The sequence below is a fragment of the Xyrauchen texanus genome, chromosome 13, assembly GCF_025860055.1.
Source record: "Xyrauchen texanus isolate HMW12.3.18 chromosome 13, RBS_HiC_50CHRs, whole genome shotgun sequence".
Lineage (NCBI taxonomy): Eukaryota > Metazoa > Chordata > Actinopteri > Cypriniformes > Catostomidae > Xyrauchen > Xyrauchen texanus.
This window is the reverse complement of record NC_068288.1, coordinates 42,772,407-42,844,495: the sequence shown is the minus strand read 5'-3', so window position 1 is coordinate 42,844,495 and position 72,089 is coordinate 42,772,407. Positions and strand designations below refer to the sequence as shown.

Here is a 72,089-nt window from a genome sequence, read left to right as displayed (position 1 = left end):
CATCCATTTTTCCCTGACGTCTGGATCTTTCGGCAGCTTATTCAGAGGTTTTGTTTGACCACAGCCAGGAACAGCACATCTGTGTGGCATCGTAATTTTCCTGTGCACAAGTAGTCTCTGTCAGAGCTCGCTGTCCATCGACTGAACACTTGTGAGGCGCACGGCGATACTGAAATGAGCGTGAGTTGTCTTTGCGCTTAAAGCGTAGTTATCTTGTGCTGGAGGCGGTCATATGCAAATGCTGTTACGTCACTTCTAACCGACACGTCACTTCTAACCATGAATCCAGAACGAGCTGTATTTTGAGCTTGATTAAATAAATGATTCATTTAGAATGGGGAGGACGTCTTAAAATATTAAACTTGCAGGACGTTTTAATGATACAAAGACCTCTTATATACCAAAAGATCAAGGCAAATTTGGTTTCTCATGTCATGACCCCTTTAATATGCAGAAGACATGTAAGCTAATAGAAGGTTGATTCCTTGATTAAGTTGGTGACACTTGTGGCACAGAATTGACACACTTTACCTTTTGAAGATGAAATCATATTAGTTAGTCTTCTTTCATCACAATATCATAATGAATGCATAATAAAGAACTGTTGTCTATTGCAAAAGAGTTGGATTTGACTCAACCATCGAAAAGCCAACACTGAAAAGGAAGTATTGGAGTGTCTCTTAGAAAATTGTTGAGAAAGCCATTACTCTCAATGCAGCAGCTTTGCAAGGAAACGTGCGTAACCATCGCCATGAGCTGTAACATGTTTCGATGTTTTGATGGTCCTAAATGAAGCCTTTTTATTTTAATCCCATTCTGTTGTCAAGCACAATTAAAAATTCGGCAGACAATGCAAGGTAAACGAACAAGGTTTCTTGCAAAAGATCCCATAATTAATTCAAGACTACACATGATTGTGCCTAGACACTGCAATGGCAAGATGTTATATTTTGGTCTGTTCTCACCCAAAACTGATTGGATCTTTTCAAAAGACATTTATTAAACCACTTGAATCTTGTGGATTATTAAACAGTTACATCTCTTATGGAGCTTTTCCACTGCACGGTACAACTCCTCTCGACTCGACTCTGCTTTTTTCTCACTTTTTTGGGGTTTTCCACTGTGGATAGTACCTGATTCCAAGTCGAGGTTCCAAGCGAGCCGAGACGATACTAAATGTGACGTCAAAATCCTGCAGATCACTGATTGGACAGGGAGAATCGTCACTACCAGCATCACTGGATGTCTGACACGCGACATCAACCCGCTAGTTTTAAAATTAGCAACAGCGACAGCAGTATCGTTTGTTCACGCGACTTTCGAATTGTGAAAAAAGAAACGGAAAATAAAGTTATTATTATTAGTTTTTGCTGCTTTATGTGCTTTTTGGAGCTTTTTTGGAGTTATTAGCCAGAGGGGAACTGGCCCCCACAGTGAGTCTGGTTTCTCCCAAGGTTATTTTTCTCCCATTAGCCAACATCTTATGGAGTTTTGTGTTCCTTGTCACAGTCGCCTTCGGCTTGCTCACTGGGGTTATAAATACAGTTATTATTTAATTACTTCAATACTTTAATTAACAATCGTATTTTATCAAATGAGAGAATTTTAGGTGAAATTTAATTTAATTTAATTTAATTTAATTTAATTTTTAATTTAATTTAATTTAATTTAATTTAATTTAATTTAATTTAATTAATTTAATTTGATTTAATTTAATTTAATTTAATTAAAATATTCCTTAAAGAGTCTATTATCACATTTAAATGCATTTACTAATTTTGCTAAACTTTTAAACAGAAATAAATTAGAATTTAGATTTTTAAATTAAAAAAAATATGTTCAGATCCAATTCGCAAACAAATTAATGTACTAAACTGGTTCTTTTGAAGCACGAATCAGAGAGCAACCGGTATAGTCTGATTCTTGAACAAATGATTCTATTGAGCCGCTTCTTCTGAGTCTAAAGCTCACAACATACAGTGCGACCAGTGTAGTCTGAGTCCTGATTCCCAAACAGATGACTCTTATGAGCTGGTTCTTTTAAATGTACAGTGCTCATATACAGAACAACCAGTGTAGTCTGATTCTTGAACAAATGACTTCTTTGAGCCTGTTCTCTGTAGTGAATCAAAAACATACCTACCAGTGTAGTGTGGTTTCCATAAAAATTATTCTTATGAGCCAGTTTTTTTATTGAATCAAAAACACTTAACTATAGGCCAACATCAGTCAGAGGGTTACTGAATTAATCTTAATCACGTGCAAGTATGACTTTCATCTCAAAATTAAATAAGAACTGTTACATTTCAGACTGATCTCACTGTGAAATCAGAAGCAGTAGGTTGACTTTTCTGTAGCTAAATTCGGTCAGTGTTTACCGAAATGTGAAACACTGCCCCCAGTGGCCAAAGCAGTAAGTGTTGTTGGGCATTTGGGCACGTGCAAGCTTCATTTTCAGGGTTTAAGATCCACAGAGGGGCGCTAAAAGTGTGTTGTGAAGTGAGAATTTTCAGCTGTACAGGCTGTAAATCAGTGAAGATCTTCCTTACCATTCCTCGAGGAATGCATGCTTTATAAACTGTACCCATAACCCAAAACCCAAACCTAAACTTAACCATCTGTGAGGTAAAAATTTAATGTTAGAAGGAAAAGCAACATCCAAATCACCCTCGTCACTGATTATACAAACATGATTATTTCCTTTTTTTAATGCTTCCAGTCGTGCCACAAGGAAAGGTAAACCCACTGATGTAAAAATGTTTGATAGAAAATGCAACTTGTTGGTGAGTCGGCAGAATGTGGCCGATCCTTGGGTACCAGAACTTTTGGAAACAACATGCCAACTACCCAAATCTTGCTGTACATTTACAGACTTCAACTGACTGGTTGTTTATCAAATATTATCAAAAATGTTTTGTGAATTTGTATCTAATCTATAGTTAGGATCAATTATTAGATTGCATATTTGCCTACATTAAAATGTCTGTGTAAACATGCCTTCAATGCAATAAGAACTGCATTAATAATTTACAATGAATTATTCCCCAAAATGAATAAAAGAATCATTAATGAATGTTGTATTCCTTACGATTCCCATCCCTATTCATGAACATGTTGCCATTTGTCACGTGTTGCACTCCACTCTGACACACAAGTCAACCCACAATGTAACTTTCCACCCAAACCTTCAGGCAGCCTCCATCTGAACTTGACGATTTTCGCCAAAGCGAAAACGAAACGCTATAAAACACCATTTAGCCTTGTCAGATGTCATAAACCCACTAGTCATTTTAACTTATCAGCTCTAGTTTTAATGACTCAGCTGAGGCTGAGCATGCTTTCCTTGAGCCAATAAATTCAAGCAGAGGATTTTAGAGGTATTTTGATTGCCTTTTTTGACCACTTTCCTTCCTTTTTTACTTTTCAGAGTACCTTGCTGCAAGAACCAACCATGTCGGGCTCGGGAGGGTCATGCACCTCTGAACACATCTGACCGCAAAAGTTAAATCAGCAGTGAACTTAAATAAACCTAATAGTGAAGAAAGAGAGAAAAACTTAAAGAAAGAAAATACAAGAGACGTGTTCCTTCATATGGCATCATCATCTACTAAAGACCCCATGAAACCAAATCAGATTTCAATCGACCGCATTTGTGGCATAATGTTGATTACCACAGAAAATAATTGTACTCGTTTTTTTTTTTTAAGCAAAAATCTGGGATACAGTGAAACACTTAGAAAGGACGTTAATGGGGGCCATTTTTTTACGTTAAAATACTCACTTTTTCAAAAGTTTAGCCACACCACCCCTGGAGTGGCGAGATCGGATCCAGGGCATGCTGAGTGACTCCAGCCAGGTCTCCTAAGCAACCAAATTGGCCCGGTTGCTAGGGAGGGTAGAGTCACATGGGGTAACCTCCTTGTGGTCACTATTATGTGGTTCTCGCTCTCGGTGGGGCGTGTGGTGTGTCATGCGTGTATGCCGCAGAGGATAGCGTGAAGGCTCCACACACACTATGCTTCTGCGGTAACGCACTCAACAAGCCACGTGATAAGATTCGTGGGTTGCGGTCTCAGACACGGACTGAGATTCATCCTCAGCCGCCTGGATTGAGTCACTACGCCATCATGAGGACTTAGAGCGCATTGGGAATTGGGCATTTCAAATTGGGGAGAAAAAGGGGAGAAAAAAAAGTTTAGCCACAAGACATAAACAATATGCGTGTAAACAGGATTTTAGTGTGATAAAATCACTTACTAACCTTTTCTTTTTAAAGCTATATACAATGTCAAGTGGTTCCATTCGCAAAAAGTTGGAAAACAAAATAGCAGGATGGAAAGGAGGAGGCGGGATCCAGCTTGATAATATAAATAATAGTTTTAATGACAAACTTAAAAGACAAACACACACGACGGACATGTCCGCTAACAATCTCTCTCTCCCGCATGATCCTCTGCAGTCGACCTTTATCCCTCCAGAGGCTTGATTAGCCTAATACGGGACAGGGTGTGTATGATCACGACCCGGCCCCGCCCTCCGCCCTACCACATTCGTTCTCTCAGGCTGGGGAGCCCCCAGCATGACGTACACCCCCCCCCCCTTTCCCTGGGGGAGGGCGTGCCCTAAGCCCGGTCTGCTGGCAGGTCATCCCTGTCTACCTGGATGAGGGAGGGGACAAGGGGAGGGAAACAGAAATAATTAAACTGGGGGGGTACTTCCTGTAACAGTGTAGTACCCCCCAAAAAAACACTGTAAAATTCAAAAGACAGGGAAAAAGCCAATGCAGAGCGGCAGTGAGAGAGAGGAGAGAGAGATGAAAAAAAAAAACTCTTACTCGCCAGTTCTCCGATACGCCGCAGTTTGTTCCTCGGCCACTCCTCCACCCTCTATCGGACGACAGCCGCGCCTCTCCGGGCAGATCAGAAGCAGACCTCCAGCCCCTGGCGGACGGAACGCCCCGCCGCATTCTCGGGGAACAGAAGGGGTCTCCCCCGCCCCTGGCAGCGGTTCTCCCGCTCCAGGCGGTCGGTTAGGAGCCCCTTCTCCCCAGTCAATGGAAAGGAGGAGGCGAGAACCAGCTTGATAATATAAATAATAGTTTTAATGACAAACTTAAAAGACAAACACACACATGACGGACATGTCCGTTAACGATCTCTCTCTCCCGCACGATCCTCTGCAGTCGACCTTTATCCCTCTCGAAGGCTTGATTAGCCTAATACGGAACCGGGTGTGTAGAATCACGACCCGACCCCGCCCTCCACCCTGCCACAACGATGTAGTGATTTAAAATATTTGACAATATGTGAATGGCTTGTAACCCAACTTAAAAAATGAGCCCTTCCCAGACTTCCTTAGTTGCCTATTAAAGCCTGTAGACTGATTTTCATGCAAAGGGAGCGGGTCGCTTTTGCCAAAAAAAATCCAAAGGATGTGACGACTATGTGCGCTCCCTAGAGCCTTGCCTCAGTCCTTCTCTTCCGCTATTTAACAGCGACAACAAACACTAGGTAATGTTATCTCAGAGATGGAATCTAGCCAATGTCAGGCTCCCAGCACAACACTGACTCCTACACAAACACAGAGTAAGCCAAAAATAAATAAATAATGTATCAACTGAATCCCATCAGGCTAAGCGGGAACATGATCATGGTCGAGCTAAAACTAGAGTGAACATCAGCAGGGCATGTGTGTTACATTATGCTATGTTAGCTGCTAAGTAGTTTTAGTTTAGTCTCAAAGTTTATAGTAAAACAATCATAACTGTGTAATTTTAATTATGTGACCTCATCTGTCAGCATGTTGCCGGTGAATCATGTTCAGTCTCTTTGTACGTTACATCATTGTTTTGGCCGATGCTCGCTCACTCACATCCCTATGGAGTGTGTGCATGTGTGTGAGTACGAGTAACAGGTAGCTGGCTGCAGTTCACTTAACGGCCACAGGTGTCATTAATAACAAGGGTTTCTGAATCTTACATACTGCACCTTTAAGAGACGTTGGTTGGTTCTGTGCTTAGTAGTGGGCAAACATGCCCCCTCATATATGACTAGTAAGCATTTTTCTTTAGAAAGCAAAGAAAACCAAATGTCAAGACCAGAATTTATTGCCGCTGCCATTTAAAAGGCTTCCTCTGTGCTCACCAGTCATCTCTCAGAGTTTTCTCTTGATTTATGGTTCTGGATGTCAGGATAGTAAGGCATCTCTCTCTAGTCTAGTGAGTAGCCAATTGTGTTGCTGTAATGTTTCTTTACGAGCTCTTTGCCCCCCTCCCCAAACTCGGTCTGACATCACTTACTAGTTGATCTTTACTGTACCAATGCATTGTTTACTCAAGTGTGCCGTTTTATCAGCAGAAGCTCTATTAGATGAGAGTGAATTCTCCATGGGCTTTATAGGGAATGGGGAGAAGTTTTAGAAGCTGGTCGAACAAAAATATGGGGATTTGTTATATAACTACGGGAGAAATTTAAACACGAGAAAGAACAGATTGAGCAGTTTAAGTGTGAGTTGCCCGAAGGTTTACGTGAGCAATTAAATAACTCTCCATATTGTTAGTAGCCTATTTAGAGTGGGTGTGCTCTTGTTTTGGAGTTTAAATGACCATTCAGGGTATGAAACAGGGATCTGGTACTTAAAGGGGGATATCAAATAGCTCCTAAACTGGCCTGCTTGATGTCCTCCCCTGGAACTGCATTGTCCCACGTTAGCGTAACATTAGCGTTGCATTTGGGAGCTGTTTACTGTCACTGTAAAGAGTCAAATGGGACGCGCAATGAAAAACAGGCAGCAGTCATAAAACAGCAACTAAACAAGGAGCCAGTGAGTAGCGTAGGCCTCCTACAGCGCTACAGGGAGCAAAGTGCAACTCAGATGCCCACAGCCAAACCAGAGCATGTCTACAAACTGTAAACAGATGCGGGCAAATGCATACTGTGTTTAAAGTGGTTGAGAGCAGGTATTGATTTGGGATTGTTTAAATGGCAACAATATTGAGATAATGCGGCACGGTATTGTTTTCTTCCTTGGATAAATTGCTTATGCTTGTATTATTTGTAAGTTGCTTTGAAGAAAAGCTTTTGCTTAATGAATAAATGTAAATGTTTCTAGAAATAGGATAATGTGGTTTTATGTAATAAACAACTAACAATTACTAACAATGATAAATGCAAATTTAAGAGTATGTAAAATAAATAAAAATAAACAAAACCACAGCTTGCCCTTGTTTTTGCAGTGAAATACCCCTGAAAAATGTACAATGTAACAACAATTTCCACTAAAATACCATATACCTTCCATAATTGATACAGGATCCATAATAAAACTATAATAAATTAAAGAAATATTCCAGGTTCAATACACATTAAGCTCAGTTGACATCATATGTGGCATAATGTTGATTACCACAAAAATATATTTAGACTCGTTCCTCCTTTTCTTTAAAAAAAATAACAAAAGCAGAAATCTGGGTTGCAGTGAGGCACTTACAATGGAAGTGAATGGGGCCCATTTTTGAAAGGGTTTAAAGGCAGAAATCTGAAGCATATCATTTTATAAAGCACTTACATACATTTTTATGTTAAAACTGTAAAGTTGTTTAAATTGTCATTTTTACAGTCATTTTAGGGTTCGTTGACATTACATCGTCATGGCATCGAAGTTGGATATAACTTTCCACAAAAAGTTTAGTAAGTGATTTTATCACTTCCTAAATCATGTTTACATGCATATTGTTTATGTCGTGTGTCTATACTTTTGAAAAAGTGAGTATTTTAAAGTTCCAAAATTGGCCCCATTCACTTCCATTTTAAGTGTCTCACTATGACCCAGATTTTTGCTTTTTTTTTTTATGAAAATGAGGGTGCAAGTCAACATTAATTTTTATGCTCATCAACATTATGCCACAAATGCTGTCGACTGAGCTTAACTTGCATTGAACCCGGAATTTTCCTTTAAAAGAAAGTCTCCAGCAAAAGTGTAAGAACGTCAGAATGTTTCTTTTACTTTATTTAATTTCTTTATTTTTACGACAGTGTGGGTTTATTTCAGTAACTATAACTGACTGGTATTTTGGCTGAAACTATGGTAACAACGGTACATGGTAAGCCACAGTTTTGCAAAAACACCATAGGACAGTTATTGTTACTAGCCTACTGTAAAACCTAAATAATCCTAAATAAATGTACATGTGTCACATCCTTCAAACAGTTTGAGACACTTTCAGAATCATTGAATCATTTTGTTTAATTTACTTTTTGATGACAATGGTGACTAATCCCAAATTACCACAGTTTTATTATCGTAACAATAACTGAGGTAACTTTGGTATCTTGGTGGAAACACTGCTTCCTGTAGTACATTTTTTTAAAACTATGACATTGTAGTGAAATATACCTTATTATGGAAACACGGCTTCTGTTAAAATATAATAGTTATTTTAAGAGTTATTGTTACTGTAAAACCATAATAAATTATAATGGGATATGTTCTTCAAACAGTATAAAATGCTATCAGAATCTGCCTGTAACTTACAGAGATGACAGTGATGACTAATAACAAGTTACCACAGTTTTAATGTAGCAAAAAATGTGGTCACCACTGTAAAGTGTTATAAAATTGCACTGCAGTAAAAATCCCTTACAAAAACTTACAGTGGGAACCACATTTACTGCTAAAATACCTATATTGTTACTATATTTTTTACTACTGTTCAACCATAATAAATATATATGGGATCTCCTTCAAGCAGTGTAAGCTGTCAGTATCAGTTTCTCAGAGGAAGCTTTTCAAAAATGTTTTATCTTGATAAAAGTGGTGATTTACAGCACACTGCTACTTATGCTCTCATGCAATTTGATAGATTAAACAGACAATGAGTCCTTAGTCCTCCCTGTCAAAGACCTTGTTAATACATTTAATAAAAACATCATTGTAATAATTGAAATAAGTGCATTTTGACTAGAAAAGGGGTATATACAGTACAATTGTCGTACTCTCTCTCTCTCTCTTTTTTTATTTTTTATAAGAGAAGCCCTTACAAAAGCTATTGTAGAGAAAAATGTCTTACAAAAATCCACTTATAGTAAATGAATATGGCATTCTGGATCTTCAGTAGTGGATAATGCCAAGTTACCACATGTTTTATTGTAGTAACAATTAAAATAGTTGGCTAACCATTGGCATAAACTATGGTTGCCACGTTAAATTTGGCTTCATAAATCGTATGCGCTTTAGATAATATAATCAAATGGTTTATAGATATTTCCAGAGCTGATAAATCGCTGAGCGTTGCATTAGCCACACGCCTCTCAACATCATTGACTTACACCTCGTGCATTACAAGCGCTTTCACAAATAGGCCTGTTATGATTCGCAATTAGTGCTGCGTGAGTGTTGCACAGCTTCAGGCAACGCTTCAGATCTGCAGGTCTCTTAAAATCCTTCAAACCAAGTGCAGCATTCACTGGGTTATAATTGTGATACCAAATACATGAAAGATATGAGGTCAGTGCTGTGTGTTGTGTACAGGCCCCGCAGCGGCTGCCAAACAAAACATGAGCGGCCATGCCACCGTTTAGTCCACACAAACACATTCCCGCCAGTGCTGTCGAGTCACATTGGTGAGGTTTTCATCATCTCGGCTTTCAGCACCAAACTCTGTTAATTGATTCTCTGTAGAGTAATTGTGTGATATACAATTTCGCGGCGAGATGTCGAAGTAATTGGTCATGTTGGAGCGGCTGTTGGCAGACGCATCGTACTTTCAGGGAAAATGTGTGTGTTTAGAGAGTAAGAGTGTGAGAAAAGTGTTTTACGTGTTGAAATACCCTAATCATCATTTTGAAAATGAGCTCGGAGAGGATTGTGCAACTGGAAAATGTAAAAATCACTCTTGGCTCTTCGAAATTCATTATTAGCCTTATTTGTTCAAACATCTATTACATTAAACTGCCTGATCTAGGGCTGGACGGGTAATCTGGCATACCGGACATTTTCCCGGTGGGCCAACGCACTTTGGGCGGATTTGCCATCGGAAGAGGCGAGCGGGCCGGTGGGTCGGTCGTGAAATGGACCGAATGTGCCGTGATAAGTTAAAATGAGCCACAAAACCACAAAACGGCGCCGCGATAGGCAGAAAAGGACAGTTTTTCTGGTTATTATTGATTGGGATTGGAGTAGCACAATAAACTGTTTCTTTTTATTTGCAAACTGTCTTATATTCCTGCAGTTTTGATTGGGTGGACCAGCTGTCAATCTGGGTAGATTAGCGCCACTCTGGTCCTTATGTGGCCTCATGCCTGTTTTGAACAGCAATTCTATGATGTGGCAACTAAAACAGCTATTTGGCTCCTAAATGTTTCAGTTTAGGAGCCATTGGCTCTGCTTCTGAGATGTAAAGTAATCTGTAATGTAATCTGGTAATGATGATGACAAATTACAAAAGATTAATCGGTAATGTAACCTTTTAGATGATCTAATCTAATTGCATCTCCGTCAAACAACATGCTGAGCAATTACAGCAAAAAAGGCATAGGTCACGAATTTCACACAGTATTTGTGAATGAACTGCCTTCTTTGTCTAATTGAAATCTATTTCCAGAAGTATTCCCAAATCCTAATCTGAATCAAGTCACTTGGCCAAATATAGTCTTGATCCAGTTCCCAGATAAGAGGCAAGAAGCAGGGCTCCAGACTAAAAAATGACTAAAACTGAAACATTTAGGAGCCAAATAGCTGTTTTAGTTGCCACATCATAGAATTGCTCGATTGAGATTGCTGTTCAAAACAGGTGTGCATTTGTACCACTTCTAATAATAATTACGTGCCCTTATACACTCACTTGGGAAACTGGGTGGACCTGAATGACCTTTTGCAGTGATCTGAAACCCAAAGCACTCAAAGATTCAACAAGGCATGTTGTAAAGTCAAGTCAACCTTTATTTATAGAGCACATTTAAAAACAACAGAAGTTGACCTAAAGTGCTTTACAGATCAGACATACAAAATATATAAAAACAGACTGATTTAAAATTAAATATAAAACATAATAAAATAAATAAAAACATTTCAATACAGTCTGTTGTGAGTAGCTCTAGTCTATTGTCAATACTGCCCCTGCCAAACACCCTCGCCATAACTTTGGCCAACCTTACACAACACGCTGAGTTCCGAGATTTGACTTGCGAGAGAGCGTTGGGATTGTTTGCCAGTGTTTTGCTGTTTACAATGCGCTGGGACGATTGTTTTCAATAGCTATAAAATAATGCTAATTTTATATTAAGTCAACCAATCAAAGAAGCGTTAGGGCCTGTGCTAAAATTTCTTCAACTCACACCAACAGCTGGAGAGATTCTTGCCGTTTCTCTTCCTTTCCAAGTGTCCTTTATAGTGCAATGCATTTGAGATAACAAGTCTTTCTCATCTTAATTTTAAATAAAATTGTAACAAACTGCTGAAGAGATTGTTCACCCAATTTTGTCATCATTTACTCTCCCTCATATTGTTCCAAACCCATGTGACTTTCTTTGTTCTGTGGAGCACAAAAGGAGATGTTACGCAGTATGTTAGGAACTAACAGCCTCCATGTTCGTTTTTATTATATGGAAAATAGATCAGCATCAACTATTTTCTCTGTGGTCAATTTGTTCTGTTTTTTTTTAGTTTTTTGGTGGAAACCAGGGTTTGGATAAAATTAACCATGGTTTACTATAGTAATATTGTAATAACCATAACTGTAGTAAGCAGGGTTTTTTTTTTTCCTTTATTCTCAGAAACCATGGTTTGGATACAATTAATCATGATTTTACAGTAACACTGTAGGATTTATACAGTAACCATGGCTTTACTATAATAACACTGTAGGATCTATACAGTAACCATGGTTTTACTACAGTAACACTGTAGGATCTATACAGTAACCATGGTTTTACTACAGTAACACTGTAGGATCTATACAGTAACCATGGTTTTACTACAGTAACACTGTAGGATCTATACAGTAACCATGGTTTTACTACAGTAACACTGTAGGATCTATACAGTAACCATGGTTTTACTATAGTAACACTGTAGGATCTATACAGTAACCATGGTTTTACTACAGTAACACTGTAGGATCTATACAGTAACCATGGTTTTACTACAGTAACACTGTAGGATCTATACAGTAACCATGGTTTTACTACAGTAACACTGTAGGATCTATACAGTAACCATGGTTTTACTATAGTAACACTGTAGGATCTATACAGTAACCATGGTTTTACTATAGTAACACTGTAGGATCTATACAGTAACCATGGTTTTACTACAGTAACACTGTATGATCTATACAGTAACCATGGTTTTACTATAGTAACACTGTAGGATCTATACAGTAACCATGGTTTTACTACAGTAACACTGTAGGATCTATACAGTAACCATGGTTTTACTACAGTAACACTGTAGGATCTATACAGTAACCATGGTTTTACTACAGTAACACTGTATGATCTATACAGTAACCATGGTTTTACTAATAGTAACACTGTAGGATCTATACAGTAACCATGGTTTTACTACAGTAACACTGTATGATCTATACAGTAACCATGGTTTTACTATAGTAACACTGTAGGATCTATACAATAATCATGGTGTTACTACAGTAACACTGTAGGATCTATACAGGAACCATGGTTTTACTATAGTAACACTGTAGGATCTATACAGTAACCATGGTTTTACTACAGTAACACTGTAGGATCTATACAGTAACCATGGTTTTATTACAGTAACACTGTAGGATCTATACAGTAACCATGGCTTTACTACAGTAACACTGTAGGATCTATACAGTAACAATGGTTTTACTACAGTAACAGGATATATACAGTAACCATGGTTTTACTACAGTAACACTGTAGGATCTATACAGTAACCATGGTTTTACTACAGTAACACTGTAGGATCTATACAGTAACCATGGTTTTACTACAGTAACAGGATCTATACAGTAACACTGTAGGATCTATACAGTAATCATGGTTTTACTACAGTAACACTGTAGGATCTATACAGTAACACTGTAGTATCTATACAGTAACCATGGTTTTACTACAGTAACACTGTATGATCTATATAGTAACCATGGATTTATATAGTAATATTGTAGTAAGCATTACTTTAGTATGCATGGTTAAACTATGGTTACTGTAGTAAAACCCTGGTTAATTTTAATAAGGGTTACCCATGGTTTTACTGCAGTAACCATAGCTGAACTATGGTATTTGCAGTAAAACCACAGTAACTACAATATTATTCATTTTACTAGCATAATTTCCATTTTCCAGCATCATAACTATGGTTTTACTACAAGTACTATAGTTGATCTATAGTTACTACAGTAAAACCACTGTAAATTATGAGGTTACTATGGTTTTACTACAACATTATTAACTTCATAATTATAGGTTAATAATCACTATAAAACATTATTGTGAGGGAACCCAAAATAACAGAATGTTTGCATCATTTAGTCACCCTCATGCCATCCCAGATTTGTATGACTTTCTTTCTTTTGCAGAACACAAACGAAGATTTTTAGAAGAATATCTCAGCTTTGTAGGTCCAAAACAATGTAATTGAATGGTGGCCAGAACTTTGAAGATCCAAAAAGCACATAAAGGCAGCATACAATCCATACAACTCTAAAAGCAATAGTGTGGGTTAGAAATAGATCAATATTTAAGACCTTATTTACTATAAATTCTCCTCCCTGCCCAGTAGGTGGCGTTATGTGCAAAGAATGTGAATTGCCGAAAAACAAAAGAAGAATGAGAAACAGAAAGATTGATAGTAAAAAAAGATCTTATGTATTGATCTGTTTTTCACCCACGCCTATCATATAGCTTCTGAAGACATGAATTTAACCATTGGAGTCAACATCAATTTATGCTGTCTTTATATGCTTTTTGGAACTTCAAAGTTTTGGTCACCATTCACTTGCATTGCGTGGACCTTAGCTAAGATATTCTTCTAAAAATCTCCATTTGTGTTCTGTAGAAGAAAGAAAGTCATACACATTTAGCATGGTATGAGGGTGAGTAAATGATGAGAGAGTTTTCATTTGTGGGTGAACCCTTTATATGTAGTCTTGATCAAAAAGAGAGACCTAATGTCTTTTAACCAATGCTAACTGTAAGCAGTGTATAGAAATATGAATATCATTAAATGACCCAATAAGTCTTTTCTAGCCCTCTTATTCATTGATGTTGAGAACAATATCATTAAACAGTATTGACATATGTGATCCATTTCATAATTTGTGAATATCACATTTGCGCCTGCACATTTAAATTGGTGTTATAACAGCTTTGGAACAAGTTTACTCAGCTGTAGTTTGTTATGCTAATTTGTTAGCACAGCTGTCAAGAACAAGATGTTCGGCTGCAACACTTGTTTGATTGTTAACATCAGCGGTGACAAAAAAAAAAAAAAAGAGTCAGTTTGAAAGCATTTTAGCATGAAATCTGCAACCCCTCTGAACTCAGGAAATCTTTGCTTGTGGGTACACCTCCACACTACCATGCTCGGCTGTACCTCTCAACTCTAGAGCCACTTTATGGTGGGGGTTTATTTTTCTAAGGCTAAATTTTACACACAGGGCAGCTAATTAGGCCTGGGTTTGTTGTTTCACCTACGTCTGTGTCACATGAGTGAAATATAATGATATGTGCTGACCCTTCAACATCACATGTGCTGAGTTCTTTCTTTTTATGATATGGACAATTATTTGTGGAGAGGTTTACTATTTCTCTTACGGCCCAAATATCTATTTTTTTTTTTACCAAATAAATAAACATTGAAAAATGTTTTTTTCATTGTATTTCAGAATATAGAAGAAAAAACATCCAACAATATGTCATGAAAATATGTTGCTAATGTTTAAAATATGTAAATTCTTAATATCTTTTAGTTTATGTTCCCTGATCTGTAATCTGTAAATATTGTCCAAAATATATTTATAAAATAAATTTAAGAGTAATAAATTGTGGTAACACTTTTTTTATTAATCAACATTAGTTTGTGCGTTATGTGTCTTAAACTAACAATGAAAAAATAGATTTTTTACAGCATTTATTAATCTTGGTTACTGTTAATTTATCAATTAAATGATCAATGTTAGTACATATTCCATTGTCTAATATGAACATATACAACTTGTAACAAATATATATATATATATATATATATATATATATATATATATATATATATATATATATATATATAAAATTAACATCAACCAACATTAATAAATGCTGCAGATAATGTGTAAACGATTCTGTTAAGAAATGTTTATGAATACAGCCTTATTGCTGATTTTTATTGTTGACTGTTTTTTGGTAAATTATCACTATATTTACATATTTATTTATTTAAGTACATTTAATACATTTTATCAGCATTTGGGTTCCTTTAAAATTGAACAAATTACCTTGTTGTCCCTGGAGTATATTTTGTAATATACAACAGTTAGTTCCGGTCCTCGAATCTGATTGGACGAGAGATGTTCCATGAGCTCTGATGGTGTGACATCATCAGCACTCGGAGGGTTCACTGTGTGTGTATCACTCCGCTTGTGTTTGTGACATTCTAAAGTGTAAGAGCAGTGCAGATGTGTTAAGAGCTTCTGTTTGTCTTTTTTTTTTTGACATTACATATGTTAGCCAGCAGGTAGAGGCAAAATATAATTTCTGTGTGTAATATGAACAAGTCAGGTGACCAGAAGTGAATCCGCGTCAGCTAGTGTTTACATAAAACAGCTCTTCGTGATCGCTTGTATTACTACTACACTACTAAAGCAAGGAAATAGCTTTAAACAGCTTTAAACTAACAACTTTAGCATTACGACAACAGACTGATTAATTACACAATAGGTGCGGTTTCTATAGTGGTCGACACTTACGCACCGGCTACCGCGAAATAGGGAGAAATACCCCCGCTTGGCCACTGAGAAAGCTGATCTTCAGAAACCTGATAGCATCTCTGCTTCGGTGTGGCAACAGGTGATCTTTCTCTCTCTCTCTCTCTCTCTCTCTCTCTCTCTCTCTCTCTCTCTCTCTCCCTCACTCACATACACATACATCCTTGCTTATCCAATAACTTGGTAGAAACAGCACAAGCTGTGATACTATTTCCGAAGTGATATTTTTGAATTACTAACGAAGGTTTGGACGCATCATTTGGTTTGAACCAGCAATGGCAGATTCTGATCGTCGCATAAGAATTTAGTTCCATGCACAAATGCGTTTTTATGACCGTACTCAGTTTGAAATATATTTTGCCCAATAAAATGATATATATTTGATATATAATATTTATACTGTAGTTTCAAGATAATTGCAACTGAATTAAAAGCCAAATTTTATGTCAAACAACTTCAATCGAGTTAAAGAATGTAAGTGCTCATTTACTCAACAGTCAACATTTATAAAAACATGGTGTTCTTTTAAAGAGGGCCAAGCTGAAGCAACAGCCTCTTCATGCTTTTATGACTCGTAACTGACTGTGGACACCATATATTTACATATTTTGCAGTTCCTGTGTGGTCTGCAAGCATTATAGCACAAATGATGCGTTTCTGGGCAATTCAGTACTAAAATACTGGAGTTAGAATAAACTCATACAGAGAGGATCCTTTTTTAACATATTTTTCAATTCATTGAACATGTTGAATGCATTATTGTGTTCTATGGTTGTACAAAGAACGTTTGTGCATTAATAGAAGTGCCACATGATATCACTTCAAAGTGTTTTTTTAAGTGTTAAAAAACGTTCTACTATCCCAGCTTAACATGCAGAGACAACCGTAAGTAAGCTATTCGTAACTTGATTCCACAAGGGGTGAGCAAACCTGTTTGAGAACAGTCATTATTATTGCAATTCCGTTTGATGACGTTAGTAAAACTAAAACTATTTTTAATGGCAGGGTGTATAAATGGACTAATTCTGCTTGAATGAGCTCACTTCAGTCTTAAGTATTGGCATTTTTTGTGCGTGATTAGTCAATATTTTCCTTGCCTCGTTTCCAAACCTTGTCGCCAGTCTTTCCTTCATGCCAAATTGACATTCCGACAAAATCGTACACTCATACAACACACACTTGACACACTCCGACTCTCTTGCTCACACACGCATGGAATGCCTGAGCATGATGGTTGCTGCACATGGACCGACACCCCTTATTTATAGCTCTCTTTCCCAAGGTTTTTCTCACAGGAACGGGAGCAGAGCAGGAATCGAATGTTTCCTCTCCTGTCTTCATCAATCACTCCTTATTAATCCAAACACGCTGAAGAAAGCAGCTCTCGCTTCACTCAAGGTAAAAGGCCCATTTTGTTTTTTGAAAGAAAAAATGTTCTCATTGAGTCAAGCCGGGATTGAAATGACCCCTCTCAAGCAATAGCTGGGTTAGGAGAGGTGAAGTTATAAGAGTATTACTGTGAGGGAAATATGAAACCAGGTGAGCAATTTGTGGATTAAATTACCAAAATGAAACTAATGACATGGGGAAAAAATGACTAGTCGGTGGTGCTTGCAAAGGCTAGCATCATTATTAGGCCTAATATAGCTCAAAATTAGGGTTAGTGTTTTTTTTTTAAACTCCCAACTGTGAAGTATTAAACTTTGCATGTAGCTTGTCTGTCACTCCTTGTCCAATGCACTTGATTGAAACCTCAAAAGGATTTTTCTGATAAAATGGGCAAAGTGTCAAAATATCGTACGTTTTTTTAATAGCATCTTACCATGTGACCCACATTTGGTTTTCAATCATTGAAAATGAAGCCCTATATCTCTGGGATTTAACCATAAAAAAGTAAAGTTTTTTCTATCAGAAAGACTCGCAGACTTGAGTGAAATTTAAGATGACATTTATTTGATGAATATCAAACAGAAAAGTAATGTCTCTCTTTTGCGTAGGCCCCGTCTGGCTGTCCGAAGAAGTTGTACTCGGAACCGTCATATCCTGCCGGAGATAGGAGGCAGGGGCGAGGAGCCTACCCCTGTACAGGACGGGACTCAACTGGTGGTGGTGGGATGGTGGAGGTTGCCTTGTTAGCACACTGAAACAGCAATGTGATAGATTGTGAGCAGACTTATAAAGCATTGGCTTACATGTGATTGGTTAGGAGTTACCCAGCTAATGGTGCGATGACATACAGCTGCTGGTCTTCCCACTAGAACTACGCTGCTCTTACATTTCTGAACCAGGTTTGAAAACGATTGTAGGTTGTTTTTAATATTTCTGGAGTTATAGGCTTGCCATAAAAGTGCTTTTATCATTTTTATTGGGACTTGCACCATTGGCATATAATGCAACAAGAGGCGAGTCAACTGATTTTAGTAATAGACTACCTGTCTCTGTGTAAATATAAAATGACGAGTTCTAAATGTGTTTTACATGTAGTTTTGCTCCAAAATCGTAGGTGAAAATTTTAATTTCGACCCCCATTTACAAAATAATGTATTACTCAGTCAATATTGATCCATGGCATTTCATATTTTGGCTTTCGTCACCATTTATGTTTATCTTTCACCAGTAAAAAAAATATACAAATGTACTAATTTATTTTGGAGTTGACATGACATGACCCTGTAGAGAATTTAAGGTTTGCTCATTTGACTTAGGATGGTAAGCAACCACCAAAAACACCCTAGCAATTTTATAGCAACACACTACAAACCACTAGGAAACTTTAGTAATCAAATAGTAACGATCTGATAACGAGCCACATCACCTCGGCATGTTCTGCAATGACCACTCACCAAAAAAATCATAATAAATCTAGTCAATATTTGATGTGTTTTCACATAAAGGTGAAACTTAAAGGTGTGTAATTTCTGGGCAACATCACCAAATGGCACTGTAACAATAATGGCTGTTTAACAGATTTCCCACACATTAGCCACATTTTTTTATTGGTCACCACAAAATATTTATTTTATTGATCATCCCAAACGATGATGCTGTGTTGCAATAGTCAGGATGCACAATCAGACAGAACAATGTTTTAAAATTGCCATGTTATTTTACTTATAGTTCAGCAATGTAAACAGTAATGGTTTAAATTTTATAAAACCTTTAAAGTTATCATTCACCCAGAAATTGTAATTCTCTCATTATTTACTCATCCTCATGCAATTCCAGATGTATGTGACTTTATTTCTCATTTTTACACAATGCAAAAAAATGGTGACCAAAATTTTGAAGCTCAAAAAAGCATGTAAATGTAGCATAAATGTAATGCATATGACTGCAGTGGTTTAATCCATGTCTTCTGAAGCTGATCCAGTCAGTTTTGGGTGAGAACAGATCAAACTTGTTCAGTGTACATCTTGCCATTGCAGTCTCTCTGCAAGATCATGATTTCAAGCTTGATTACACTTCCTAGTGCTGGATGCATGTGCAGACCACTAGATGCCATTAGAAAGTGTTATCGAGTTGGAAATCATGATCGCCAAGGAGACCAAAGTTGATGTCATAATTAATAGTGTAAAAGGATTTATATTTTTGTCTGTTCTCACCCTAAACCCAATTAGATATCTTCAGAAAACATGGATTAAACCACTGGAGTCATAGGGATTACTTTTATGCTGCCTTTATGTGCTTTTAGGAGCTTATCATATTTGGTCACCATTCACTTGCATTCATTGTATGGACCAAAGTCGGACAGTGACATACAGCTGGCAGACTGCTAAAGAGAGAAATCAAATCAGACACAAAAACTTTCTGCTCAACATCACCTCTCCCCAAATGAATTCAGCTAACTGCTTGTGTGTTTTTCCAGGGATGGATGACATAAGGATGAACAACATTTAGACAATTCCTCAAGAGGTTAGCTATAATACCACATTGTACAGCACCGAGCCTCCTCTCTCGCCATTTCCTTTAAGGCGTAAACATGCTACACAAATATTTCATTCGTAAAAACAGTGACATTTTCCTTCCTGAGTTTGGGGTGTAGAAATGGGGAGACTGGTGACATTAAAGTTAAAACTCTACAGCTATGAGGAAGAACCTCTCACCTAGCATAAACAATCATTCGGAAAGCTACGCAAAGACAACTAAAACATTACCTCACCTACACCCCCTCTGTGAAAACATCTCTAGTTCAAAGTGCCCCAGTGTTTTTGGTACATTTTCATGTGTGCCATACAGAGGGGGGGCTCCATGTATTATTTTTCTTAATCATTCATGCAGAAGGGGCATTACATATTTTTGTGATTTTTGGATATGGCCAGGCAGGAAGTCGCCTCGAAGCCCGGATGGCTTTGAACAATTTGTGGACGCAGCAATGCATAGCCTTGCTTACTTTGTGGCCGGGGAACTGTAAAGTTAGGTACTTATTCAACATTAATCTTCAGAGCAGCTTTGATGAGCCATTCGTCATCTCGGGTGATTTGATTTTTCTGTTTAGCAGTTTGTCAGCTGAATGCCACTGTCTGGCATTGGCAAGCTGTTCACCTGTCATTGTGAGGCTATATTAAACTTCTCTGTAGTTCATACTTAAGTTTGTAATGAAGCTTTGCTGTGAAATTAAAGGTACAAGAATGGGCCCTTTTTTGTGGGGGTCAATCGTTATGGGCTTTTTAATGGGCTATACTAATGACAATATCTAGAGAGTAGGATCATTGTTGGCCAATTTAATCAAAATATACAAAATCCAACTTAAAAATGACAAATGAGATGTACAACACACACACACACACATATATATATTATATATATTATATATATATGAACCAGTTAGTTCCGGTCCTCGAATCTGATTGGACGAGAGATGTTCCATGAGCTCTGATGGTGTGACACCATCAGCACTCAGACACTTCACTGTATGTGTATCACTCCGCTTGTGTTCGTGCTGTTCTAAACTAAAGTGCATGTGTGTTAAGAGCTAATGTAGGCTATGTGTCTCTTTTTACATCAATTTTTTTTACATTACATATGTTAGCCAGCAGGTGGTGGCAAAAGATAATTTTTGTGAGTAATATGAGCCAGTTTGTGACGTGAAGTGAATTTGTTAGTCATTGTTTACATAGAACAGTGCTCCATGATCGCTCGTATTACTACTACATTACTAAAGCTAGAAAATGGCTTTAAACAAACAACTTCAGCATTAAGGCTCATCACAGCTGAGAGACACAACAGACTGATTGATTACAGATCTCAAGGTGCTTACCACTTACTGGAGTTTCCACATTGGATACATACTGTATAAAATGGTGGAGGACATTGCGGTTTCTACAGGGAATGACTGCACCGGCTACCGTGAAATAGAGAGAAATATCCCAGCTTGGACGGCTATTTTACCACTGAGAAAGCTGACAGCATCTCTGCTTGGGTGTGGCAACAGGTGATTGCACACACTCCATCTCTCTCTCTCTCTCTCTCTCTCTCTCTCTCTCTCTCTCTCTCTCTCTCTCTCTCTCTCTCTCTCTACACACACACACACACACACACACACATCCATCCTTGTTTATCCAATAACTTGTTCGAAACAGCACAAGCCGTGATACTATATCTGAAGTGATATATTTGAATAGCTAATGAAGGCTTGGACGCATCATTTGTTTTGAATGAGCTACGGCAGATTCTGATCCGTTGCGTAAGAAAGTAGTTCCAATATATATATACTGTATACTACTGTCTACCAATCAAAAGACAATGCCTCTGTTTACTAATGTAGCATTTCAATTATCAAAAAATACAGATAAAACAGAAATGTTTTACATTATTATTACTGTTTGAAATAACTGTGAAATGTACATGTAGTACCGTGTAAAGGTTTTAGGCACTTGTAAAAACTGTTGCATAGTGTGGATGTCTTCAAAAATAATGTCATACATAGTTTTCATATATCAATTAATGTCATACAAGGTGCAGTAAACATAAAAAAGCTAAATCAATATTTGGTGTGAGCACCTTTGCCTTCAAAACAGCACTATTATCATAGGTACACATGGACACAGTTTTTCTTGGTTGTTGGCAGATAGGATGTTTCAAGCTTCTTGGACAATTCGCCACAGTTCTTCTATCTATTTAGGCTGTCTCCATTTCTTCCATCTATTCATGTAATCCCAGACTGACGTGGGGGGGGTCTCTGTTGAGGTCATGCCATTAGTTACAGGGTTCCCTGTTCTTCTCTTCTGTTCTATTATATTTGCAAAATGAATGTTTGGGAATATGTATATTTCCTTATGGCTTACGCAATTAAGTTAATTCTGTGACCCTGCCTGATGTAAAAATATTCCGGCACTCCCTAAAATTATTATGGAAAATAACTTTTACAAAATAATTAATCTAATTTTAAGACTAAATATAAAGCCTAAAATTTAGATACAGTAACAGGTTTACCTACTTCATTGATAAAATTGCCATTCATTTGTTTAGTTAAGTCATAACACAACACAGGGTTAAAAATAATTTAGAGCTGAAAATAAATTAATATACTTCATCTCTTGCACACGAAGTTTCCCATTGGCACACCCTAAGCTTTGATTGCGTCACGCATGCATAAATTTCTGTTGAACACAAAAGGTCTCAGTCACCATTCATTTCATTTGATGTGAAGAAATAAAGTAATATGGGTTTGAAACAACATGAGGCTGATTAAATGAAGACGTAATTTTAATTTTGTTTGAACTATCCCTTTAATTAAACGACCGCTAGAATGCACAAGGTTTGTACGTGGATTTCAACTGTAAATTTGAAGAATACAGAAATTATTTTGAAAAAACAAAAACAAAAAAGGGAGTCATTTGTAAACATATAAATGTTTCTTTACTGTGTTTATTTGTATTTGTTTTATACATTTATTTTCCCTTTAAAAGGAAAGGGCCTCGAGCAGCGGAACTATATTTTACACCTCTGCTTTCCACACGGACTGTTTTAATGGGGGACAGATTCTTTTGACATTGCTGTGAAGGGGGAGTGACGAAATAAACAGTTACACAACGTGTTAGAAATGAACTATTGCTGATTCTCGCTTTACAGTCTGTATTATTGTGACTTTTAGCGGAATCATGTATCGGCGACCGCTGCAGTCCGCCGTCAGACATGTATTAAACGTGTCAGCATCGAGAGCTGTACTCGGAAAGGTAAGTTCTACACTCTTAAAACTAATTATATCACTTAAGTTACTTTTGTTGTGGTTATTTTAAGTTTATCCTAATTTAAGTAAGTCAGAACTGACTTTATGTTTGTTTAGATGGATTGTTTACATCATAAATGCCCTGTTGCTGAAATTATGCAACATAGCCTAATGATGGACAACAGTCTGACTTATACATAATCTGTTCTTTGTTATGTATAAGTCAGACTGTTGTCCATCATTAGACTATGTTGCATAAACACACACACACAGACACACACAAAGTGTACACAAAAGTCTTCAAAGACAAAGGACAACTGGCTCTAATAAGGACAGAAAGAGATTTGGAAGGACAGATGTACAACTAAACAAGAGGATAAGTACATCAAAGTCTCTAGTTTGAGAAATAGACGCCTCACATGTCCTCAGCTGACAGCTTCATTGAATTCTACCCGCTCAACACCAGTTTCATGTACAACAGTAAAGAGGAGACTCAGGGGTGCAGCCTTATGGGAAGAATTGCAAACAAAAGGCAATTTTTTAAACAGAAAAACAAAAAAGAAAAGGTTAGAGTTGGCAAAGAAACAGACATTTGACAACAGATTGTCAAAATGGAAAAGAGTGTAATGGATCTTAACCCCATTGAGATTTTGTGGGATCAGCTAGACTGTAAGGTGCGTGAGAAGTGCCTGACAAGACAGTCACCTCTAAGGCAAGTGCTACAGGAAGCGTGGAAGTATCTCGACAAACTAACAGTTAGAATGCCTGAAAGTGTACAGTTAATTAAACTTCAGATTTCATATGGTTGCTGTGGATGATGCTTGAGTTTACATTATAATTTTTCATATCACTCTCAGCATCTATCATATATGTTTTTTCAAGTTTATACTATACGTTATTTAAGTGTATCTCAGTTGGTTTATAATTAGTCATATTTATTTGTCAATTTTGGGATACATACAAACTTCCATTAGTTTCATTTAACTGGGAACATACTAGATTGGAAAGCACTTCATGTTGTATATTTCTGTTTTACAGGCTGTTGAACAAGGTGCTTGTCATATCAGTGCTTCAGTGGCTTGCCGGATGTCAGCAAATGTCCCCAATCACTCACAATGTCGAGCTCTTCACAGCACAAGAGAGGTGTGTGCTACCGATCATATCGATTCATATGAACATACATGTTCATTTTGCTTACATAGCTGGAAGATAATTTCTTTCCTAATGCTGTTAATTATACAAGAGACCTTCTGACTGGGTACATTATGAAAATATTAATTTGACTCATTATATTTTATTAATTTTCAAAATTGTGGTCTCATTATAGCTTTTAAAAATGAAAAATCCATGTTTTCCATCAATAAATATGATATTAAATTGCGTAGATTATATTTCTTTTCATGGTTATTGTTTTATTACTTAATTTACAAGTGTTAAGCAAACATTAGTTGAACACATGCTAAAACCCAGTTCTGTCTCTTTAAGAAAGCCAGCATTTTTAGAGCTAGGGCTGCAACTAACGATTATTTTGATAATCAATTAATTTAACCATTATTAGAACGGTTACTCTGCGATTATTGCAACAAATTAATCATTAGCTCTTAACCGATTATTCATCTTGTGACCTGAAGGTTGTATTAAACATGCTTACTAACAATAAAGAGGACACAATCATCATTTAAAAATACCTCTAAATGACGTTCACTTAGAAACATTTTAATTCTTTAAGTTTAATTCAGTAATGAAATTCACTTCAAAAAATCCTTTTGTTATCAGGTGTTTTTCTCTTGTTTTCCATTTAAAATTGTCTAAAAATCCTTAATACAAGATACATTTACCTGAGAAGCAACATATACAATATTTATACTTGCTTTAAGAGGATGTATCTTAAATGTAAGTGTATTTTATGTATACGTGTATTTTTGCACTTGGTTATACTTCTGCGAGTGCATATAAGACAAAATATACTTATATTCAAGATTTAATCTCTAAAAGCAAGTCTAAATATCTTATATGCTGCTTCTCAGGTGAATGCATCTTTTTTTTAAAGGATTTTTAGATATTTTATAATATTTGTATTTTTGATATTATATTCAACATTCTCAGATAACAATTTCTTCTTCTGCAGTATAGCTAAAATGTACATTTTAAAGGAGTTTTAGATATTTATATTCGAAAACAAGCCAAAACTAAAACAAATCGGAAACTTATTTTGTTGCAGTGTATAATGGGGCGAAGACTACCCTCAATTACCTTTGTTCACTTCAATCCATCTTTAACTCACAAAAAACAAACTCTCTCTTTTTATAATAAACTCTCTCTCTTATTAAAGTTGCATATTGCCAATTTACGTCACAATAAGAAATGTACAGTGACACATATACTGAATTATGATTCAATATGTCGCGAGCCATCACGTTATACTCAAGCTGCAGCAAGCGTGCACGCTCAAGGGACGAGCATCCCCGTGCCAGAGTGTGCATCATCCGGGTGCAGTTTCAATCTCTCCCTCTTAGATCGGGACATTCACACAACTCATAGAAGAGGCGCTGACCACACAGAGATCTGTTAGTTCGGAGTTTGTATTTATTTACATGATCTGCATCCGTATTATTTGAACTTTAATAAAGCTATAATGCATTAAATATGACTGCATTAAAGATGTAACGCTGGGGTGTTTCCTTTTAAAGAGCTCTGGCTCCACTTATTCCACAATGAGAGTGCTTTTGTATTTATTTTGTGTTTTTGTATTATAATTCCCACATACTTTGCGATCTACATCACCTGAAGCTGTTTGGAAAGTTTAGAGTGCATCAGGACCGTGAGCTGTGTAATTCTTCCTCTCCTCATTCAGGCGCGAGCTGAAGTACTGATCCCCCTTGTCATCATTAGAGTTTAATGTGATCTCATGTTATGTTAAATGAGATCAAACAACTATTCGGCAACAAACATTTTTGTAGTAATTTTTTTTATTGTTGATGTTGTCGATAACATCGACTAATCGTTTCAGCCCTAAAATGAGCTCATGCTAACAAGAGAAAACTGGAATGGGTTTACCTCATAAGTGCTATGCATGATTAGAATTTAATATTTGATATATTCTTAAAAATAAACAGGCCGTAAAGAACAAGTAGGGTACAAAAAGATACATTATTCAATGACAAGGGATTGTGTGGATCTCATCTTTGGACACAGAACCAAATCAAATCAAATTTTTACTCTTAACACAGTGAAAGAATCTTGAAAGAGTGAAATGTGAAAATGTACCAGCCAGTGGCTAATCATAGACATTTTTCATCACATAGCGCAAAATTGGGTTGCAAATGCAAGTGATTTTCTCATTGTAGTGGAGGGTTGCGCATAGAGTAAAAGAACGATCTTGCGATTTAACAATTGATATCAAGATCGTTCAAATGAAGATCGTCGTGATGCATCAGAAAATCGATATTTTTATCTGGTCCTTTTCTCAGGATAAGGATTCTAGCAACTTTCTTTCTGTTGAACACAAATGGAGATGTAGGAATGATTACCTCAATCTCTATTTTCTTTGATTGCATACCTTTTCCATACAATAAAAGCAAATGTTGACTGAGGCTAACGTTCCGTTAACATCTCCTTTTTCCTTCTGTGTTCCACAGAGGAAAGAAAGGCATACAGATCTGGAACAACATAAGTGTTCGTAAATGATAACAAAAATGTCCTTTTTGGGTGAGCTATCCCTTTTAGGAAGATCTGTGTCTGATGGCTTTTGACTAGTGTTTTCAAAATACCGGTACAAAAATAAAAAAAGATGTAACAATACCAGTGTGTAACACTGGGAACTCCACAGACATTGAGAATCATTTGCGTTGTATGAGATGATAGAGCAGAGCACTAAGCCACTGTGATGCGCATATTACATGCAGATATTATATATATTATATTTATATAATCCCAGCATTTGTCAATATGTTGTTTATGTGCGCTATGTGTCTCTGTATACCTTTACATTGCTCTGGATTTCTATATGTGTATGCCATTGCTTTATATAGCTCTAATGGCAGATGTGTATTCTTCTTCCAGCTCTGTATGATTAAAGAGACTCCACAGGCTACAGAAGAAGAGGTGGGGGCCTTCACCAAACTGATCGAGGCCATGGGCTTCACCGGGCCCCTCAAATACAACAAATGGGTAAACATCAAGTCATCTACAGTTATTTTAAAGAAAAACTTCAACCAAGATTAAAAATTCTGTCATAATTTACTCACCCTCATATGTTTCCAAACCTGTATGACGTTCTTCTGTGGAACAAAACAAATATTCTGAAGAATGTTCACACTGCTCTTTTTCAAATAACAAAAGAGTGATTGATTTAAAAGGACCATATAAGTAAAATGAAAGCACTATATTCCATGGCTTCTAAAGCTGTTTTATAGCCTGGTGTGAGGAAAAGACATCAATTTAAGTCACTATTCATTAAAAATCTTCCCTTCTGCTGTAGCCCTTAAATATTCTGCATATTCAGACTTACAAAAAAGAAAAAGCATTGGGCCAGGTTTGATTTTAGTCCCTACAAGCAATAATGGTTCTTGTGTGTTTCGTAACTGATCGTCTGATGCAAATGAGATTTCAGAGCTATGGCAGAACAGAACATTTTCAGACTTGCCGTGTAGTGCATCAGTCATATGGACTGCTTTCTTAGTGCTTTTTCTGTCCGTTTTGGTGCTTGACAGCCTCTTGTTACTAGCCTATATTTCCACTGTATTAAAACATTTGACGATATGAGGGCTAGTACTTTATTTTCAATCAACATCTGTTATCTTGTACTATAGGCACATATCATTGACCAAATATTGTGTCTCATGTAGTTACTGACACCATCTTTTGGTGTATTTCCTGTGACTCTTTACCTGTAGAACAACACACAATACATGGTGGTTTTAATCCCTTGAATTATTTGAATTGAATTATTCAGTTGACACTTTTAAAAAGACCTTTTACAAAATTGAACCAGATTCAGTTTTAGAGTTTAATCAAAATAGATTTTAAAAACCTACGTAGGTTTTTGATTACAATACCTCTTATTACATTTGTTTTTTGCCATAAAACAAAATTGCAGTGGAAGCTGGAAGATGACTTCAGCTCATACCTCTACCTGTTTAGTGTTTTAAAAAACAGCTACCAGGGCCAAACATTTTTTCCATACTGGAGCTGCAGTTTGGCTCTGTAAAGCTTGAGCATGTCTGCTTTATTATGTATCACATGTTTGGCATGTCAGACTGGACTGAAAACAACAGTGGTGTCTTGACTAATTTTATCACGTGCTGCTACTTATCATGCTGGATGGAGTGGCTTTTTCATCATGTGTGTCATAAATGTCTCTCTCTTCTTTTGCAGAAAATTAAGATAGCCGCATTACGCATGTACACATGCTGTGTAGAAAGAATCAACTATGACGAATTCTTTGAAAGTAGGTATTTTTTCTTGTGAATGATAAAATTGTGTGTCTCTTTCACAGTGGACTAAGAGGGGTAAAACAGACTACTGTAGATTTGGATTTCCTGACAAAAACTTGTAGTCTTTGCAAGTTAGCAAAAGAATACGGTTGGAGTTTTAGGCTTTGGTGAAATACAATATCAGAGTCGTTTGGCCATCGTTATGACACTCCACACACTTGTTTTCACTCAACTTTGTATGATAATCAGCACACAATGCAATGCTATCTTTACAGCGTAAAGGCAACTATATGATTAATTAACCACTTAACCACAACTAGATATGCAAATAAAGGTAAGAAGACCAGTCGCAATTCGATATGCAAATATTATGATCACGTCCTAGCTGTGATGCTGAACTCTCTGTTAATGTAAATCAGTAGGAGATTTTCAAATTTAAAGTGTCAATGAAAACAAGGATTGTTTTGCGGCATTTAGTCCATGTTTGTTAGCTTTGATGCCATCTACACTCAGTGACCACTTTATTAGGTACACCTGTACACTTATTTAAACATGTGATCATCTAATCAGTCAATCGTGTGGCAGCAGTGCAATACATATAATCAGGCAGCTACAGATCAGGAGCTTCAGTTAATGTTCACATCAACCATCAGAATGGGCAAAAAATGTGATCTCAGTGATTTGGACCGTGGTATGATTTTTGGTGCCAGATGGGCTAGTTTGAGTATTTCTGTAACTGCTGATCTTCTGGGATTTTCACGCTTCTTGGCTGACAGAAGTTACAGGAATACTCAAACCAGCCCGTATGGCACCAACTTGTCGAAATTACTGAGATCACATTTTTCCCTTTTCTGATGGTTGATGTGAACGTTAACTGAAGCTCCTGACCTAATATGAATGATTTTATACAATGCACTGCTGTCACATGATTGGCTGATTAGATAATCGCATGAAGAAGTAGGTGTACCTAATAAACTGGTCACTGAGTGTATATGTTAGTGTACAAAATACATTTTTGCAGACTTGAAATTCACAGTCTTTCTGTTCTGGAAAATACGAACCAAAAATACTGATGATTCATCTTACACTACTAGTTTTATGTCCAATCAAATGCTCTGTAGGATAAGAATATTACCACCAGCTAAGTTTTGATTCATGGCTGTATGTAAACTAAAGTCTATTGGCTAATTAAATATAAAGGTTCTTTGAAATGTCCCGAAAAACGTCCTTTTTCATTAGCAAATGTGTCAACCAAGGAAAAAACTGCACTTTTTAAGCAAAAAAAGGGGTTCTTTATATTTTTCATGTGCTGTGTCAAAATGCGCATTAAACTGAAATATAACAGAATGAATCAGAATGAAATCGAATCAGTAAATCTGAATCGATGCTCATGAATGAATGAATTGATTATGTTTGAGTAATATCAATAAAGTGCTGCCTTGCAAGCACTTTAAATACAATACCATTTTATTTAATCCAGACTGCATTATAGCAGTATGGCCTTCTGTTATGCTCATTTAAATAAAATAAAAAAACCTCCTAAACACCCCTCACTTCAGCTGTATCGTTGATATTAGTGTAAGGGACCTTTTCAGCAGCACCTGAAAGATTTATGTTGTGTTGTTTTCTTAAGCTGAGAAAAAAAACAGGTGTCAACCCAATAGTGGTTTTTGAATCAGAGCCCAAGTTTGCATTGGTTTGCGAGATGTTGTGTTTTCTCCTTCACTCAAATCTGCTCTCTCTCTTTCTCCCAGAATGCTCTCTCCCTGACACGCTCAACTCGTGGTTCTTGGTGGCACAGCTCCACGTCTGGTGAGTTTTTGGGCATAATTTCAGTTAGAATGGCGACGTGCCAAAGAAGAACTGCTTGCCAGGCTCTAGATCTCTAAATCCTTGATGGGTTATTCATTTAAAGCATTGAGTTGATTCAAATCGATTTGCTCTGATGGATTCTAAATGGTGCTTCACAAGACTTGTTCATTGTCAAGAGCATCACAGGATAAACCTTGATGATTAAAGCTGAAGTATGCAACTTTTTCTGTGTTCAAATACTTTCTCCTAACCCAGCTTAATATGCAGAGACAACTATAAGTAAGCCATTCATAGGCAAATTTTCTCGAAAACTGTAAGCACGGTGAAAATCCTTTGTTTTAAATGATCCATAAACATTGACCTGACCAATGGTGTGAGTTTGGGGCGGGACTATCTCTTTGTCTGACCAACAGCTTTCTTTTTTTGAGAAAGCTGTTTATCTCCATGTTTTTTTTTCAGTTTTCAATTTATTGTCTCATTATACATTATGACCGAAAGAACTAGGTTGCGAGTACAAGCGGCCGAAATGGGCTTCCTCAGAAGGGTGGCGGGCTTCTCCCTTAGAGATGGGGTGTGGAGCTCAGTCATCCGTGCGGAGCTCAGAGTAGAACCGCTGCTCCTTTGTGTCCTTGAGCAAGGCACTTAACTCCAGGTTGCTCGATTGTCCTGTAATAAGTGCACTGTAAGTTGCTTTGGATAAAAGCGTCTGCCAAATGCATAAATGTAAATGTAAATAATAACAATGAAGTTTTGAATGTAATGATGTTTATTAATAATGACATTCTGAAAACTATGCTTAATAATGAAGCTATGAATATAATGACGTTTATTAATAATGACGTTCATTCATAATGACGTTTTGACGTCTATTAATAATGACATTTATTAATAATGATGTTTTGAATATAATGATGTTCATTAATAATGACATGTTGTATCGATTCATTGAATCGATGCTGATTCACACAATTTAAATAACTAATGCTGTTTTTGATACTGAAAATGTATGTATGTGATGAAATGTTTGAATAATTTGAAGACCGTTACACTTCAATGTCGTCCAAATTTTTCATTTGTCTTTTTCACCCGTCATCGTCCTCGTTGATGGCATTTGCTAATGTAATGTATGCTAATGCACAGGTGACTGGGATTGCCTAAGCTTATGAAAAGATTGAATGTGTGATGTCATCAGAAAGAGGCGGATGATTAATGGTAGCAGTTTGGCGCCAGTGCTCTGTACACTTCCAGTTAAAGGCGCTTTGTGTTTGCGCATGCAGCCGTGCGTGTGCACGATGACTAACTGTGTTTGTGCAGAGTGACATGGACTGGGAAAACTCAGTCTGGACTCAGTCAAACTCACATTTTCAAACACAAACTCAATAACACTCACACTGTCTTATCACCTACACCATTCGTTTACAAAGAACTGTTGATTTATGCAATAATGTAAGGAAAATTCTCTGTTTAATACAACTGAAAGGAATAGTTTTTCCCCAAAATAAAGATTTTGCCATCGTTTAATCACCATCATGATGTTCCAAAACCATGATGTTCACAATCTCCTGTTGTGTTCTGCAGAAAAAAAGAAAGGTTATGGGTTTGGAACAACATGAAGCTGATTAAATAATAACAACATTTTCATTTTTGGGGTGAACTATCCCTTTTAGTCTCATTATATTTTTGGGGACCTCTGTAAGTTTTTCAGCTGGTGAAGATCACAGTAATATGGATCTCTGAAGTTTCCTGGTAACAGATCCTGGCAGAAAGTAGCATTACACAAGCACTCCTTTCACCCTCAGTTTGAAGAGCAACAGCTCTGTGTTGAGTCAGCATTCTGCTCTTCTCTTGTAGGATGTGTCTGGTCCGGATGCGACAGGAAGGCAGAGCTGGGAAGTACATGTCCCGTTACATCGTCCACTCCATGTGGGAGGACGTGGAGCAGAGGAGCAAGATTATGGGGGTACGTGTGTGTGCGCGCATTGAATTCAGCTGCCTTTGGCATTTTACGTTTTTACTTGGGCTGTCAATTTATTACAATTGTTTATATAATTATTGTATTTGATATGCTGATTAAAGGAATAGTTCACCCTAAAATGAAAATTTAGTTACTTACCCTCAAGCCATCCCAGATGTGTTTGACATTCTTCTGCAGGACAGGAAAATAAGAAGAATATCTCAGCTCTGTAGGTCCATACAATGCAAGTGAATGGTGGCCAGAACTTTGAAGCTCCAAAAAGCACAAAGGCAGCATAAAATTAACCCATAAGACTCAATTGTTTTAATCCATGTCTTCAGATGCGATCAAATAGATTTTTGGTAAGAATATACCAAAATGTAACTTGTTTTTTACAGTAAATTATGCCATTGCAATCACAAGGCTTGATGCATGCACAGAGTGCTAGATGGCGCTAGGAAGTGTAATCAAGCTTGAAATCACGATCCCCAAGGAGACTGCTGACTTCACGATTTAAAGTGGAAAAACAAGTCACATTTTGGTCTGTTCTCACCCAAAACCAGTTAGATCACTTCAGGAGACATTGATTAAACCACTGGAGTTTTAAGGATTACGTTTATGCAGCCTTTATATGCATTTTGGATCTTCAAATGATAAAATCACTTACTGACCTTTTCTGTGTAAAGTTAAAGCCAATTTTACAGCATCGTTACAATGATGATGTAATGTCAACAAACCCTAAAACGATTTAAACATCTTTACAGCTCAAATAACATGGGCTTTAAAAGAAGAATTACTGTTTTTATAAAATCATAAGCTTCACATTTCTGTATTTTAACCCTCCAAAAAATGGTCACATTCACTTCCTTTGTAAGTGCATCACTGCAAGCTCGATGTTTACTTTTTTAATGAAAAGGACATGCAATTGGGCATGTTCTGGTTGTTAAATTTGAACTACACCTTTGGTTACTCTGCTATGACAGCTGTGTGAACTTGAGGGGAACTGACTTCCAGGAAAAATCACCTTGACACCAACTGGTTAAATGTAATGCAAAAATGGCTCAGAAAAGTGAAGTTCATTTTGAGAAAAACACTAGCAGCATTTGTTTGCAGATGCCACTCTGTTTGATGATTTGTTATCTAATGCTTTGACAATCATAAAGGTTTTATGTAAATGTTTATGTCTAAATATTACATGGGGTCATTTTATTTGCCATTAAGCCACCTTGCTCTCTAAATACTACATTTATGCATTTGGCAGACGCTTTTATCCAAAGCGACTTACAGTGCACTTATTACAGGGACAATCCCCCCAGAGCAACCTGGAGTTAAGTGCCTTGCTCAAGGACACAATGGTGGTGGCTGTGGGGATCGAACCAACAACCTTCTGATTAACAGTTATGTGCTTTAGCCCACTACACCACCACCACTCAAATACTGGCATCGATTAGTGAAAACCCCCCATATCTGCTGGTCACTAATCCACAAGTGTCTTAAAGTACTCTGTAAGAAACCCCTGCAACATGCATTTACACAGCCTGATGTTTTGCAAGGTTGTTTGCATATGATATTACATGGATGAAGATCTAGTCTGTTATTTTGGTATGTGGACTAGGGAAATTATAAGGATATTCTGTGAAATACTGCCACACACACCTCAGTGTATAGGATGTGATGACTACGCTCTATAGACTGTGGCAGCATTTGAAGCTGAGCGCAGTCCAGTGGAATAGCAAAATGTGTTTAAATCTCCACAAGGTCAGTAAAGATGACGTGTGTGAGTGTGTGAGTGTGAGAGGAAGCCAGCATAAGGCGCCTGAAGGGAACTGCTGTCAAAGAGGGTGGGAACAGACCTCAGGCCAGCTGTGAAAACACTGATCTCTCTCCAATATCCCAGCACTTCTCTTTCTTGAAACCCCTCCATCTTAATCTTAATTAAACAACTGAATTAGAGTTGGTTGCCTAATATAAAATTAAACAACATTATGAATATCGCCATTATTTCAGTGCACTTTTTAGAAGTTTCCTAAGTATTTCTTTCACAAAGCTTCATTATGAGAAACTTTTAACAGCACTGTAAAACTAATTAGTTGACATTATTTATTTATATTAAGGCAATCGGTTTGCATGCTTTTTTTTTTTTTTTTTTTTTAAGTAAACATACATATTTGGCTCAAGTAATCAAGTCAACGTAATTGTTTGAGTAAAGTTAACTAGTTACAAGTAATCTTAACTCATATCTGTAATTAAAGTATCATTCATTATTTATTCAATTGATATGTAGCACATTATGAGTGGACTAGGTTAGTCAAATGGCACAGGATTCTCCTCAGTACTAATTAGTGCACATAAATCGCACAAAGTACAATTGAATAACTTAAATTTAAAAGGCTCCAAGTCCAAGGTAACACTAATCTCTATAAACCTGCTACAACAAAAATGATCTTAAAAATACTAAATACATTTTTTAATACTATAATTATATTTCTCCATTAGTTCCCATCTTTTTTTATTTATTTGTTTTTATACTTAATATTTTTTACAGATTTTTACTAAAGACAAAACACAAGTTTTTAAATGAATAAAAACAAATTAAAAGACAATTAAAAGTTCCCGTCTTGACCAAACATACATAATTTAATCAGGCGCAAGGGCTTATGGGTATTTCACATAGCTGCAAGTTTGCAATTTTGAGTTGGTAGTACTGGAAGCCAAAGTTTAAAGAACATATGTATTTGAGGTATGATTTCAAAATGTGACATTTCAAATACTGTTTTATTAGGACCACTTGATTTGTTTTTATTAATAACAACTTGCGAGTAATGGTAACTTAATTTTATAAGTATTTCAGCTTTTATATATTTCATCACATTCGCGGTGTGTCAGAAGTTTACATACAAATTGCTAACATTGCATTTTTATTTGTTAGCATTGCATTTAAATTGTTTAACTTGGGTCAAAAGTTTTGGGGAGCCTTCCACAAGCTTCTTACAATAGGTTGCTGGAATTTTGGCCCATTCCTCCAGACAGAACTGGTGTAACTGGGTCAGGTTTGTAGGCCTCCTTGCTCACACATGCTTTTTCAGTTCTGCCGACAAATTTTCTATCTGATTGAGGTCAGGGCTTTGTGATGGTCACTCCAGTACTTTGACTTTGTTGTCCTTAAGCAATTTTGCCACAACTTTGGAGGTATGCTTGGGGTCATTGTTCATATGGAAGACCCATTTGCGACCGAGCTTTAACATCCTGGCTGATATCTTGAGATGTTGCTTCAATATATCCACATCATTTTCCTTCCTCATGATGCCATCTATTTTTTGAAGTTCACCAGTCCCTCCTGCAGCAAAGCAACAGCACAACATGATGCTGCACCCCCATGCTTCTCTGTTGGGATGGTGTTCTTCGGCTCGCATGCCTCACCCTTTTTCCTCCAAACATAACGATGGTCATTATGGCCAAACAATTAAATTTTTGTTTCATCGGACCACAGGACACAAGATCTTTGTCCCCATGTGCACTTGCAAACTGTAGTCTGGCTTTTTTATAACAGTTTTGGCACAGTCGCTTCTTCCTTGCTGAGCAGCCTTTCAGGTTATGTCGTTATAGGACTCGTTTTACTGTGGATATAGATACTTGTCTACCTGTTTCCTCCAGCATCTTCATAAGGTCCTTTCCTGTTGTTCTGGAATTGATTTGCACTTATCGCACAAAAATACTTTGATCTCTAGAAGACAGAATGCATCTCCTTACTGAGCGTTATGATGGCTGTGTGGTCCCTTGGTGTTTATACTATTGCTTGTATAGATGAATGTAGTACTGTCAGGTTTTTGGAAATTGCTTCTAAGGATGAACCAGACTTGTGGAGGTCCACATTTGTTCTTGGCTGATTTCTTTAGATTTTCCCATGATGTCAAGCAAAGAGGAACTGGGTTTGAAGATAGGCCTTAAAATACATGCACATGTACACCTCCAGTTGACCCAAATAGCATATCAGAAGATCTGTTTCTCACCCACACCCATCATGTCGCTTCTGAAGACATAGTTTAACCATTGGTGTCATATGGATTACTTTTACTCTGCCATGATGATATTTTTGGAACTTCAAAGTTCTGGCCACCATTCACTTGCATTGTATGGGCCTACAGAGCTGAAATATTCTTCTAAAAATATTCATTTGTGTTCTGCAGAAGAAAGTAAGTCATACACATCTGAGATGGCATGAGGGGGAATAAGTGATAAGAGAAATTTTCATTTTTGGATGAACTATCAATTTAAATAAGAGACTGTAAATATAGAAATTATATAATAATAATAATAATAATAATAATAATAATAATAATAGATTCAATAAATAAAGAAAATAGTAGAATTCTTACAGATTGCTGCTAATCTGTTCTATTACACCTAATTTAAAATGTAAACCTCCCCTCCTAGTTTTCATTGATGCAAAATCATCATGACTTCATCATATCTGCCCAGCAATCACATGGTTGAGATACAAATTATTGGTGATCCTGTGTCATGGTGTAGCCTACCTATACTGTTGATCATGGTTATCTTATGTTTGTTGTAAGAATACATTATGAACATCTATAAGCCTAACCATACAGAACCTTTAAGGCTGAGCAGCCTGTAGGGGCACCTTACCCCCATCTCGAACTTGCAAGCTCTGTGCAGGGGCGGCTGGGCAGGTACCCTGCCGTGCCACCCCAGAGAGTGTTGCCGCCCTAGGCGCCTTCCTATATCGCCAATGCCAGGATTCGCTACTGCCCACTTGAATTGTTATATAGTCAATTAAAAGTGAAAAAATATGTCTGTAAACAATTGTTGGAACAATTACTTGTCAAGCACAAAGTAGATGTCCAAAACTATAGTTTGCTAATATAAAGTCTGTGGAGTGGTTAAAAATGAGTTTGAATGACTTAAAACTTAGTGTATGTGAACTTGTTAAATTTGATTCATTTCCATGAATCTGTTCAGACTGTCCATTCCTGTGAATTGATTCAAAACATAAACATTTTCACAGATGTCTCCGTAAGGCATTTTTCTCATATTAAAAGGTTTTGTAAAACATAGTAAAGTACATGTAGGTAACTATTTTAGTATTTAGTGAAAAACAGTGTGGGAAAATATGCCTTGATTGTTTTTAACTAGGTTTTCTAACTGTGCTTTAGTTCTTATATTACACATTTTGAATCTACTTGGCAACAATGGTTGTTTGGTGAAAGGATGGTTCCTCTGGTTGACAATTATCACCCTTTTATGTCATTTCAGAGCACATACTGTACATTCATATTTAGAGCAATTCAGTTTTGTCAAAAGGCTGAAAAATATTATCGTTAGATCTGAGAGTGTTATGACTTCTCTGACTTCAAGTAGCAAAATAATCACCTTTCTGAGGCATTTCAGAGCAAAGACTTTAATGTATCAAAATATGTATATGGAATTTTGTCAAAGCTGAAAAATATTGAGATATATAATTTGTTTGACAATATTGATGAGCCCCAGAATGAATTAGTTTCACCATAAAGTTCGCCTTGATCCAAAGCTATGCATGTACAATATTCCTAATAGACCTAATAAAGTTGGGTCTTGAATTCCATAACCCTGTGAACCGGTTCACGTGAACCAGATCGAACCAGCGACAGTTAATCAGTCACTGCGTGCTGGATATGCCAGTGCATGAGAGAGCTGGAGCCAAGCCAAGCGTTGACAGATTTCATTTGACAGTCACTTAGTGTGTTAGCTGTTTTGAGTTTTAGAGTAGTTTATTTATCCGATGGAACAGCTCTTGGGTTTTACGAGTTAGACTCGAGGATAGAGTAAGCTTTGTTCTGAAAAATATCTAAACATAAAAAACATAGATTTGACAAGTACACAGCAACAAAGATGAAGAAGTGTGTAATTCTTGTGCCACTAGTATCACCAAACATATTCCTACCTGACATAGCAACATTGGCATCAACCGATGGCATTGTGATTGTGTTTGACCAACCAATGGCAGATATGGAGAGTGTTTGGGAAACCTGGTTGAAAACGGCCACCGTTTTTACAGTATAATTGATGGTAATGCTACAAATTACACTCTGCACCTTTAACCTAGGGGTAAGTGTATTTTGAAATACCTTTTTGATATGACTTTTCTCCCCATGGTATTGTCAGGAAGCCTCAATGGAACTTATCCATGAACCAGTCAGGAACAGATTTTCAATTCAGAATATTTTAAGGTAGTCAGGCAATTTTTTACATTTTGATGGAACTGTAGCCCAAATAAGTGCTACAGTACTAAACTTTTAATGTCTTAAGTTTGTGTGTTCATTTAGTGAAATAAGCACCTCTCTTGTGCCACAGCTTTTTCCATAATGTCACTTTCCTCCTCTCTCAGAGCCCATAAATCAAAAATCGCAAATTTCTCACGAGGGCTTTTAACGTAATCCTCTAATTTTTCAGGTCTTTTCTCAGCCAGTCAGAATCGACAAGCATATGAGTTTAAGATTGGAATTGCAGTCATTATATTAATAAAATGCCTAAAATATCAGGTCAGATGAAATTTGGGCCCCTAAAGTAGTCCCTCTGTTGAACTGCTTTTTAAATTTGAAAGACTTAAAGCCAGATTCAAACTCCGTTGTCCCACATTAGCACCATGGCTTAACGTGAGAGCATGTGTAAGAGTTCAAATGTTGATAATTTTTTTTTTTAAAGCAATGTTCTGGGTTCAATACAAGTTAAGCTCAATTGACAGCATTTCTGGCATAATATTGATTACCTAATAATTAGACTTAACACTTGTTTATTAAAAAAAACATTAAAATTGTGATTACAGTAAGGCACTTAAAAAGGAAGTGAACAGGGCCAGTCAATTTTTTATATAATTAATCGCACTTAACGCAATAAATCAACAGCCCTATAGTTACATCACATTTCTTTTAGCAGAACTTTTAGATTTTGTAATAAGAATTGGATGATAATTGCTTATAACTTGAAATATTGATTAATCTAACTCATACATTCTAAATGTAACTCCTTGGTTGAATATAAAATTAACATGCAATCTTAATTTAAATACTTCAAGTTGAATTAAGTAAACCAAACTAAATTAGACATGGTAAATTAACATTCCAGGTTCAATGCAAGATAAGCTCAATCGGCATAATTTGTGGCATAATATTGATTACCACAAAAATGTATTTGTCTTGCCCCTACTTTAAAAAGCAAAGCAAAAATCTGTGTTACAGTGAGTCGCTGTAATGTTGAAATACTCACTTTTTCAAAAATATGGCCTCAAGACATAAAAATGTACATGTAAACATGATTTTAGTTTGATAAAATCACTTACTGACCTTTTTTGTGTAATGTTAAAGACAGTTTTGCCATGATGATGCAATGTCAGCAAACCCTAAAATTACTGTAAAAATGGGGGCTTGGGTAGCTCAGAGAGTATTGATGCTGACTATCACGCCTGGAGTCACGAGTTCGAATCCAGGGTGTGCTGAGTGACTCCAGCCAGGTCCCTTAAGCAATAAAAATTGGCCCGGTTGCTAGGGAGGGTAGAGTCACATGGCGTAACCTCCTTATGGTTGAGATTAGTGGTTCTCGCTCTCAATGGGGCACGTGGTAAGTTGTGCTTTGAGAGTAGGATGAGCCTCCACATGCTGTGAGTCTCTGCGGTGTCATGCACAATGAGCCATGTGATAAGATTGACTGTCTCAGAAGCGGAGGCAACTGAGACTTGTCCTTTACCACCCGGATTGAGGTGAGTAACCGCGCCACCACGAGGACCTACTAAGTAGTGGGAATCGGGAACTCCAAATTGGGTTTAAACAAAAAAAAACAGAAACTCTTCTAAATAACACAACAATTAAACACAAGCAAGTCTCCTCCCTTTACATTCATCTTGAACAAAGACACATGATATAACACTTCATATTTACATACCGTACATACAGTCGAGTTCTGTGCAATGCAAGCTGTTAATTCATTATTCCCTGCCTAGTTTCAGCTAACCAAACTAAAAATATTCATGTTGTCCCAACACAAATGGATTAAATAAGCTTGAAAAAAAAAAGATGAATAAGGAATGCCCAATAGCCTACAACATTTGAAAGGCAAACCAAAGCTTTTTGGAGAAATTTCTGGTTTCGCCAACTCTGTTCAAATATATAATCTCTGCATCTACATTTTCTTTGCAGCATTAGTGGCGTAGATTAAGGCTACTGGACATCTTTATGTTTTTGTACATTTGAAGAGACTGGTTCATTAAACTCAAAACAATAAAACAATTCAAGTTAACTTGATTTGACTTAAAAAGGTGTCAGTTTTGTGAACTCAAAAGAAAGCTCTAAATACTCATCAAGGTTAATTTATTTAAACAAATTTGATTTCATTTTCCCCCACTCAATACAATAAATTACGTTGAGCATTAGGGTTTACGGTGTATTCTTTTGTACTGTATTTGCAAAATCTGAAGTTGATATTTCCTATTGACACTAAAGCACAAGATTAAAAATAACCATATTAAGATTTATGTTTTTGTAACTCATCTAATATGCATCTAAGTCTTTTGTATATATTACTATAGTCGTAAATGGTTCATAAAGTACTCAAATAAACATGCTCGACCATGTCTACCCTTCAAATCAGAACTCGTTTGCATATTATATGAAATTAGAAGTGTGAAAATGGAAAAGACGTCTGACTTTTGACTTGTCACGGCGCCCAGCAACTCTCTTCTGTCACTTGTATGAAGTTGCCCCCATTCATATGGAGCGCTTGTATTGGTGGGATGTGAGTTTGAATTAGATGTAAGTGGGGTCAGGGTGTGGCACTCATTTTGGCTCTGAGAATGTTTGGGACAGAATACATCTGACCCCCTCTGTCCTGGCAGCAGCCAATGAGTGGCACCGCAATAAAATGTCATGATTTTCCATCACTGTCACTCTGCTCTTTCTCATTGGCTCACTTTCCCACATTCTCTTCTGCCGAGTAGAGTCACTAACATTGTGCACATTAGCAAAAAGACAGCGTAGGTCCCTTTCTTTAATTTTATAGTGGTCCCAAAACGTCCCAATTTGGACACTTCAGATACATTTGATTTGTGACCATATTATTACCCCTTTACATTTGTCACAGCACCAATACTATATAAAAAAAGTGAGAATGGATAATGGAATAACCCTAAACGGTAACGGCTTTTATTCACAAATTAAACGGAGAATGTCAGCTCTGTATGCATACACACTGACCTGATGTGGAAGTCTGTTTTCACAGGTCAGAATTGTGGTATTTCCCTTCACTGTTATTTTTTAAGCTGTGAAATATCATGTGTAAACTGAGTGTATTCAGTGCATTTGGCAGCTTCGTAACAGGTCCGTCCTGTTGGATCGGGACACTGATACAGCGCTGGAAATGGGCAGACCCCCGCCTGCTCAATCCTTGCCAGGGTTAGGTTACTTTGCCTAATTGTGCTAAAATACTTGTCATTTGTGTCATGTTAGACCAGCCTCAATTGAACTTTCTTACACACTCACACTCTTAATTGTGCCGGGGCATGTGTGTGATTCTAGTAGTTTTTCTAAGCCTTAGTAATAACAGTAAAGTGAGATATGACACTAATTTGGTGGGGAATGGGCTAGATTTTGCCTCTCCAGCAGTTTTGGTCCCTTGGCCTGATTAGTGCAGGGATTAAATATCCACGCCTGGTTTTACCGACCTGCGTCAGAACAAGGCAAAGAACGATGGAATAACAAAGATGGATGAGTGAGAAAGAGCAGGGTGGTTGTTGGGAAGAAAACATAAGAGGAGCAGGTGAAGAAAGGGACAGTTAGGTTAGTAACTGTTTGGCTGATGCATTGCAACCATTGTTCATATTTAACAGTTAATATTAGTACAAAATAATGGCTGTTTTCAAACAGGATTCCAGAATACTCCCTTTGTCCTCCAATAGTCAGAAACCAGATTGTACCGCCCTAAATGCTTGCCATTGGTTGAGCCAATCTTGTCGTGTCCGGTTGTTCGGGATGCTCAATGTTTTGATGGCACCACAGGTGATGGTGTTTACAAACTTGGGGGAATCAACATACAAATGCTTTACTTGTAGTTGTCTCTGCAAGTCTCTGCAAGTTAAAATGGGATAAGTTGGGCAGTTTAACAAACTTTAACGTGCTCAGTGAGATTCTCTTTATTACTCCACCATGACAAGAGTTTACTTGAATGAGAAGACGACAGATAACCATCTTGCCTTAAGATGGTTATTTATATCTTCAGCATTAGTGTGCCAATAGGAAATATAAATGTTAGATTCCCAAACAGTCCTTTGGAAAATAGAAAAGATTAGAATAGAAGAGCAGGGCACTCTGCAAGAGATGGCATTGCCCCCACAGAGCCCCCCACTGAACAATGAGTCAGTCTGTGATTAAATTAAGTGACAGAAGTAATTGAGACAGCCTAAATAGATAGAAGAACTGTGGTGAATTCTCCATGATGCTTGAAACATCCTATCTGCCAACAACCAAGAAAAATTTTGTATTTTGTTTTGGCAGTATTGCAGTGCAAAAAAATCATGCAGATATGGGTCAGGAGCTTCAGTTATTGTTCACATCAAACATAAGAATGGGAAAAAAAGATCTCAGAAACGCCTTGTTGGTGAGAGAGGTCAACAGAAAATGGCCAGAATGGTTCGAACTGACATGTCTACGGTAACCAGATAACCGTTGATAAACACAGTATTAGGCAGGTGGTTTTAATGTTGTGGCTGATCGGTGTGTGTGTGAATGTGTACATGTATGTACATGCGTACGTACATACGTACGTGTGTGTGTGTGTATATATATAAATACACACACACACACATACATATGTATATAGCTATATACAACCCTAATTTTACGCAATATATACTGAAAATTCAAAAAAGTTAATTACGAAAACATGTATTGACCAATTAATCATCCTGGCCCGATGTATGTCGATCTACCACGAAGTCAATTTGGAGAACTGAATTGATGCGCTTTACCTTCACAGATTGATGCCATTCACAGAAAAGAGAGTATGAAGGTGATGACAGAAACGTTCTACGCTGCTATTTTTGGATATGATGAGGTATGAAAAATGAATAAACTCAAAAATTATTATAAACTCATTGATGATGCTACCCTACCAACATTGTTTAGGAAAATATGTGGAAATATGTTTCCATCTTGTCATACAATTTACAAAGTGTGTGTTTGTGTGTCTGTATGTTTTAGGGAATTCTATCGGATGATTGCGTTCTTGCTGCAGCTCTCTGGAGGAATCTGTTCAACAGACAGTGTGAAGATCCCAGACAACTTGAGCTCATGGTCGAATACGTCCGCAAACAGGTGAGTGTGTGTATGGTTAAGCAAAGGAAAGTGTCCAGGTGTTTACTCTAGTGCAGACATTGAAATGTGTACATGCTGCCCACACTTTCTCACACACCTAAACACGTTCAAGTGCTGCACGTCACCCCTCCGTCGCTCACATCAACTGGCACCTTCCTCCACCCTATAATGCAACATTCATTGGGTCGGAATTCACCATATACTGTGTTAGTGGACAGATTTCCCTCCCAGTCACCCGTGCTCGAGCCCCTTTTCAGATTGGCTTCCACCCCAACAACACACACACAAACTAACCAATATGAGCTGCTTGCCTGTTTTAAAGGAAAAGTACTAAGACCAGATCACAACTAAATTTGATCCACTTTTGAGTTGAGGTACAATGTGAATGCAAAGAGAACTGGGTTCTTTGTTACATTTGGGTCACATTTTTATTTTTATTTTTTTTTATTTTTTAATTTTGGTTCTGTTAAAGACCACTCAAGAACTTTGTAATTGGCAGCATAGCTAAATATTTAGAAACACACACCCTAAACAACTCATAAATACTGTTCCAGTTCCTTTTAACTGCGTTTTCATAGTTCAGTCTTTTGCGAAGGTTTATTACGTTTTCCAGTTTTACGGAACATTATCGACCTAGCTTAATCATTGCCGTGAATCTTTGGTAATTTCTGAGTGCACACCTCACCTTCCAGCAAGAGTGGCATGACAACACGGATGTAAACACAAACAGGAACTGTGTTGACCCACCAGTGTTGTCATGCCAATATGTCAATAGTTTGAGCTGCAGTAAAAACAAGCTTTTCCATTGAGACTCGAGCTTTTGAAACAAAATGGAGCACAGACATTTAACATCCCTCAAGTCAGTTTTAACATTTGTATAATAGTTTAGAACTTTTTAAACCATAATCAAGGAGTTTACAGTTTGAATTGGACAAAATAAGCACTGATCTGCTTTTAATATCAGCCGACTCCAGTTCAGTGCAGATCATTGAAACACTAATTTATTAATAGCGCAACAATCGGGTTCCATAAGTAAAAATCCCATTTTCTTCATAAATAAATTTTTAAATGTAGCTTATAAACCTTTAAAGATGACCTACCATGTGCTCCGGGGTTGTGAATAGATGCTTTATGCTTCTGTTTAAGCCTTCAGTCTGTGTTATTTCAACTTTTTTTAATTTTGGCAAAAAAACTACACTATCTATGAGCCAACAGAGAAAGTTTCACCAATCAGAGAATCTCATCAAGAGCCCAGCAGTAACCACCCACTTCCATGCTGCACTTACAGCCAAGTCCGTCTCCATACACTCTCATATTAGTTATAAATTTGTATACATCACAACATTTTGCAATAAACGTAAAATATATTGTTTCTAGAGGTCAACTGATAGTGAATTTTGTCAATGCCGATAACTAAGGTGGTGGAAACGGACAATAACCAATTAATTGGCAGATCGCGTTTTTCCATACTGTGACGAGTACATAAATAGAGGCTACTAGCATCCTAAATGAATAAAATTCCTGAGGCAGTTTATAAGTCAACCAAAACCAGAAACACGCCTGGGACTCTTATTTTGCAATGGTGGAGACTAGAGTGCTCTATATTTAATTACACTGTTGGCAACTACATTTTTAGATAGCATAGATATTTGCAGATAACTGATAGTTCCAAAAAGCTATCGGCACCGATTATGATCACCTTTAACTATAGGAACATGTGAAACGGTGGTAGTACGTGGTGCTGAGATTGGTGATGGATGGATGACTGAATATTGGTTGAAGTTACTGATGAAGATACTTTCTGTTGGTAAGCAGTCATCTCTTTTATTTGTGTTTGAAGTTGGTCAGACAGATCTGACTGACATTTTTGTGTGTTAATGAAGAAATCATCTATTTGGTTTTTGTATTGATGAAACTTGTTGTTGAACTGCTCTTGGCTGTTTTTCAAACTCTGAAAAGTGGCTTTGAGGTCCGACTGAACTTCAGCTTGAAGCTGTTGTACCAGGAAATGCACTTGAGACACGACAGTAGTCTTCACTTTGTTTACTTCTTCTGTGATCATACACTTTGTAGCTTTAGACCATTGATCCAACTCAATTTCCACTTTTTGTTTATTATCAGTGATGCACTTTAATAATTGTTGGTGTTTGTCCTCCATCTTGGCGACCGTAGTTGAAATATGAGTTGAGAAAACTTGGCTTTTACCTCTTGGGTAAGTTCTGAGACTGTATTCCCCTGTTGCTGGATTAATCTCTTTAAAATATCCATGTCTCCTTGTACTTGTCTAGTAAGTTGTTGAATTCCTCTGCCTGGTGTTTGAAGTTCACTTGGTAACTCATGCTGTGCCACAGATGAAGACTCCGGGGTTGTGCAAATCTGCATGTGATCTAAATTTGAATCCCAGGTGAGGTTTTGCATGAGTGCTGCCAGTCAGGGTGGAAGATACAAACTGTACTCGTGTACATAGGTACCATTTGGGGGTTTCCACTTCAGGTATTCCATATCAGTATAAGTTGATGGGGAGTGTGTGCTAGTGGTCATGTCAGTATGAAAAAAAAGGAACAGGGAACTGTTGAGGAGAGACTGTTAGAATATGCGCTTTAGAGGAAGATTTTAAGTGATCTGGATCTGCTGAAGTTGTGTGAGGTTGGTTTATTACATCTGTTTCAATGATATATGTGCATATTTGCAGATGGTATTTGATATTATTTTTTTATCAATATTTGCCTTTTTATCATTAGACAAGACAGTTAAAGGTTACAGGGAACTGTTGAGGGGAGAGAGGGAGAAGGAAACAGACGAGCACTTTAACATTATGAGCTCAAACACATCTGCCGCGGCTTTGATGAGACACCTTGGTCTATTATTGTAGTAACACAATGGCACGTAAGAACACAACGAACCATGACTGGTCGTTTTCATGTCTCAGTCACTTCACATGCAAGCAAGCGATTCTCAGCGCCCTCAAGAAACAAATCGGATAAATGGGAAAATGTATATACTATACTACTGATTTTAAGTAGTGGTCGACTGATATATCGCAGAGGACAGATTTTTTTTAATAATCGCCAAAGGCCGATTTATTGGCCTCTGCAATATATCGTCGACCACTACTTACTTTCAATTTAAGAAATCCCTATTGAAAAATACGACCGATTGAGCAGGAACTGTTGCGCTCTATACCAATATGGTCACCGGAATGTTATGCGCCTTTAATTAATTAATCAAGGTATAAATTTGTTTTTCAACTTTTTCAGACACGTTTATGCACACTCAAAAAAAAAAATATTTTAAGATTTAAGCATTTCAATTTCATAACAAAATTAGTAATCGTTATCAAAATCAAATATAAATATATTACGTTTTTATTCATTTAATTTTGTTAAAAATTCCGCAATTATATTTGATGGAAAGTTTTTATGTCATTGAAATACTTTTTTATTTGAGTGCATTAATGCATGAAAATCTGTAACAGAGGGCTTCAGATTCACACCCATCTTCCTGTCATCATTTGTCCTACCAGAGACATGAAACCAACAAAACACAACCAACCCTACATACACAATGAGCATTCTGCATCAGTGCCGAGCCCATGACCTCATTACAGGTGCTGGCAGGAATTTATTGCAAGGCAGAGTGTTTGTGCGAGGTTTGTGTCATATGCGACTGCGTCGGTTCCTGTAGGCATTTTGTGTAAAAGAAAGTAAAACAACAAATAAGCGTCATTGTAAGCCATAAGTATCAGGGGCCTGCTTAGTTCGGGATGGAGGGAGAAAGAGAAGGAGAGGTGGAGTGAGTGAGTGCAAAGTTAAAAAGAAAACAGTCACAGGTGTAGCACATGAACCATGGTAGAGTTGAGGGGGGACTCTTTTGATGAAGTCACATGCTGCTCTGTGTGCTCGTTCACTTATGTGCGCTGGTGCCTGACTGCATTGTTATTCAACGCTAATTACTATCGACAAACACCTGCGAGCTCTGACATCATCATGTGTTTAAGCTAGGGACGGAGTGTAGACTTGATATTAAGAATGATCGGCAAGCTAAATTAGTGTGGCAACTTGAGATATGGATATGGCTTGAGACAAAAACATTTAAATTACATGGATTATTTACCATAAAACACAAAAGGAGCTGTTTGGCAGAATGTTAGCCATTCACTTCCATTGCATCTTTTTCTATACAATGAAATTAAATGGTGACATCTCCTTTTGCTGTAGAACGTTTCTACTTCTACCATTTTTGTTGGACTGACTCAAATTAAGATCATGCAATAACAAAGCTCAATTAAAGAAGATTAGAACTGATTCTAGGTCAATCAATAAATAAACTTAATTCTCTACTTCAATGCATATTTTCCTGCACTTCATTTGTGCATGCACAAGGGAAATTAAGATGGTGTTAACTGGGTACAATTGACCAAAGGGGACACAGAACACCCTAATGATGTCATCACACAAAACAACTATTTGCAACAAAACAATATATAAAAAAATAATACTAAAGAGCTAAAACCTCTATGAATAAAATGCCCTCAAATGTTCCCTTTGACCAAGGAAACATAATGAAATAATTGAAAAGCATGGGATTATGGGTTTGCGCCATAGCTTCAATTTCGTCTTTTCAGTTATTAATACTTAGTCTATAGAGGAATTTCAAGGAACCAACGTGATCACATGTGAAGTCGGCATGATGTTTACGATAGTTTCAGTACCCTAGGATGTTTACATGTATGCTGTCACGCTGACATGCAGCATTCTTATCAGACATGTTTGCAGTTGTTTCAATGTGTTTACCTTTCCACCTGGCGTGATTGGCAGCACATTGCCTCAGCTGCATGGGAGACTAGGGATCAAAGCCAGGCAGTAACCATGTTTGAATAATCAATGACGAGCATGATTCGGAGGTTTCACTTTTCCTTCTAACATTACATTTTACTCCACTAATGGTTAAGGTAAGGTTTGGGTTGGGGGATAGAATCTATAAATATATGCATTTCTCTTCATTGTATATTGTCCTGTAAAGCTGAAAACAACTTGCTTCACTACTATCTTTTGGTGCCCTTACCTGAACATAAATGGAGCTCACACGTGCCCATATGCCCTACAACACTTACCGCTTTGGCCACTGGTGGCAGTGTTTCGAAATTTCGGTCAACGTATGCCGATTTTGACGAAAGATAAATCTGTCTACTCGTTCTGATTTCACTGTGAGATAAGACTGCAAGGAACATAGATATTTGATTTATGAGCCCAAGACTTGACATTTCAGGTAATGTTAAATTAAGACATCTTGATTTTTCCAGTAATGACAATATTAGGGTTTACAGTGTAGTGAAAATAAATAAATTATTCAACTTTTGACCGATTTCAGGGCAAATACATGGCTCTAGATATAATTTAAGATTTCGCCCAGCCATGCTCCTTGTTCAATGTCGACATGAAACTTTCATCAGTTCCCAAGACACTGCTGTTGTCCTGCACTCTTTTGCATAGCTGTTTTCACTGTAGTGTAGTTTAAATTAGTTTGCATATTTTAAACACTAGTAGGTGAATTCATTGAGTTATGTCTTTTTTACTGCGCTGTTATAGAAATTATGTAAATGGAGGCTGAATTTGATCAGACTCGTCGTGAGGTTCAGCTTGTAGTCACACTTATGTTTGATACATTTGTTGTTATTAGGAAGACCGGGGCTAGTTGTTTCACTTTTTTACTTTTGTGACTGTTTATCAAAGTTTTTGAAGGCCAGTTTCTGTATAGCTCATACATTGAAGTCTTTGCTACAAAATAAAGAGAAAAGGTATTGAACATTTCCACTGGTATTGCTCAGGAAAAAAGATACAGTTAATTTAACACACTTGTATAGCAGAGGATTTTGTCACGCTCTGTGGGGTAAATTGGCATAATGGGAACCTGCTTTTTATTGACTGGTTCATCCCATGTGAACTTAATCAGAGGTCCCAGGGTTTTTTAATTTTCTTCTTTTTTACTGGAGATAGACACGCATAAATAATATCAACCCCAAATATTTAGTGCCAGGGATAAAAATGTTTGAGGGGGGTCAAAATTAGAATTTAAAGTAAAAAATTACCTTTGAAAGGTACATTTGTGGTTAAGACCTTTGTTTTGTTGGATAAGACATACTAGCTTCATACCATGAGATGCACATTTCATTTTTGCCCATTAAAAATGTGTAAAATTTTACAATTTGAGCATGAAGCCACATTGAGAGCCCAATATCTCTGGGATTTAACCATATGTGGCCTTAAAAATTCAGATAAAGAAACGAAAGTTTGTTCTTAACCAAAATCATTATAAGATTATTAAAATATCTTTAATGTTTCTGGAGTTATAGGCTCTCCAACTTTGGAAAAACAACACAAAAAAGGTTTTTTTCCCTCCCATTTTGGACACATTTTTTCAACAAGGCATGTACATATGCTTAGGTTGAAATCATTCAAACTAATTTCTTAACCACCACAGATTTAATACTAGCAGACTATAGTTTTGGCAAGTCATTTAGGACATCTACTTTGTGCATGATACACATGTAATTTTTCCAACAATTGTTTACAGACAGATTGTTTCACTTTTAATAGACTATATAACAATTTCAAGTTAATTGAAGGCACAAGTTAATTGTGCCTTTTAAGCAGCTTGGAAATTTCCAAAAAATAATGTCAAGCCTTTAGACAATTAGCCAATAAGCTTCTGATAGGAGGTGTACTGAAGATAAATAATTTAAAGGCAATGCTCCCAAATACTAACAAATAGTATGTAAACTTGTGACCCACTGGGTAATGTGATGAAAGAAATAAAAGCTGAAATAAATAATTCTCTCTACTATTATTCTGACATATCACATTCTTAAAATAAAGTAGTGATCCTAACTGACTTAAGACAGGGAATGTTTTCAATGATTAATTGTCAGGAATTGTGAAAAACTGAGTTTATATGTATTTGGCTAAGGTGTATGTAAACTTCTGACTTAAAATGTACTTCATTATAGCATTACAGCAACCTTCATTATATAGTTTACCCCTGTCTTAAAATATCAATAGTGGAGCCCAACAGCTTATATGAAAATATGATGGTATGAAATTGGATTTTTAGTTTAAGGGAAATAACTCAATAGGATTAAACATCCTAATTAAATACAGTATTAAACTATGTATTTGAAACCATCATATAAACATTTACATTTATGCATTTGGCAGATGCTTTTATCCAAAGCGACTTACAGTGCACTTATTACAGGGACAATCCCCCCGGAACAACCTGGAGTTAAGTGCCTTACTCAAGGACACAATGGTGGTGGCTGTGGGGCTCGAACCAGTGACCTTCTGATTAACATATATGTGCTTTAGCCCACTGCACCACTCCATAAACCCACTGCTAGCATTTATGCAGTTGGACTTTTAAATCAAAACCTTATAGTTACTGAGATATACAGTAGCCCTTGTGACAACATGCCCCTGTGACAATTTGCCCTCAGTCTCTCCTGCAGATTATACAGAGATGTTCTTTTCTCCAACACAGATGCAGTTCATTGATGCTCTAGATGGAGAAGATCTTCTTTTAACAGGAGAAGTCAAATGGCGCCCCCTGGTGGAGGACAATGCACAGAGCATCCTGAAAGTTGCCATGCCAACCTACAATGATACAGGCCTCTAAGAGCCTGAACTCTGACACAGCATTACCTAGAGCTGCCAATCAGGAAGCGGCACTCACCTGAGCCACCCCCCCACCCCACCCCCCCCCTCTCTCTCTCTCTCTCTCTCTCTCTCTCTCTCTCTCTCTCTCTGTCTCACATTCTCTGTCTCACATTCTCTGTCTCACATTCTCTGTCTCACATTCTCTGACTTCCCACAAACACACACACATTTGTTCTCATGCGTGTTGAGCGTATTAAGGACTCCTCAAAATGGTTTTGCACTCCTTTTCTATATCTATAGAATATTCTTGTATGTATATGTATAAATGTCTTTCTTATGCAATGTCAATATTTATAGGAGAAATACCTTGGCTCTTTCACTGTATCTTTCAATGTTTTCAGTGCGGGCAGTTGTTGTTTTTTCTTTATTTTTTTTTCTCTCTAAGTTATACTCTCAATGTGCTGGAGTGAATTCAGTTTGTGTGAATGTAAGCGTTTTTGTCAGACTCGTCAACCCATACAGTAAAAGCACTTCTTGAGGAATGACCAGAGAAGTTGTCTTGTGTATTTGTTTCATTATATCCGTTCAATCTGACTGAGCACTTAAGGAATTTTTCTTTGTCCAAAAACCTTTGTCGAAATCAACTTATTAATGAGGAAGTAATAACCAAAAACTGGGCCTTTATACCGTACAAACTCTTTCATTTTAGATACTTGAATGGTCTTAATTGGTTTAAGAAATGTGGACGGATGCTGTGGCATGCTATTGGTTTCCACAGAAAATTATTTCACAGTTTAAAAAACAAAACACAATGGAATTCCTATCATGACACGAAGTGCCGTTTAACCTGGAAAATTATTGGGAATGTACTTAGTAACACTATATACACTATCTAATACACTAATCCACTTACAGGAATTACGTTGGAAATGCATAATCAGAATTTAATCTTTCTAGAAAAGTAGTCCCACTGCATGTTATTGACCTTCAATTTCTAAGTAATCCCACTGGATGATTTTTTCTAACTTTGCAGATCAAATATCACATTTTTGAGGGTTTTCAAAGCTAACATGAGTATGAAGAATGAAGAACTTGAGCCATATCTAGAGACGTGAAGGTAGGCTTTTTTGGCAAACATGTACACATTTCAAATGCATTTACTGTTTATAATATATAAACACACACAAAACCCTTTATCCTGTTATACTCTAACCAAAAGGTTTTGTTTCACTGCTTCAGTGTCTTCCACATAAGTACATCATCAACATTTAAACATAATGTCCCTATCCTGATCTCTGTTTGCAGATTTCAGTAGGCCAGGATTGTTGACAAGGTAATATGTCATCCAGAGTCATGAGACTGTGACGATGGTTTGATAAAGCCAACATACTGTTATTATCTGTTTGTATATCATCTGTCTATCTGTCTGTAGTATCTATCTGTATGTCTGTCTGCAGGATATATCTGTAGGATCTGTCTGTCTATCTGTTTGTAATATCTGTCTCTCTGTATTATCTATCTTTCTGTCTGCAGTTTCTGTCTGTTGTATATATCTGTCTGTATGTCTGCAGGATATATCTGTATGATCTGTCTGTCTGCAGGATATATCTGTATGATCTGTCTGTCTATCTGTTTGTAATATCTGTCTGTCTGTCTATCTGCAAGATCTGTCTGTCTGTCTGTCTATAGGATCTGCCTGTCTGTCTAACTATATGTATTTTCTGTTTGTAGGATCTGTCTATCTATCTGTTTGTAATATCTGTCTGTCTGTATTGTCTATCTTTCTGTTTGCAGTATCTGTCTGTCTCTCTGTCTGTCTGTAGTATCTGTCTATCTATCTGTAGTATCTATCTGTACGTCTGTCTGTCTATCTTTCTGTCTGTCTGTTTGTAGGATCTGTCTGTCTATCTGTTTGTCTGTTTGTAGGATCTGTCTGTCTGTCTGTGTTATCTATCTTTCTGTCTGCAGTATCTATCTGTCTGTTTTATATGTATGTCTGTCTGTCTGCAGGATCTGTCTGTCTGTATTATCTATCTGTACGTCTGTCTGGCTATCTTTCTGTCTGTAGGATCTGCCTGTCTGTCTATCTATCTGTTTGTAGGATATCTCTGTCTGTCTGCCTGTAGTATCTATCTGTACATTTGTCTGTCTATCTTTCTGTCTGTCTGTGTGCAGTATCTGTCTGTCTGTCTGCAGTATCTATCTGTTTGTAGGATCTGTCTGTTTATCTGTTTGCAATATCTGTCTGTCTGTATAGTCTATCTTTCTGTCTGCAGTATCTGTCTGTCTATCTTTCTGTCTGTCTGTCTGTCTATCTGTTTGTAGGATCTGTCTGTCTATCTGTTTGTCTGTTTGTAATATCTGTCTGTCTGTATTATCTATCTTTCTGTCTGCAGTATCTGTCTGTCTGTCTGTCTGTAGTATCTATCTGTCAGTATGTCTGCAGAATATGTCTGTCTTTCTCTCTGTCTGTCTATCTGTCTGTCTGTCTGCGGTATCTATCTGTTTGTAGGATCTGTCTGTTTATCTGTTTGCAATATCTGTCTGTCTGTATAGTCTATCTTTCTGTCTGCAGTATCTGTCTGTCTGTCTGAAGTATCTATCTATCAGTATGTCTGCAGTATATGTCTGTACATCTGTCTGTCTATCTGTTTGTCTGTCTGAAGTATCTGTTTGCAATATCTGTCTGTCTGTATAGTCTATCTTTCTGTCTGCAGTATCTGTCTGTACATCTGTCTGTCTATCTGTTTGTCTGTCTGAAGTATCTATCTATCAGTATGTCTGCAGAATATGTCTGTCTGTCTATCTATCTATCTGTCTGTAGTATCAATCTAATTTTCTTTTTGTCTGTACATCCAGCCAGCCATTACATGTGTATAGATATTCTAGTATTCAAGTTACAAGATCTATATTTCCTTTAAACTTCAAGGCTTTTTTTTTAACTCTCAGTAAAGGTTTTGTCAAGCCAACATCAAAGTTTGTCCTGATGACTTTTGCTTCTTTAGTTTCATTGTAGATTTTTGCTGTTCAGAAGCCAGTCCCAAATTCAGTAAAGTGTCTCTGTTCTTTTCTCACATCAGGAATTTTTCGAAGGAACAGTCATAAAACAGATTACTCAGTGGAGGGTATCACATATAAAAGGATGTTATTTAATCTCTTTGAGCTCCGCTTCCTGTTCACATGATGTGTGTGTCATTTTTATGTTACCCTAAGGGCTGCTCAAAGTCTTTTTGTGCTGAGCTGAGACCCGAGTGATTAAAGGGATAGTTCACCCAAAAATGAAATTGATGTCATCATTTACTCTCATGTTGTTCTCGACCTGCATGACTTTTTTTTTGTACATATTTCACAAATATGATTTCCCTTTTCGTTCAATTGAAGAAATAAAGTCACACGGGCTTGGAACACCATGAAGGTGAGTAAATGATGTCATCATTTTCATTTTTATTTGAACTGTTCTTTGAAGTCTAATTAGTGAGTTGAGGGCTGTTCTTAGATCAGTAGCTTACTGACTTCCTCAAGGCTTCTGTGGTTTTTCAAGACTGACATGAATAAACACACATAGAGTTCATGCCAAATGAAAGACCGGTGAAACATGCTGTTAGACTAGATAGTTCTCAGTATTTTCATTCTCTGGCAAGACTTTTGACACTTAAGATAATCTTGCTTTGTTCAGAATAATTCGTTTTCAATCATTTGCAGAGTTCCACAACTAACTTCTAGACCACAAGCCCAAAGACCTTTGTTTTCATTTAAGGAAGTGGTTCAAAATTATTTAAGTAAGACCTTCCCTTAAGCATTTCTCTTCTGAGAATACAAATAAACTGATCTACTTCCTGCTTGGTTGGCCTTATTCCTTAGATTTACTTTGAAGAATGGACCAGAGTTATATCAGGCAATCGGAATAGCATAGAGACTCAGGGGTGGCTTTTGACTTTGGTAAGGAAACAAGCATCCGCAACACCCTAGCAACTGGATAGCCACACATTGGCAACCACACACAACACACTAGCATCATCGTGATGACTTTTACACATGTTGCACCTCTCATTTTTTCAACAGAAAATTTAAAATCTAATTTATATTAAATTGTTTGGTACTTTTAAGGATCAACCCAAATACGGCAATCAACAACGTTTTGCACAACAGAGTGCAACTATAGGGTAAAAAAACTCATAAATCTTTAAAGACAGACCTAATCAAGGTTGTTAATCGATGGTATTTGCTTCTGTATAAGCAACCACTATTTCAACTTAATTTGTAATTTTTTTAAATATATAAAATAGCACAATTCCTGTAGAAGAACTCCACTACCCATGATCCTGAGGAAAATCCACTTATCAAAAAATCACAGCAAAAGAGTTTTGCAGCCCACTTCCATGACGCTCTGTGAATGACGTAATCGTGTCATTCTCCCTACACTCTCAAACTAACGTATTTGCATATATCTGAATATTTTGCAATAAAATTGCAATGTATTGTTTCTATACTTGGAACAAAAACGATTTTAAATCAATAATTTTATATATTTAATTTGAATATGTCATTGGCAATGCTTCATGGGAGTTTATTCCCTCATTAAAAACATTAAGTACACAATCTTGTACTTTTGTCCAAACATTTTTTTTTTTTTTGCTTCATATCAAAGTTTGTGATGTTGTGATTCTCATCAGAGTTGGTTGGTTTTGTCTTAATTGCTTAGAACTCTTTTGTGAAGGTTTTTATGAAATCCCTTGGGAAGAAATTAATGGGGAAAAAACTTCCAGAAGCAAAATGACTAAAAAAAGTGGGCACTGTTGTGATCTATAGAGCTGAAATTTGTGGGTCCTTTATGAAATGTAATTCTGAATTGTTGTAAAAGACACATAGCAGAAAGTCACACTGTGCCTTCACAGTATTCAATCACATAACCATGAATAACAAGTCAATAATGTTTCCTGTCAATGCACTCAGCAGCCATTGGGCATATTACAAGAATTCCTCTTGGGGATAGCTCATCCAAAATAGAAAAATTGTGTCAGTTTTGGGAAACCATCCCTTTAGGTAAACTTCTGAGAAAGACAGGCTTTAGATAATAAATAAATATATATAGTGGTGGTGGCGAGTGGTTAAAGCACAGGGCTGTTAATCAGAAGGTCACAGGTTAATCAGAAGGTCATTGGTTCTAACCCCACAGCCACCACCATTGTGTCCTTGAGCAAGGCACTTAACTCCAGATTGTTCCGGGGGGATTGTCCCTGTAATAATTGCACTGTAAGTCGCTTTGGATAAAAGCGTCTGCCAAATGCATAAATGTAAATATATATATATATATATATATATATATATATATATATATATATATATATATATATATATATATATATATATATATATTAGTAGATGTTTAGCTGTTTGTGTTGGGCATAAGTTTATTTCAACATATTAAGGACATGTTCCATCAAAAGTTCAAATCCTTAATTTTAAACAGTATCTTTATTGTTTTAACAAACTTTCAGAAATGTTTTGTGCTTTTGCTATCTTTTTTAAATGCCACTTGGTTTGGTGTCTTTTTAATCTAATCCAACGCATTATAAGTGTGCCTTTAGCATACAAATACTTTTGGGGCCAGTGCATGTGAAATTATTTTAAAAAGGTTAATAGGTCACAGGGGTTCTAAATACAAATATTATTTAATGATTTAACTTTTAAACACAACTTGCAATCCTATTTAATGAAACTACACAATGATCACTCTAGGACTGTATAGATATTACAGTTGTTGACAGTTTTTGTTAATGCATGATTTCCTGTAAAGCTATTTTGGAACTATGTGTGTTGTGAAAAGCGCTATGCAAATAAAACGACTTAATAATTAACAGTAGATGCAGATAGCCTACTAATGCTCTATTTACAGAATTCAACAGATAGAGTTTGTCCCTCTTTCAAACATCTGCCTGTATTTATGTTTTTGTATATTTATTTCATAATGAAGGTTATTTAAGTGGTTAAGCAATACTTGTGTTTTAGGTGGCAGCGTGTTTGAAGATTATCTGCTGAGATAATGTGTACACGCTGAAGTGACTGTCTTCTGTTGATTACCTTTACTCTGCTGCTGGCAAGGAGGACCTTTGAATCTGATTCATGGTGGATTACTCTCAACCTTGCTGTAATGGGCAGTTTAAGCATTAGACTTCATGAAACAAAGGTCTCAAGGGCTAAAACTTCTGTGCTCAGTCGTGCTTCATGGTTGTGAAACAAGATGAACTTACTAAACATGATTGATATATTTAAAGAGTTTTGTGTCATGCTTCACTTAGAAGTGTTTTCTGAAAAATATGATTATTAGATGATTGTTAATATCATTCATAAGTAAAGTTAGAAGTTAAGTTGGATTTATCATGTTATGAATATAAAACAATTTCTAACAGATAGGTGTCCGAACATTCATATCGGTGGTAAATGAAGATGGGTTTTTCAGTGACTGATTGTTACATTTTTTTAATTTTGTTTTGCTGTCTAGGGTTGCAGTAGATATAAATAAACTTGAACATGGTGCAGACTTGGTTGGGAAAATAATGTGCCAGGTGTGCCTACTCTCAGGATATTACAAGGCCATGATCTTGCTGAAACAAGTGAGACTTGCCTTTGCTGTGGGCTATTTTCTGTCTTATTACTTTAAAGCCCAACAGTTGAGATTTTGACATTAAAATGACAAGTGTAATCACCGTCATTACCTTTCACGATGGGTTAAATCAAATAAAGTAAATTGTGTTAGCAATGACTTCATGCCTATGAATAAAATTCAGATAGGACCAGTGAAAGAATCAGAAACAGAATGAGCTTTCTTGCCAAGTATGATTACACACACAAGGAATTTGTCATGGTGACAGAATCTTCCAGTGCAAGAGAAAGCAACCATATATAAATACATTTAAACATATATACATATAGTGACATACAAATAAAAAATAAGATATAACAGATAAATAAAAAGAAAAATAGCCAATAGAGCAATAATATTGTTCAAATATTGTATATAAAATATGTGAAATGTACTGAAGAAGAGGTAGGATATGGTAAAAAATATAAATGAAATATAGATGTAGGAATGGATGGATTGAATATTGCACATGGTTTTAACTGTTCATGAGGTGGATGGCCTGAGGGAAAAAACTGTTCCTGTGCCTGACTGTTTTGGTGCTCAGTGCTCTGTAGCACCGACCAGAGGGCAACAGTTCGAAAAGGAAGTGTGCTGGGTGAATGGTGTCAAGAGTGATTTTACCAGCCCTTTTCGTTACTCTGGATGTGTACAGTTGTAGCAGGGTGGATAGGGGAGCGCCAATAATCCTCTCAGCAGTCCGAACAATCCTTTTAAATCTTTTGAAGTCTGACTTAGTAGCTGAACCAAACCAGACAGTTACAGAAGTTCAGAGGACAGACTCAATGACTGCTGAGTAGAACTGTATCAGCAGCACCTGTGGCAGGTTGAACTTCCTCAGCTGACAAATGGAGTGCAACCTCTGCTAGGCCTTTAACAAAATTAAGTCTATGTGGGTCTCCCACTTCAGGTCCTGTTAGATGGTAGTGCACAGGAACCTGAATGACTCCACTTCAGCCACAGTGCTGTTTAGAATGGTGAGTTGAGTTAATTCTGGGGTGTTCCTCTTAATGTCCACTATCATCTCCACTGTTTTGAGCATTTTCAGCTCCAGTTATTTTGACTGTGCCAGATTGCCAGCTGTTCAGCCTCCCTTCTGTAAGCAAACTCGTCGTCATCTTGGATGAGGCTGATGACAGTAGTGTCGTCTGCAAACTTCAGGAGATTAACAGAGGGGTCCTTGGCAGTGCAGTCGTTTGAGTAGAGGGAGAAGAGTAGTGGGGAGAGTACACATCCCTGGGGGGCGCCAGTGCTGATTGTACATGTGCTGGAAGTGAATTTCCCCAGTCTCATTAGCTGCTGACTGTTGGTCAGAAAGCTGGTGATCCACTGACAGGTAGAGGTGTGAACAGAGAGCTAGATTAATTTTGTACATAGGAGAGTGGGGATGATGGTGATAAAAGTCGAACTGAAGTCCACAAAAAGAATCCTTGCATATGTCCCTGGTCTGTCTAGATGTTAAAGTATGTAATGCAGTCCCATATTGACTGCATCATCCACAAACCAATTAGCTCGATAAGCAAACTGGAGGGTATCCAGAAAGAGTCCAGTGACCCTTCAGGTGGGCCAATATTAGTCTCTCATATGATTTCATGACCATAGATGTCAGAGCAATGGGTCTGTAGTCATTAAGTCCTGTGATTTTGAGTTTCTTTGGGATGGGGATAATGGTGGAGTGTTTGAAGCAGCAGGAAACTTCCCACTGCTCCAGTGATCTGTTGAAGATCTGGGTGAAGATGGGGGCTGTTTTAACTACTCAATGATGGTTTAAAGTAATACACAGATCAGCTAGGTCCCTGTAAAGGGATCCATTGAAAGGAGGAGCCGAGAACCAGCTTGATGATATAAAAAGTTTAATGAAGACCTAAACAAAAAGACAAACACACACACACAGGTGTGGGACAGCCGTCGGTAAATCTCTCTCTCGCACTGCAGCTTCCAGTCTGCCTTTATCCCTCTCTGAGGCTTGATTAGCCTGATTAGGGACCGGGTGTGCGGAATCCCGACCCAGCCCCACCCTCCACCCTGTCACATTCCTCCCTCGTTCTCTCAGGCCGGGGAGCCCGGCATGATATCCATCCCCCCGTCTTTCCCACGAGAGGGGCGTGCCTTCCAGCCCGTCTGCCGGCAGGTCATCCCCGTCTAACTGGATGAGTGAGGGGACAAGGGAAAAAAAAGTGTGGCACCTACACACTGTAACGTGATCGTTCCAAATTAACAAAACATTTTATAAACAGAGGGAAAGGCCAACACGGAGCAAACGGAAAAAACACTTACTCGCCAGTTCTCCGATACGCTGTAGCTTGGTCCTCGGCCACTCCTCCACCCTCTAATGGACGACAGCCATGCCTCCCCGGACGGACCGGAGGCAGACCTCCGGCCCCTAGTGGACGGAATGCTCCGCCGCATTTTTGGTGGATGGTAGGGGTCTCCCCCGCCCCTGGCAGCAGTAACCGCTCCAGGCGGTTGGTTGGGAGCACCTCTTCCCCTCACAGTCTGCGGCCATCCTCCACTTCCAGGCGGCCGGGCTCCTCCGTCCTCCGGAAGATGGCCGCGGCTGCTCCATTGGGGTGGATGGTAGTGGCGAGGACTCTACTACGGCACATCCTTCCACCTTCCCGGATTTCGGCACCAGTGTAAAGGGGTTAAAGGGAAATGAAGTGAGTACCGGCTTGAGAATATAAATAATATTTTAATATGAAAATTAAACAAAAAGACAAACACACAAAGGTGTCGGACAGCTGTCCGTAAATCTATTTATCTCGCACTGCAGCTTTCAGTCAGCTTTAATCCCTCTCTGAGGCTTGATTAGCCTGATTAAGGACCGAGAGTGCGGAGTCATGACCCAGCTCGGCCCTGTGCAACCAGTCCCCCTTGTGCCACCAAAACAGCTCTGACCCATCGAGGCATGGACTCCACAAGACCTCTGAAGGTGTCCTGTGGTATCTGGCACCAAGACGTTAGCAGCAGATCCTTTAAGTCCTGTAAGTTGCAGGTGGGGCCTCTATGGATCGTACTTGTTGGTACAGCACATCCCATAGACGCTTAATCGAATTGAGATCTGGGGAATTTGGAGGCCAAGTCAACACTTAGAACTCTTTCTCATGTTCATCAAACCATTTCTGAACATTTATTCAGTGTGACAGGGTGCATGTCCTGCTAAAAGTGGCCACTGCTATCATGAAATACCATTTCCATGAAAGGGTGTATGTGGTCTGCAACAATCTTTAGGTAGGTGCTACGTGTCTAAGTAACATCCACATGAATGCCAGGACCCAAGGTTTACCAGTAGAACATTGCCCAGAGCATCACACTGCCTCCGCCGGCCTGCCTACTTCCCATAGTGCATCTTGCTTCCCTCTCTTCCACAGGTAAACAACACACATGCACCTGGCTGTCCACGTGATCTAAAAGAAAATGTGATTCATCATGACCACCTTGCTCCATGGTCCAGTTCTGATGCTCACGAGCCCATTGTAGGTGCTTTCAGCTGTGGACAGGGGTCAGCATGGGCACTCTGACAGGTCTGCGGCTACGCAGCCACATAGACTGCAAGATGAGATGCACTGTGTGTTCTGACACCTTTCTATCATGGCCAGCATTAAGGGTTTCAGCAGTTTGTGCTACAGTAGCTCTTCTGTGGGATAGGACCAGACGGACTAGCCTTCTCTCCCCACGTGCATCAATGAGCATTGGGCGCCCATGATCCTGTCGCAGGTTCACCAGTTGTCACAGGCCTTTAAATGAAACCCAAACTTGACCCCTACCTGAGAGCAGAAGGGGGAAAAGCATTTCCTTACTGTTTATGTGCTGAAACTTCACCTGGTGCAGAACAATCTGGAATAATATGAAACACTGCAACAGTCCCCTTTATGCAGCCTGAACTTGTTCAGATTGTTGAATCTTTGTGACAACTGCACTGAAAAAATTCTAGACGCAGTGCAAAGAATGAAACAGAGCACTGGTGTCTCAACATGCATTTGTTTTTAATTTTAAGTTCTTTTTAACTTGACATGGTGTGTAAAATATGCCGGTCCTGCAAAACAAGTTCGGTAAGCATGCTTATTTGTTTATTTTTCTCCCCAATTTGGAATGCCCAATTCCCAACTCGCTAGGGTCGCCATTCTCTACAGCATCCACGCACAACTCACCACATGCCCCACCGAGAACAAGAACCACACAGATATAGTGACCACAAGGAGGTTACCACATGTGACTCTACCATCCCTTGCAACCGGGTCAATTTGTTTGCTTAGGAGACTGGCTGGAGTCACTCAACACACCCTGGAATCGAACTCGTGACTCCAGGGGTGGTAGTCAGCATCAGCACTCGCTGAGCTACCCAGCCTGTTAATATTTGAAGTAATTACAAACCCGAACCCGACCCGAAGTTCCACTTAAAAAACTGACCTGAACCTTTGCTATGCAGACCTCTAGTCTAAATATCCAGCAGATATGTGTAATTTGTCATGTTAACATGCTGCATTGGTGCTAACATGCTATACAAGGCCATAATATGTGCAGATTACACTCTGATATTGTAATTTATAATGACACTGATACTACTGTAAAAATGGGTGTATAAAAAAAGAGTGTTAATGAATAGAATACAGACAACACAGAACCCAGAGGTTGGGTTATTGTTGAAGTGTCATACTTTTAAGAGTGGTAATAGCAGGCACCACTACTGAAATCACAATAATAGGGGAATATTGAATGTCAGCAGATACATCACAAGGCAGAATCATTACATAAATCTGTTATAAATCATTTTGTGTGTTTAATCAGATATACTTTGCTACAGACTTCCTGATGAGTGAAATATAATCACTCTAGCGATCAGTCCTTTTGTTTACACAGTTGAAGAAATTTTCATGTGAAATAGACAAGCATCTTGACAAACCTGCTTTTTCAGTTCTAAAGAGATGATGCTTCACATATTGGTATCAATAAACAGCAATGATTCAATTCATGAGCAGTATATGATGGTTATTTTACTTGTTATTTCCAAAATTTGGCTGGAAACATTGATGAAATGGTTTGATGAGCATTGCTAATTAGCAGTGATGCCTTTATTTAACAAATGTGATATGTATTTTATATTTGATATTACTTAGATTTTTTTAGTTCCATGTGTTTAAACCAGTTTTATCCTTTTTACATTCGGTGTCTTTCAACTATTATTAAATATGAGACCAAAAAAAACAAGATTGACAACAAAAGAGAGACTGTTTGTCCGCCCTGATTTTGTGGGGTATTGTCTCAATTTATTCATGAACTCAAATTCAAATTTTACCCTTCATCATGAAAAATGGACTGCAAAGTGTATTGTCACACACAGTGAGGCCATTATTCATAATTCCTCATGACTCAAATGATTGTTCCATGCAGTGTGTACACAATGTGCTACAGTAAATCAGACATCTGGGAGATATGACAGTTAGCTGAAGTGAGCAGATATCAGTCAGAAATGTTTTCTTTATACAACAGAAAATCCCCTTGGCCGCATTGAATATTGGTCAGAATAATATTTACCTTTCTTATACATTTATTCTTCAGCATGCTAGCCTTCTGTGGAGGTGGGGCGTGGTCAAGTGCCGACTTGTAAATGGAGAGAGCGGCTGGGAGATGAGAGCAGTAAGGAGTTACACCTGTGGGCAATTTTACCTAACAGCTGTTCTGTGTTGCAGTGAGAGGCGTCAAAGAGATAAAGGGGAGCTGAGAGCCACAGAGAGGAGGAAGGAGTAAGCATCCTGGAGTATATGGTCTAAAAACGGGCCATCTTGCAGCGGGTTGGCTGCAACCCTGAACAACAGCGGCAAAGCATCCGTACAGTGAATTCGGTAGCCCGTTCGCCCAACAGCTCCGTGATGCCTGTCGAAAGTGGCTGCTGGCCGAGAATCGGGACACCGAGGCTACCATCAATCTCATGGTACTGGAACACTTTGTCAGCAGATTATCAAAAGGAATGGCTGTGTGGGTAAAGTGCCACTGCCCAGCGATGCTGACGGAGGCAATCCAGCTGGCTGAGGACCATTTGACTGCATATCCGGGGGCCAGAGAGCCCCCTTCTCTCCCTATCTCTCCTTTCTCCTCTCGTCCTTCCCCCTTCTCTTACCCTTGTCCCGTACCTGCACCCCAGATTGGGGTTTCCCCAAAATGCCGGCTCCCCCTCTCTCTCTCTCGTCTTCCCTGCAGGATGGTGACCACTGCCAGGGGTGTGGGGGGAAAGCTAGGGCCGGTCTGTTGGCACTGTGGGGAACCCAGGCACTTTCAGGACCAATGCCAGGTGATGGAGGTGGGGGTGTTAGTTCGGGTCCCTGATGTGCCACAGGCTGCCCCCAATCTAGCAGGGACATACAGGATACCAGTGAGTATTCGAAGGGTACATGCCAAGACTTGGTGGATTCGGGATGTATCCAAACCTCTATCCACCAATGTTTGGTTAAAGATGAGTCTTTGGATGTAGTACGGAGGGTGAGGGTAAGGTGTGTACATGAAGATGTGCATAAATACCTTTTAATGGCACAATGTCACAATTCAGTATAGTATTGAGGTTGCGGTTAGTCCCTGCCTCACCCATCCACTAATATTGGGGACCAATTGGCAGGCATTCAAAACATTATTGAAAGGAATGTGTGAATAGGTCCTGCAACAGAGTAATACGGTGTGGGATTTGCCGCACATTGGCAGGGGAGGCATTGCCAGAGCCATCTGCATCAGGATGATGCAGGGGAGGGGTAGGGCTCAACACTCCTGTCCCTTAGAGGGATACCTCTAGGAAATTTCCCTCTGGAGCAGACAAAACCCTTAAGCACACCTTCAACAAAGTGAGAGTAATCGATGGGCAACATCTTCAGCCTGCGGTTTCCCTCTCATACCCGTAATTTGTAATTATAAAAGACTGGTCATATCGGGTAAAGCAGGAAGATACAACTCAGTTGTTAGTACCAAAGACCCCTCAGGAATTGTTATTCCAGGTGGCTCATCATAATCCAATTGCAAGTGGCTTGAAAACACTAAACCATCTCGTGGCCCAATTCTATTGACCGGGCATTCACGAGGATGTTTGTAGGTGGTGTGCGACGTGCCGCGAATGTCAACTGATGAATCCCCAAAAGCGTCATTGCACCCCCTACCACTGATTGGTGTCCCCTTCGAAAGATTTGGTATGGATCTCATCGGGCCATTAGAAGGGTCAGCATGCAGACATCGCTTTGTGTTAGTCCTGGTGGATTACACAGCGTAATATCCAGAAGCAGTGCCTCTTCACAACATCTACGCTCTGTGTGTTGCAGAGACACTGTCCAAAATTATCTCCCGAGTGGGGATCCCGAAAGAGATCCTCACTGACCAAGGCACTAGTTTCATGTCACACATCTCACGTGAACTACGAATTAATGGAAATTAAATTGATTCGGAGACGGCCTGGCTGAATCATTTAATAAACCTTTAAGAATATGATTCGAAAGTTAATTTATGATGATGTTCAAAATTGGGATAAGTGGCTCGAGCCCTTATTATTTGCAGTTCGAAAGCTCCCGCAAGCCTCCATGTTATTCTTCCTGTTTGAATTACTTTATGGACGGCGGCCATGCGGCGTGTTGAATGTTCTAAAGGAAAATTGGGAGGAGGGAACTTCACAAACTAAAAACTACATTCAGTACATTCTTGACCTGAGAGCAAACCTCCACACACTAGGGAAATGATCACAGTAGCATTTGCTACAGGTTCAAGAACGTCAGACCCGATTGTTTAATAGGGGTACTCTGCTCCGGGAGTTCGCACCGGTAGATAAAGTATTTGTATTGCTATCCGCATCGATCTCCAAATTACTCAGCAAGTGGCAAGGGCCATTGGTGGTCACAGGACGAGTTGGGGACATCGACTATGAGGTTGAATGATCAGATAGGGACGGACCACGGCAGATATACCACCTCAATCTCCTAAAAACGTGGACCAGAGGTGAATTTAAAAACCCAAGTGGCCAAGTTGCAAAGAGAATTCTCTGATGTGTTTTCCCCTAAGCCTGGTTGCACAAATCTCATAAAACAGAACATTGAGATGGCCCCAGGGGTGGTGGTACACATCGACCCCTACCAGTTAACTGAGCACAAGAAACAAGTGGTAAAAGAAGAACTTAAAGCCATGCTCGACATGGAAATAATAGAGGAATCCCACAGTGAGTGGTTCAGCCCTTTGGTTCTAGTACCTAAGACCGATAGTTCTGTGTGTATTTTAAAAAAGTCAATGCAGTCTAAATTTTACACATATCCGATGCCTCATATTGATGAACTGCTGGATCGGTTCAGCGCAGTTCCCTTTGACTCCCATGTGCTGTGACCCATCCATTCGGTTTGTTTGGGGCCCCAGCTACATTTCAGGGGCTCATGGACAGAATCCTATGCCCACATGCGTTGTATGCCACTGCCTATCTGGATGAGATCATTATTTATAATAATGATTGGCAGTGGTACATGCAGAATCTGAAGGTTGTCATAAGATTACTGCAGCAGGCAGGGCTCATGGCAGACCCCAAGAAGTGTGCAACTGGGCAGGTGGAAGTATGGTATCTGGGCTTTCACTTGGGACATGGTTAAGTGCGTCCCCAAATTGATAAGACCGCTACAATTGCGGCCTACCCAAGACCCAAGACTGTCACCAGCCCACTGACTATTCTCACTAAAAAGGGAGCGCCAGATCCGGTCCAGTGGACAAAAATGTGCCTACAGGCTTTTACTCAAGTGAAAGCTGCACTTTGTAGCAGACTTCTTCTACACTCCTGATTTCTCTCTCCCTTTTGTTTTACAGACCGTTGGACAGGGGGTTGGAAGCCGTGTTGTCCCACGTGGTCGAGGGGGAGGAGTATCTGGTGTTGTACAGCCAGAAACTATTGGTAAGAGAGTCAAGTTACAGCACCATTGAGAAGGAGGGTCTGGCCATCGAGTGGGCAGTCCTTACCCTTCGATATTACTTCCTGGGACGGGCTTTCACCCTCTGTTCGGACCATGCCCCGTTCCAGTGGCTCCACTGCATGAAGGATACCAACACATGGATCAAGTTCAAGGTGGTCCACAGACCAGGGGCACAGATGGCTGTCGCGTACTTTCTCTCTCAGAATGGGGGGTAGCGACCAGGCCGGATGGCTCCCTGGCAATCTTCCCTAACAGCTGTTCTGTGTTGCATGAGAGGTGATAGAGAGATAAAGGGGAGCTGAGAGCCACAGAAAGGAGGAAGGAGTGACATAAGCTTTGCTGTGTGTTTTGTTTGTGTGTATTTCTGTTCCACTGAAAAATGGATTATCAAATAAAAGACGAGAGAGGGTAGAAATTCATCTGGCTTCCGCTTCCTCATTTCTTGAGAAATCTAAGAACCTATAACACCTTTACTCTTCTTTCTAATGTCTATTACATTGGTCTTCAACAGGGAAGTGTACAAAAATGCTTACTAGCCTTTTATATATAAAGTTACATCCAATTTTACAACTTTGCTACCATGACGTCATAATGCCATTAACCCTAAAACAACCATAAAAAGACAATTTAAACAAAGTTACGGCTAAAATAATACACAAGTTTTAACTAAATAAATAATGTACGTTTTTTAATAAAATTATAAGCTTCACATTTCTACCTTTAAACACTGCAAATATTAGCACCATTCACTTTCATTGTGAGTGCCTCACTGTGAGACTATGATTTTTGAGGGACAAGTCAAAATATTTTTTGTGGTAACCAATATTATGCTATAAATGCTGTCGATTTAGCTTAACTTGAATTTAATCCGAAATATTCCTTGAAGTAAAATTACAATGTAATGTTTTGGTAAGTACTGTATATGACTTTATACATTACTAATGATTTTTTTAATTGCTTTGCAATGTAAACATCATAATAAAGTCTATAAATACATGAATATAGTACTACAGTACATGTATGTTTTCAAAGGTCAGGCTTAAAATGTAACTCTCAATTGTTCACAATATGTAACAAAGGATCCCTGCTCCGTCTCTCTACACACAGAGTAGTCCTTGGCACAAAAAAGTTGAAAGGGCCCCTGGTCTATCAAGCAGATGCACTTTCTTGTACAGCTTAAAGAATTAGGCGTCCCAAAGCAGTATCTGTGTGAATGCTTTCTATAACTTTAACAGCCCAAACTAAGAATGAATATGAGTTCAAATATATCCATTCACTACTGTGAATGAGGAAAATGCTGTTTGGTGTTGTGCTTGCATGTTTTCCCTTTTGTAAGACACATGTCATAGGGCCTCAGGATGGCTACTGCCTTATAGAGAAAGACATGAAGAACCAAAAATATCTAGCTGCAGGACAACAGAGGAAAAACATTAAAACTACCAGTGTCATTTTAAGAGGGTTGAGAAGTCTCTGCTTTTGTGACAAATATAATAAAGTGTTGGTATATTTTATCTAAAGGTTTTCAGTGTTTTAATGCAAACAAAATGCTTGTGCTCTAAGATCAGTGGTGTACATCTGAAATGGAGCATTTGCTCAAGACAGCTAGGTAGAAGAATGCAAAGACCTGCCCTACAAGTATATCTGCTTTTTCTTTTTTGCCGTGATCATCTTTACACATCACTCATGTAAATTAATCATACAAGTGACATCCTTTGCACTTTATTTACCATTCAAATAAGGCAGACATGGTTCACAAAAAGAGAACCAACATATCAGGCAGATCATATGATCTAAGTTATTGGTGGTATCTTAGGTTCAGGTTATAGAACTTGAGCCAAAGATAGTTCTGGTCCTGGATGCTTATTGGTCAATATAGTGTTTGCAGTTTGAGTGCTTTATATTTTTATTATGTAGCAACTGTTTTAAAGAGCAATAAGGCACTTGAGACCTTGCTGCATAGTGAATTTATACCAATGTATTTATTCTGGCATGGACTCTCTTTATATTGTATATATATATATATATATTAAAGGCAGCAAAAAAGTAATCCATAAGACTCCAGTGGTTTAATCCATGTCTTCTGAAGCGATCCAACCGGTTTTAGGTGAGAACAGACAACAATATAACTCCTTTCTCCCTATAAATCTTGACATCAGCAGTTTCCTTGGCAGTGATTTTGTTAATGAAGCTCACACCTGAAAATCACTGGAAAAATCAGCTAGTGCCGTGGCAGCTTAAAGGAATTTTCCGGTTCAATACAAATTAAGCTTAATCGACAGCATTTGTGACATTATGTTGATAACTAAAACAAATTCTTCAATTTGTCCCTCCTTTTCTTAAATTTTTTTTAAGGGTTTGTTGACATTACATCGTCATGTCAATGAACTGGTAAAATCGTCTATAATTTTACACAGAAAAGATTAGAAAGTGAGTTAATCACTCTAAAGTCATGTTTACACACATATTGATTACGTCTTATGGCTTTACTTTTAAAAAAGTGAGTATTTTTGTGTTAAATAATTGCCCCCATTCACTTCCACTGTAACCCAGATTTTTGCTTTTTTGGAAAAGGAGGGGCAAGTCAAAATGACCTTTTGTGGTAATCAATTTTATGCCATAAATGTTGTCGATTGAGCTTCACTTGTACTGAACCCGGAATTTTCCATTAAAGGGTTAGAAAATTCTCTCATTATTTACTCATCCCAGGTGTGTATGACTTTCTTTCTTCACCAGATCACATTTGAAGAAAAAAGAAAAATATCTTAGCACAGTAGGTCCTTAAAATGCAAGTGAATGGAGATTTCTCTTTTGAAGCTTCAAAAATCACAGACAGTAGGCATAAACGTCATCGATATCGCTGTTAAATGAATGTCTTCTAAAGTGATACAATTACTTTTGGTGTGAAAAAATTTGCCATTGCAGGTGCGTTGTGGACCTGTATAAAACTAGCTTCTGTTTCTTCATACCTGTTTCTTTACATCCGTTCATGCGTGCTGTTTCATCGGTCACTTCATTGTTGTTTGTTTTGCCAAACTTGTTGCACTACATTTGTCTTGTTTCTGCATTGTACAGTGCAAAACATTAAAGACAGAGGGAAAAAATACCTCTCTATAAATAACAAGTGTGTGTACTGTTTGTTGTTTCAGAAATGAAAACCTGACAGATACACATACAAATAAATATTTTATAATGAAAGCTTCCCAAATAAGAGCGATCTTTAACAAGTAGGACTCAGATGTATTCAATAAGGCAGAAAATTTGATCCAGATCGGGTTTTGTGATAATAATGTGGGAAATTGCGCTATAGCCTAAAATAAACTTAGGTAGGTTGTGCAATCTTTTCCAGAAAATTTTTTTTATACTGGTTGAAAGTCTCTTCACATCCTGATAGCAGTCAATAATTTAAGTGGTCTAAATGTAAATATATATAGATAGATTTATATCTTCTGTGGAAGGGACGGGACTAAAAAATTAGGAAAAATTTAAAATGATTCGGTCCGAATGTAATGATAGGATGTCTTTCCTGTCTGTCAATCTATATTTGCATACCTCCACTTGGCAGCTTGTTCGCGCAATCACACGTCATCAGCGCGGGTTCTTTGACGCTGTGCAGAGGGAGCGCGAGAATTACGATCGTTATTATTGTAATGTCTAACCGCAGGCAATCTCTTATGAACCATAAATATATATTTAATAAATATTGAACTTAAATTCAACTTTACCCCGCTAAATATTATCATCCATCATAATGAACTGATATTTTGTTTAAATATAATTTGTTTTGTCTATATATTATGGTGTGGGTTCAGGCTTATTGATAGGGGCCCCGCCCTATAGAACCGGCCCTGATTGTTTGGGCTGAACAGAGCTGAGATGTTCTTCTGAAAAACGTAATTTGTGTTCTACAGAAGAATGGAAGTCATTTCTGGGATGGCATGTTGGTGAGTAATTTATTAGATAATTTTCATTGGGTGAACAATCTCTTTTACTGTCTTAATAACTTTAGTGCTAAAGTGGGGTACACTATAGATGGTGCCCTGTTAAACTCTGAGAGATAACAGGGTTTGTTTTTCTTTCCATGTCATGTGAAATGGGGGTGGAGCTACTGGCTGATCACGGCAGGTGAGCGCGGGCGCGCGCGCACACACACACGCACACACACACACACACACACACACACACAAACACACAGGTGGTGGAGCACAGCGTTCAGTTTCCCAGCGAGCTCACAACAATACGCGACGAAACCCCCGGGAATAGTATATTCTAACTACGATGGCAGGAAACAAGTTCAGCTGAGACCCTTTGCAATACACCACCTGCAACAACTCGAGCTTTTTGTGAAATCCTACTCATTTGAAGAAACCTTTGTCGCGGAAATGAACAACTCAGAGGTTTTGCGTCCAATGAACCCAACGCGCAAAGCGCTTGGCAAGCTCGCCAGCAGACTGGAGGAGCTGAAGAACCCTTGGAGACAGACATCGACACTCGAACTGAGCCACAATGAAACCGCACGGCTCGCCACGGACGCGCTCTTGGAGCACGGGGAGAAGGAGTATAGAAAAGTCCTAAATTATGAACGAGAAGTGAACTTTCTCTCCTCGCTGGAATTACGCTATATCACCGAAAATGTGGCCAAGACTGGCAGCACGGACAGCGGCACTAATGGAGTGGACTTGGAGGGAGGGGACACGGTGTCAGAACTCACTTCGGGGACTTACTTTCCCATGATGTCCGACGAAGTGCCTCCAATTTTGGAGTTGGGCTGGCCCGAGCACTCCTACCGATATTGTCCCACAGAGGCGCAGATACACTTCCAGAGGGACAAGTCCCAAAATGTCAAAGATCTAATTCGATCTCTCATTAGTAAAGCGAAGAAGGTAAGAACAACAGAGACCAAATCGTACTCAAGAAAAATGACAAACAGTGGCACAACATTTGGCAACAGTTGTGCTTGTGGTTTTAATTAAAAAAATAATTGAACATGAATTAATTTCTGTCTACTTGTGTCAGATCTGAGAATTTCCCTGTCATTAGTAGGCCTATACAGGAAAACTTCAGTTTAAAAAAAGGTTTGATCTACATTAAACTCGGTGGATTGTTTCAGTGCATTTGGTAAACCATATTATACATTATAATCCGATAGAACGATAAATATTAATCAATAAGTATTTGGTCACTTTAGC

The 72,089-nt window shown here is 38.0% G+C and overlaps 2 protein-coding genes across 2 annotated transcripts in view; both read left to right on the top strand.

Moving 5' to 3' along the window:
- The first annotated feature begins 22,946 nt into the window (after positions 1-22,946).
- On the top strand, positions 22,947-52,027 carry LOC127653529 (ubiquinol-cytochrome-c reductase complex assembly factor 1-like). Its single transcript, XM_052140218.1, has 9 exons — positions 22,947-23,145; positions 24,177-24,281; positions 27,201-27,308; positions 28,515-28,587; positions 30,328-30,385; positions 32,237-32,345; positions 43,359-43,436; positions 43,583-43,696; positions 51,233-52,027. Exons 1-9 carry the CDS (start codon positions 23,071-23,073, stop codon positions 51,365-51,367), a joined length of 855 nt encoding a protein of 284 aa, XP_051996178.1. The 5' UTR covers positions 22,947-23,070; the 3' UTR covers positions 51,368-52,027.
- Positions 52,028-71,091: 19,064 nt separating this feature from the next.
- Positions 71,092-72,089, top strand: part of LOC127654072 (protein FAM83C-like) — an 11,065-nt gene continuing 10,067 nt past the window's right edge. Inside the window, exon 1 of the mRNA XM_052141043.1 lies at positions 71,092-71,783. Coding sequence (XP_051997003.1) covers positions 71,283-71,783 — 501 coding nt within the window. The 5' untranslated portion in view covers positions 71,092-71,282. The remainder of the gene's footprint in view (positions 71,784-72,089) is intronic.

Bases quoted from the DNA above. Each gene is read 5' to 3' on its own strand.
- LOC127653529 (XM_052140218.1), top strand. From the start codon at position 23,071: ATGTATCGGCGACCGCTGCAGTCCGCCGTCAGACATGTATTAAACGTG. The intron at 23,146-24,176 runs GTAAGTTCTACA...TCTGTTTTACAG, and splicing joins CGAGAGCTGTACTCGGAAAG to GCTGTTGAACAAGGTGCTTG. The intron at 43,437-43,582 runs GTATGAAAAATG...TGTATGTTTTAG, and splicing joins CTATTTTTGGATATGATGAG to GGAATTCTATCGGATGATTG.